The 60,948-nt window shown below is 41.5% G+C and overlaps 5 protein-coding genes across 11 annotated transcripts; 4 read left to right on the top strand and 1 right to left on the bottom strand.

Annotated features, from left to right (window-relative positions):
- Positions 1-251: 251 nt before the first annotated feature.
- stx5a (syntaxin 5A) lies at positions 252-9,463 on the top strand. Of its 3 annotated transcripts, none has more exons than XM_086100714.1 (12): positions 252-295; positions 895-1,051; positions 3,231-3,301; positions 4,223-4,278; positions 4,373-4,443; positions 4,549-4,665; positions 5,149-5,205; positions 5,292-5,373; positions 6,924-7,010; positions 7,161-7,264; positions 7,779-7,900; positions 8,476-9,463. In XM_086100714.1, the coding sequence occupies exons 2-12, from the start codon at positions 989-991 to the stop codon at positions 8,633-8,635; spliced, it is 990 nt and encodes a 329-aa protein (XP_085956840.1). In that variant the 5' UTR covers positions 252-295; positions 895-988; the 3' UTR covers positions 8,636-9,463. The 3 variants fall into 3 exon arrangements, with proteins under 3 accessions (XP_085956840.1, XP_085956830.1, XP_085956850.1); XM_086100704.1 differs by having other exon boundaries at positions 279-362; XM_086100724.1 differs by lacking the exon at positions 6,924-7,010 and having other exon boundaries at positions 279-362.
- Positions 9,464-9,555: 92 nt separating this feature from the next.
- Positions 9,556-14,402, bottom strand: LOC147208806 (protein RD3). 4 transcript variants are annotated; one of them, XM_086100761.1, is made up of 4 exons: positions 14,270-14,402; positions 12,164-12,325; positions 11,649-11,968; positions 9,556-11,097 (listed from the first exon to the last, which is right to left on the bottom strand). In XM_086100761.1, the coding sequence occupies exons 3-4, from the start codon at positions 11,966-11,968 to the stop codon at positions 10,710-10,712; spliced, it is 708 nt and encodes a 235-aa protein (XP_085956887.1). In that variant the 5' UTR covers positions 12,164-12,325; positions 14,270-14,402; the 3' UTR covers positions 9,556-10,709. The 4 variants fall into 4 exon arrangements, with proteins under 4 accessions (XP_085956887.1, XP_085956877.1, XP_085956862.1 ...); XM_086100751.1 differs by having other exon boundaries at positions 14,172-14,287; XM_086100736.1 differs by lacking the exon at positions 14,270-14,402 and adding an exon at positions 12,610-13,948.
- On the top strand, positions 14,324-35,112 carry atg2a (autophagy related 2A). Its single transcript, XM_086100681.1, has 42 exons — positions 14,324-14,494; positions 15,032-15,194; positions 15,544-15,693; positions 15,780-15,882; positions 17,092-17,236; positions 18,019-18,213; positions 19,344-19,443; positions 19,599-19,763; positions 19,926-20,068; positions 20,275-20,353; positions 20,728-20,977; positions 22,731-22,872; positions 23,069-23,167; positions 23,448-23,603; positions 23,680-23,953; positions 24,090-24,162; positions 24,592-24,766; positions 24,852-24,994; positions 25,329-25,450; positions 25,974-26,140; positions 26,222-26,354; positions 26,555-26,739; positions 26,826-26,906; positions 27,173-27,279; positions 27,451-27,543; positions 27,621-27,691; positions 28,235-28,311; positions 28,609-28,779; positions 28,848-28,974; positions 29,059-29,291; positions 29,571-29,800; positions 30,588-30,723; positions 31,029-31,250; positions 31,327-31,428; positions 31,842-31,926; positions 32,014-32,167; positions 32,259-32,328; positions 32,415-32,497; positions 32,767-32,888; positions 32,967-33,121; positions 33,420-33,578; positions 33,686-35,112. The coding sequence occupies exons 1-42, from the start codon at positions 14,324-14,326 to the stop codon at positions 33,920-33,922; spliced, it is 6,048 nt and encodes a 2,015-aa protein (XP_085956807.1). The 3' UTR covers positions 33,923-35,112.
- Positions 35,113-35,535: 423 nt separating this feature from the next.
- Positions 35,536-41,562, top strand: trmt112 (tRNA methyltransferase activator subunit 11-2). Of its 2 annotated transcripts, XM_086100782.1 has the most exons (5): positions 35,536-35,703; positions 36,668-36,769; positions 36,845-36,937; positions 37,749-37,865; positions 40,663-41,562. In XM_086100782.1, the coding sequence occupies exons 1-4, from the start codon at positions 35,629-35,631 to the stop codon at positions 37,848-37,850; spliced, it is 372 nt and encodes a 123-aa protein (XP_085956908.1). In that variant the 5' UTR covers positions 35,536-35,628; the 3' UTR covers positions 37,851-37,865; positions 40,663-41,562. The 2 variants fall into 2 exon arrangements, with proteins under 2 accessions (XP_085956908.1, XP_085956900.1); XM_086100774.1 differs by lacking the exon at positions 40,663-41,562 and having other exon boundaries at positions 37,749-38,040.
- A 30-nt stretch (positions 41,563-41,592) lies between these two features.
- tgfb5 (transforming growth factor, beta 5) lies at positions 41,593-52,290 on the top strand. The gene is made up of 7 exons (XM_086100692.1): positions 41,593-42,173; positions 45,920-46,083; positions 47,607-47,739; positions 47,824-47,934; positions 50,037-50,217; positions 50,693-50,846; positions 51,298-52,290. Exons 1-7 carry the CDS (start codon positions 41,600-41,602, stop codon positions 51,454-51,456), a joined length of 1,476 nt encoding a protein of 491 aa, XP_085956818.1. The 5' UTR covers positions 41,593-41,599; the 3' UTR covers positions 51,457-52,290.
- Positions 52,291-60,948: the final 8,658 nt, after the last annotated feature.

Below are 60,948 nucleotides of genomic sequence, written 5' to 3'. Positions count from 1 at the left end.
CAGATGCATGACTGTAAAAGTCTCGTCATTTTAATGTAAATATGTACAGTACATTCAGATTATATAACAGGAAAATGATGGAAATGTTTTACATTTCCATCATTTGGACTTTCAGTCAACTGCGTGCCAGGTCAAAAACCTTTTTGCCAATCAAGTTCCAACGCCACAAAGGTAAATATGAATGTGGCGGACTCAAGTGGCAAAAACTTATCACTACGTGGATTTTGACGTCTATTAAGTCAACGTGGCAGTGACGTCAAAACCGGAAATGCCCCGGATCGTCACTCTAACCGAGGTTTGTCCACTTGTTACTTTTCCCCTTTCTTAGTAACTTCGAGAGCAAATGGTTTAGCGTTCACCAAGTGAGTCACGTTTGATTAATGTTTACAATTTCACACGTGTTATTTAATCCTAGTGGGACATATTAAGTTGAATTAGTGCGAGCTAAAGCTAAATAGACTATTGTATACGAAACGACCTGTTAGCATTCTGATGCTAACGTTAGTCACAGCCGGCTAAACTGCGATCAGCTGTGACGCCCACGACGGCCTTCGAGTAGAGAGACTCGTCCAGATGAATTATCACTTCGGAGTAATTTAAGCATTATGTATATCGCTGATTCGTATTTATTTTGTATTTTTGGTGTTGATCAGCTCATCAAGATAGCTGCGAGCTAAAGGCCAAAGCTAAGCATTCGTAATCGGTTTTTAGTTTTTAGTCGGTCCATGACGCAGGGACACGTCTCATCACCGATGGAACGTCTTTGGGGCACATTGTTGTTGTTGTTGTTTTGTTTGTTTGTTTTCTCTTATTTTATCTTGAGAATTTCGGCCCTCCTACCCACGACCACCATCGGCATGTAACCGGTTATTCTTTATTTGTTTGTGTCCGTAGACCAGTCCAACGACGAGGACGTTGCTGCTCTCAAGGGGCTGTTAAGCCACCTACCTCGAAGCGGGCCGGTGTTGAGCGTTTTACCGGCGAAAGGATGACGTGCCGTGATCGGACTATCGAATTCCAGTCGGCCTGCAAATCTCTCCAAGGCAGACAGGTTGGTTCACCAAACGCTTTTTAATGTATTTTGGACTGTACAGCTGCAGTGTAAAAAAAACACAAAAAAAAAAAGAAACGACGACACACAATTGTGTGTGGTAGTGCAGTAACAGAACAAAGATATTTTGGGCCACTAGGAAGACGACAGTTTAACCTTTCCGCCGTGTTAAACTTGAGTTTACAAGAAGTGTCGAAGCTACACTCAAAAAACGAAAAAAAATTACACATACTGTACATATCAAAACTAGCGATGTTTGATACGATTTTACTTACAACAGTATGAGTACTCAACTCTTTAGTAGTCAGCGATACCAAGTATTGATAGTACTAGTACTTTTGATATATAAAACTTCCACCCCACCCCAAAAAAACTGTATTTCCCATTATAGCATTTTCCTTCAAATTGTATGAAATAATAACGAATTTTATTGTCTGTTTTTCCATGTGTTCATATAAAACATTTTGTGTGTTCTACACAAATGATCAGTCTTTTGTGTGTTCTACACAAAATGTTTTATATATGTTTTATTAACCCAAATAAATTTGAGTGAATAAATAATTAAATAACTAAAATAAAATGAAAGAAATAACCCAGTGACCAGAAAAAGTCCCAATCAAATTCAAATTTTAACATTTTAATAGGCACCTGTCAGATATGTGTGCCCTTATTTCCTGATCATTAAACGACCGCAAGAGGGCGCCAGACACGAGTATCGATACCTTGAAACAATGCCAGGTATCAGTCTGATACGCATAAATGATATCGGTACTTACCCAGCCCTAATTAGAACTGTATCTTAAATAATTTTTCCAAATTGAAATGGATGGGAATGTCGTTATTACAGTTACCACTCTCCGGTAAACGTCAACAAAAAAAAAACATGTAACTTTTTTTCCTCCCTCCTTTAAATAAATAAGAACGGTCCTTATGTGTGTTAGCATTAAGTTGAGTTTGTTTGTTTTGGTCAAGTAAACATAAACTTTTTATTTAATGTTTAGTTTGACAGTAAATTTCATCTGACAGTGTCAATCCAGTGAACAGCTTGGAGCCAGAGCACCTTTGAAGAATTTTTCTCAGTGTGACACAGTTGCTGCTTGTTGACTGCCACCACCTAGTGCCCAGAACATAAAAGTTTTGCTCGCAGCTTGAGTCAAAATCATCTGAGCGACAGCTTGCATCTTGAAAAATTGTCCACTGTCTTTGAAAAAAAGTTTGGTATATATTTGTGATTTAAGTTGTATTATTATGATCAAGAAAAAAAGTATATTTTTGAGGGGGGGGGAAATCACATTTTCAATATTAGCCATGTGATGAGAATAAAATCTTTGGGTTTTTTAAAAAAAATAGTTGTATACTGTATTTTTAAGGTTGAAATGATAATTTTACCTGAAAAATGTAGCAAGGTAAATCTATTTTAGACAAACTTAAATTGTACATTGTTTACATTAAACTAGGGCTGCAATTAACGATTATTTTAGTAATTGGTGAATCCGATTTAAAAAAAAAAATTCATTTCCATTACTTTTTACAATGTTTATTGTTAAATTACGAGGATTAGGACAATTTTTAATTAAAAAAGGTGTCTCATCACTTATCAAAATTCATTGTCAATTTGAAAATCGATTAGTTGATTGTTGTTGTTAATTGAAAATTAATTGTTGCACCTCTGGATTGAGGTAACATTTTGAGGTACAGGGCTTCTATTTTCAACCATAAAATTAGTCATTTCTGGAGAATAAAACTCTTATTATACTTTTTGAAGGAAAATATTATATATTTACTTGAGTAATCCTAGAGTTTCCAGAACAAAGTTGTATTTTATTTTACAAAGAATAAAGTCAAAAAATTTTACAACAATGTTGTACATTTTCTAGAAAACCAAAAGTTATTATTTTTTTATTTATCTCAAGATTTGGCAGTTATTTTTCAAGATTTGAGTCATAGTATGATTATCATCATACTATGGTGTTCTCCTGAGATTACAACTGTTATATTGTCGTGTATTATTGTTTTTCTTTTCATGATGGCACCAATGCTCTTTTGTACACATGTGATCAGACTTGTTCAAAATATGGACATATGTGGCTTTTCTACTTGGAGCTAATTGTTTCAGTCCATCTGTGATAAACATACTGTATGTTCTTCTCACTTTTGTCTCGCTTTGTGTTTTTGGTAGAATGGAGTGCAGCCCACAAAACCAGCTCTCAATGCTCTCAGGCAGCGCAGTGACTTTACGGTCATGGCTAAGTAAGTTGATCACTTTTGGCTGGTTCAAATGCGCCTTTCCTGTTTTTTAAGGGGGTAGTTGGTGACATCATGTGGGGGAGTATTTCAGCTACATTGGAAAGAAAACAAAAATTACGTTGGACTATAAACACCATCATCATCATGATGTTTTTTTTCCTGTGCTGACTTTTTTCCCCATCATCCAACATTTTTATGTTTTTTTTTTACAAATATTTAATGACATTCCCAGATTAATATGTGAACTTTTTTTGGGGGTGTTATGTCTTGTTTGTCATTCCTTATGGAACGATTTAACCTAAGGTGCAAAAAGTGTGCACAGAGCAATAAAATGATCAATGAGGATTGATCAGTTTTAAGTGGATAAAACTCAAAATATTGAATATTTGATATCACAAAAGCAGGAACATGTTGATTTAATTGAATTCATTTGTAAGAATGTATCCTGGCCTGGGGTTGGGCCAGTGTCAGAACTTCGGCTGGCCCGACAAAGTGTGCCTATTTATTTAAAAAAAAATAAAAATCACTCTCGTGAGTACAGTCGTAAATATAGTCGTAAAATGGTATTGAGGAAAATGTCGTGCATCTTATATAGTTAATTTTGTTTTATTGTTTACAGCTGTAATTGGGTAAAAATAAAGTAATTGAGAGAAAGAGGTTGTATAATTTTGAGATGATGGTCACAATTTTGAAAGTAGTCTATTGTTGAGAAAAAAGTGGTTTAGTTGGCTTTATATTCATAATATTAGTAAAATTGTATCCAAAATTCGAATTTATTTTCAACTTATGTTTTGGAAAACATGACTTTAATGATGTGACATATCAATTTTTTTTGTGTGTGCCCAGAAATGTCCTTTGTGGCGATATCAAGTCACCGATTGATTGATTATTATTTTTAATTATTAATTTATTTTCCCCTTGCAGGAGAATTGGAAAAGACCTGAGCAATACATTTGCCAAGTTGGAAAAGCTAACAATTTGTAAGCTACCTTCATTGCATTCCTATCTAGTTATTATTTATGTATTATAATTATTGTGTATTTACCGATATTTCATATTGTTTTTGGTTTACAGTGGCCAAAAGAAAATCACTATTTGATGACAAGGCAGTGGAGATTGAGGAGCTCACGTATATCATTAAACAAGTTAGTGATATATGCTTGTAGTGCGTGCGTGCGTGCGTGTGTGTGTGTGTGTATATTTTATTTGTAATGAGGTGTTATTTAACAAATTTTGTTTGCATTTTGTAGGACATTAACAGCCTAAACAAACAGATAGCACAGCTGCAGGACTTGATCAGGTCACGTGGAGCACCGGGCGGCAAACACATCCAAACCCACTCCAACACCATTGTGGTGTCCCTACAGGTAACACACACACACACACATACTGAACATATATGCTAATACAATCACACAAAACGCACACACTAATACTTACTATTAATCGTTACATTTATTACAGTGTAGGAATCAAAACGCAAAACAAGCGCTTTCCATTTTGTTTAAATGGGAACACAATTGAATGACATAAATTGTAAAAATAAATAAATGGAAATCTAATAATGAAATCTTCTTAAAAGAACACATCAGTGAATAGAATAAAATGTTTCGATGAGGTATTTTATTTAATAAATAAAATGTATGGGGTATTTTATTTAATATAAATGCCCCATAGAAACAATCCTTATAATATTTATAATATTTGTTTTCTTTATAATTGAAATCCCCCCCCCCCATTTAATTTATCAAATGCATGCTGCACACTCTTAGTTTTACTTCTATGCACTCACTTTTTATCACACCCAGTGTTTTCTCTATTTAACATATATTTGTTTTTCTCCTCACCAGTCCAAATTGGCCTCAATGTCCAATGACTTCAAGTCAGTCCTAGAAGTTAGAACAGAGGTAAGTTGAGGCTTGTGCTCCGGTCGCACGTGGCATCTCAAGCAATGTGAGGCATATTTATCACATTCCTCGTGGTTTGCGTGCAGAGTCTGAAGCAGCAGCGCAGCAGGAGAGAGCAGTTCTCCCAACCTCCTTCCTCATCCTCCCCACTCATGGCCAATAATTTCAGTGAGTTTGCTCCTGTTTTTTTTTCTCCCTCACACACTAATACTCACCCACTGTGTGTGTGTACGAGTGAGAGAGAGAGAGAGAGAGAGAGAGAGAGAGAGAGAGAGAGAGAGAGAGAGAGAGAGAGAGAACTCACCAAGTAAAGATGTGGCACAACGGATATAAAGGATCGTATGCTCCTGCTCATTCTGTCAGGGTTGGCCAAATTTGAGTGCTCAAGAGCATCATTAGATTTTTAGAATGGATATGTAGGGTAGGTCATTCATAGAAAAATAAAAGGTTCCCGACTCGTCAAGCTAATCTCAGTGGCATCCCGAAATTAGATTTTCAAACAACGCAGACGTCAGACTTCCTTGACATCGTTAACGTCTCGCTTAGTTTATTAGCAAAAGTCCTTGAAGAGACTTTACAAAGTCTCCACAAGGGGGGAGAATGCCCCTTAAAAAGCCCAGTGATATACATGCCATGATGCGAATAGAAAATCGTTTCACATCGTATTTTTTTCCTTTGACCCGTTGCATCACCTCCCATATCAAAAACCACGATTGACTGCTTATATCCTGATCCAGTTGTGCTACTTGAGAGCATTAAAATGATTGTCCCTCTTTATTGTGCAAGTCTTCCCAAAGATCTGCTGCTGTCACATGCATTGCACTAATCAAGCCAGTTTCAAAGAATAAATCATGCTTGCTCTTGATCAGTTTTCCAAAAGTGAAAACGCATCCATTAGATTTCTATTTTATTCCAAGACATTTTTATGCTCTCCAAGAGTAACCCTTCTTTGGCCCTGCTCGTGAAATGCTTGCGGCCTTAATTTCTCAAGCGATATGCTTTATGGAAATAGTCTCCGTTAGAAGACCCTGTAGTTGAATTCATTCTAAAAGCAATTGATTTGATTTTGTAGGCACTACAAGGTGATTAACCAGTATTTTGCACCAAAGCATCCGATATCTTGAGGGTTTAGGGGGCTCATGACAGTTTACCATTTTTAAAAGAATCAATTTTTTCAACCACTAAAACCATTTTTGGGGGTCTTCGTAAATCACGGTAAGTAGTCGCTCCAACCAAGAAACAGATATGTGCCATTTTTTTTCTTCTTTTTTGGGGAGTGAAATACGAAAACTAATCATTTATAGTTAAAAATATAATTGGGTTAAAGGGCTTCGACATTCTGCTTCATAAACAATTACAGAAACAACATATTTTGGGTAATTGTGGATGCTTATAAACTTGGCATTGGCTACTGGTCTACTACAGTCATCAACCACTGTAGGTGATGTAGCAGTCTGGGCCATTATTTTAATGTACCGGTACACCATTTTTCAATAGCCTCTTTCAAAGGGGCAGACATGAGTCATTTCTAAGACTGACTGTGTGACAAGATTTTAAATCTAAACATATCTGTAGTGCTATTTCGGGCTGCAAAGTCCTTGAAATGCCACAGGGAGCTGCAACACATTTGAGTTTTAGTGGTTGAGGTAAAAGCCAGCTATGAATGACTCTCCCTGTATTTGGTCCTCTAGTAATGCAAAAATGAAAACATATTTTAGGGAGCCGCAAAAAAGGGGCCCAGGAGCCGCATGCAGCTCGCGAGCCGCGCAATGACTACCAGGGCTTTACAACCTCAAATGTAAAAGGTATTTCCCTGGACCGCTTGCCTTTCTCAGCGTTTATATCATAACAAGCCCGCCCCTGCATTCTACTTTGCTTGCCTGCCTCTGCGTGTGCACGAATGTGAGCGCTTTGAACCCGTGTCCTGTCTTTGTTTTGCGGTCTCCTCCCCGCAGAGAGTTCGGTCCTGATGCAGGACGAGTCCCGGAGTCTAGGCGATGTGGCCATCGACATGGACTCTCAATCCAACCCCCTCCAGCTCCAGCTCATCGATGAGCAGGTTGGTTAATGTCACACCAAAAGGGCTTTGTAGTTAAATTATCCGACACAAATGAAGCAACTTCGCATGATCTAGCATACACGACTATTTCACACTGCACAAACTGATGTGACGTCACAGGCCTACGAATCTGCACACGAGCACTTTACCTAAGCAAAAAAAAAGTCGTTTAACTCACTTTGGACAGTTACGCACAGTGATCACTGTTAAAGGAATGCAGGCAAATTCCAGTTTGACAAACTTTTGGCTTGCCTTTTCCTATGCACGAGGTCCTATCAAGGACCTCTCTAAAAAATAAAATAAAAAAAGACAAAACACAGCTAAACTTGATTAAACGTGACCATACTAGTTGAAACACTGTACCGATAATCTGATATTGTGTTTGTCGAATATGAAATAAGAAGAAAATGCACCTGTTTTTATCTCACGAGGCAGTTATTTTGCGACGTGCTGTTGACTGAATTTAACATCACAGTGCCTAAGGGCTCGTGTAATAACTGCGTTGTTTGCTTAGGACTCGTACATCCAGAGCCGCGCAGACACCATGCAGAACATCGAGAGCACCATCGTTGAACTGGGCTCCATATTCCAGCAGCTGGCGCACATGGTCAAAGAGCAGGAGGAGACCATTCAGAGGTGAGTCAAAGACACCCACACAACTTTCAGATTGCTTTCGATGAGTGGCGGGGGTAGACCAGCCTTCAGTGAACCTCACATGGACACATGACCTTTTGCAGAAATGATCCAGGAAAGTTCTCTTTTTCCACCCACAGAGGGTTTAAGAATCAATTTGACGATGACCTCAACTTGTCGATGATGAGGAAGACCCGATAACCACTTTTGCACCATGTTGCTTCAAAAATGATTAAGACTCATGAAATATTTGTCATTTTTCCACTGCATACTCACATCGGGTCCCCACCCGCAGTTAACTAGATTATTTTTCTCAATACATTAGAGAAAATATTTTGGAAATTTATTTTTTCCACCACAAAGAATAAATTTGACTAACTGAAGAAAACAATTGGATTGAGAATCAAACCCAGAAACTTTTTTCTGTGAGGCAGGCAGACTTAAAAAGCCCGACAATAGATACACATCAAATATTTCTTGCCACGAGCTGCCCAATTTGCGTCCCTAGCCACAATTTCTTTTTCCTTAGTAACTGCAATATTGACAACAATTATTGAATATTTTGACCTTTTTCTCAGGATCGACTCAAACGTGGAGGACACGCAGCTGAACGTGGAGGCGGCGCACTCTGAGATCCTCAAGTACTTCCAGTCTGTGTCGTCCAACCGCTGGCTGATGATCAAGATCTTTCTTGTCCTGGTGGTCTTCTTCATTATCTTTGTAGTCTTCTTCGCCTGAGGAAGAAAGAACAGGAAACGCGGCGGGAAAAAGGCAGACATTTTGTGAAAAACGGACCTTCAAACTGAGGCTTGGAAATCCCACGGAAGGAAATCAGACTTTTAATTGTATGGAGGATTATAGAGAGCTTTTTCCACATGACAGCACGGAAGAAGTTATCTTATAGCCCCATTTTTTTGTAGCGGGTGAGTTGGAAGTTGTTCTGAATTCTACTTTGACCAATGATTCATTGTTTATGGCTATAATTTAATGGTTTGATTCTGCAAACTGTCTTTTAATTTTGTTTTTGTTTTTTGTTCTTAAGTGATAGTTCAAAGCCAAACTGCAAGCATGCTTCTAGGATCATGAATTACAGCCACAACCTTGTAGTATTGAAGTGAACTTTTTTGTTTGTTTGTTTGTTTGTTTGTTTTTGCCAAATGTAAGCGAGCACATCTGCGGCCCCAGAAGAACTCTGCCGACTGAAGCCAGAGCTGGTCCAAAGTGCTCAAGACAGCTTACTTAACAAATAGATTTAAAATAAAACTTCTTTCAAAATGGTTTCCCTGTTGGACATCAGCGCTTGTGAAGGGTTGTTTTTAACCCAGAAGTGACTGGACGTCCTTTTGCACACGCGCGCACACCCTTTTGAATCCTCACAGTGTACAGGATCTAATTTAAATGACCAATTTTTAAGAAGAAACAACATTCTGTCACTTTGTTTATTTCCCCCCTGTATATTTTCTTTTTATCTGACTGCCTTACCTTTTGTGTACAAAGTGCAGATAGTTATGAATGGTGTATTGGTGAGAAAATGCATATTAATAAAACAATAATAAGGTGCTGGCATTCATGGGATTTTCTTTTGGGCTAAGAGGATTAGTCAGCTTTGATAAATTATCACACTCGTGTGTCATTTCATTGGTCATAAAACTCACCAGTCAAATATGAAACGTTTTTATTCAATTGGTAACAAAAAGCTGATTTATTCACACAGAAGTGATGACACTGAATTGCAGGCAATGTTACTCATAGTACACAGCAAAATGTCATCCTGTGTTTCTATTTTAAAAAACATTTGCGGGCCACAACATTGGTACATTCTCATACAAAATAATTTGTTTTGGTATTATTGCATTTGTTGTAACAGTACTGTGTACCTAATGAAGTGGTTTTTGAGTTGTTTTTTTAATCAGACGTAGCTATTAAAATTGTCTTAGATACTGAATGTTATAAATGTGTATTATGAGTCATTGTATTTACATTTGTTCTAAAATGTTATTGTATACACAGTGTCGCATTGTGTATATGTCATCCATTTTACTATATACCGGCATATAGTATTGCAGTTAGGTTATTTTAAATTTAACATAAGGTACGTGATTGAGTCGTGTATTATAATTTATCTTGGATATTTTGTATTTTATATCAGTACTGTATACTGTATATACATATGTTTTTTATTCTTTATTTCTCCATATATCTTCGGTACCGTTTATTCATTTAAATGTAACAAATTAAAACAAACAGCTGTTTAACTGACGAAACCAAGGGTCACCAACCTTTTTGAAATTCAAGAGCTATACTTGGCTACTGATTAACGCCAAGGCTGGTCAATTGGAAAAAGAAATTGCAAAATTACCTTTGAATCAGAAATGGCTTTCTGTGTCTCTAAATCTATTTTTGATGCTGATTTTTATTTTTTAAGTCTTTGCTTTTTTCTTTTATATCAGGTTTTCAGATATTTTCATTTTTGTTGGACATGTGAAAGCTTGCAAAATACAGATTTCACCATGTGTTGTCATTTAAATTAATAAATATGACAAAATACTTTACTGAATTACATATATTATTATTATTATATCATTATGAAAACCCCAATGTGTTAGAGAAGAAATGAGGGCAGATTCAGTCAGCCCCAAGATCATCTGGAAAAGTTTACTTAAATCTTTGCAAATCTATTTCTTCACAAATGTCGAGAGTCCAACGTACCCTCATGCGTTTACAATACTCTGACCCTACCCTGCCTACTTTATGTTAGATCCTTTCTTCTCCATCCTATAGCACCCTTCCATCTTCATCAACTGCATCATCCTCATCCTTCCGCACTTTGTTCCAAAGGTGCGATGTCCGGCATGCTCCTGCTCCTCCCTTTCCTGGCGCGAGCCCTGATGGCCTCTTCCTCCCGTTCCTCTCCGTCATCTTCTTCCTCCCGCTCCTCATCTGACCAATCCACCTGATGCTGCAGGTCGGCCCTGGAGCCCCTCGGGCCGCTCCCCATTGAGAAGTAGCCCGTTCGGAATTTGCTGCGGAATGTGACAAAGGAGAGGCTCTTGCTGCGCTGCTGCTTCATCAGCATATTGTGTTGCACTCCTTCTTCTCCTCCTCTTGTGTTTTCTTCCAGGCAGTCGTGCAGCGCCGAGCGAAACAGACGCGGGACCTCGTAGACCTCCGGCTCCATCTTGGACACCAGCCTCCTGAACCTGAAATAAGGAAATTGTTCAGCCTTTTCGTCTGTTAGCTTTATGCTAATACTAATTAGCATCAGTCTTGCGGTGCTTTAACCCTTTAATCAACAACACATTAAAGACAAACGATAAATTGTCGACTCACAATATAACAGTACTCGTGGTCATATATTCTTTATCATCTGCATATAAAGACTAAAGTTAGTGCTGTACTGATAAGATGGGTGAGGAGTTGAAACATTTTAATAAGGGTCCAACCGATATTATTTTTTTAGGCTATTTGGCAGAGTAGAATTCCAATAACCGATTAATCTGATGTGCAGTGACTTTTTTAATCTACATCAAAAATACATTACGTGACACATAAAGCCATCTCTGAATTAATTTTTTTTAATCAGTCATAAAATAATCGTTCCGTCAACATAAACATAAATGAGTTAGAAAGGGAATTACAAACATTTTTCGGGAAGCACAAAGTACTCAAATTATTTATTTTTTTCTTTTCACGACAGGGCTCTGTCCCAATCACCAGCAACTAGCGAATACCGTTGGCCTCTATCTCTCACCTGACAATGACGGGACCGCACTGTGAGGGTGGCACCTTGGCACAGAGGTCCTGCAAGTCTAGCAGGTCATTGGGCGCCAACTGGTAAGGTTGCGGGTTGGGTGCGCTGGCCAACCAACTGTAGTCCGCCGCTGCAGACGAACTGCAACTGCTGCTACGTCGTCGACGCTGGAACTCGGCGGCCCGTTCCAAGCAGATGCGCTCAGTGCGCTTCACCATGGCGCCCAGCTCCAGCATCAGTGTGTTGGTGACCAGTTCTTCACTGGTGCGATGGCCTGGCACTTTGGGTTCTAAGGAGAAGATGGCTGACCAAGGAAACATCTGCAAAAGATGTTTCAGGGGAAGAATTTTCAGTCTTTTCATGTCTATATGTGTGTGGATCTCTCTCTCTCTCGCTCACAGAGAGAAAGAAAGAGAGATAGCCTTTGCTATTGGAAAGTTGCATTGTACAGCATTCTAAAAAGACGAATGGAGGAGACTGTAAAATAGAAGAATAATTCATTGGCCTCCTCTTACCTCGCATTTACCAACCTGCCAATCCCAACACAGCGTTCCTGACAGCTCCACTCACTAGTTGCACGATGGCCTGCAGGCTTCCATGAAGCTCCTTGGCCCGACTGACTCGCTCCTGCTATCAGTGTGCGAGTTTGGGGATTGACAATGGACAGAATAGTAATCCTGGTGGGAGAAAGAGTGGATGAGATGAGCTTAGGCGTGCCGCACGCACACAGTTGAGGTTTTGGATGAGTGAGAACACACTTTTGGAGGAGTTCACTCTCTATTCACAATCTATTTGTCCGACTGAAAAGAAATCAGCATTCTTCTACAGTATAAAAACAAAACAGAGCAGGGTGGTTCCTCTCTTGGTGGAACCCAACTTTCTGTAATACATTATTTATTGTCAAAATATCATATCAGAAACTGAATGATAAAGAACACACCAGACATTCATGACAAATCACCTAATGGGGCCAACCTGCAGATTTGGAAAATCTTGTCTTCTACATGTTCCACACAAAATTGGTAGACTCTTATGTAATGATCCCTCACACACACACTCACACACAAGCACCGGGTTCGACTATATGGTGTAGCGTCTGGGTCGTCCCCTGGCGTTTCACACCACTCAGCACTGAGTCACCAAATCCCAGATTACACTGCAATCCACAGCCTATCTGGAATACTATTGAAGGTGTGTCATGATGGTTAAAATCTCATTAAACCTCAAAATTGTAAGGCAGACATGCTTTATATGCTGCAGAAAACACAATAGGGTATTTTATTCTGTACTGTATTATTGTAGTGTAATTAAAACAATACATGTAATGAGGATTTATCAATGCAATAACGTATATCTATTGTGTATATCAATGTATAGATTCCACCACTACCACACCCTTAGTACTTATTTATGACCCGACTTAACTTTTCATTTTTTATTTATGTTGGATAAACTTTTCTGAATCTCAATAATCACTACGCCCTGTGCTCCACTCAACCTTATTTCCAGAACACTTAAAAGGCAAGGGAGCTTTATTTATATATTCATAAACAAGGTAACTAAACATGTTTCACAAAATTCACATAAAAAAACCATTTGAAAGCATTTACAATCAAAATAATTTAGGACATTCAAAAGCATTGTAAAAAATATAAAAAAAAGTAGTTTACTGAAATTATAAAAAGAATGTACAGGAAAAGAACAACATTTTGTAAAAAAATATATTTTTTAATGCTTTAAAAGACCTTAATCTTTTTTGGGGGGTAAAATTTCAGATTTCAAATTATTTATACTTGCAGGGGGGAAATACAACTGCAGCTGTAACAAAGTGCCATACACAATAAGGTTTGAACATAAATGTAATAATAAAATCATCATAATAATGTAACAATAATAAAAAGTGAAAATATTAGTTTCCATTTTCTTATTAACATGCACAGTACTTTTTAAAAAACAAACTCCTGACCTGATTTTAGCCACCTGCTATTCCACCAGCAGCCTCCTGGAGGTCTCAAGTTGTATAACTGTATGAGTTTGTGGTTGTACTCCCCAGAACAGGGAGAATAATCCTTACATTATTCAATTTGGTATATTTAGTTGTTTACATACAGTAATTATCAATTTACAGTATTTCCAATTTCAAAAGAGTTGTGATTGTTATCCTTCATGCAAAATAAAGTTTTACTTTTGAAATGCCCTTACAAAAATGGCGTCGCAGATTTGTTTACGCTTCCCATTTCCGGGTTGCGTCACGATGACGAAACGTCTTCGCCATACCGTCAGTTGGCGTATGATAACAATAAACAACCCCTGAAACCAAGAGAAAGACACCAACCACCAAGACCTGTCGCTCCATTGCGACCCCAAACGCGTCGAAAACATGAGCCGACACGGCGACAGACCGGTGGCCTAACCAGCGAGTCGTAGTCACGGGGGAAGTCTCGTCGCGCACAAAGGATATCTTTTTTTTCCCTCCCCTGGAGTTTTTATGTCGAGCCTGGGAGAAGTGGAGTTACGGTTTACCCCTTCCTTAGCACCCAGCAGCTAGCTGTGGCTCATTCTTGCTTCTGCTCCCTCTCGCGTTCGCCTGTTATGCAGTTTCCCGAGGACTGCGGTCGTACTTGTTCTCCTGCGCCGCCTCTTCTCGCTCCCTCTCCCCCGCTCTCGCTGGGCCTATGTCTCGCTGGCTCTTCCCCTGGTCGGGCTCCATCAAGAAGCGGGCCTGTCGGTACCTCCTCCAGCACTACCTCGGCCACTTTTTGCAGGAGCGCCTGAGCTTGGACCAACTGGGCTTGGACCTATACAATGGCAGCGGGGTCATCAAGGAGATCAACCTCGATGTGTGGGTGAGTTTTTCGGAAAGGTGGCCAGTCACCATCACGGTGTGTTTCGTGAGTGTGTGTTTTGTTTCACCCACTCTGACTTGAATGTTTCGCAACGCCTCCGCCACTGGTTCAACAACAACTATATCCACCGTCACGCTCTCTTCGAGGAAACCCACTTGTGGGAAATGCTCATCACTCTTTTCGTCTACCTTGTCTATTTAGATTGATTTCTACACAACGTGGCAACGCGAAAGCCATAGAAGTCTGTCTATCTATCACTGATAATCAATATCGATTTTTATACAAAATGGCAACACAAATGCTCTATAGGTGAGACTGGTGTACTGTATCTGCAAAGCGCTTTGTTACTGCTCTAGCTGTTGTGCCTAGCATGGTTTGGAATAGCAGTCGTGTTTCTTTTTCCAAAACCAAACAAATTCACAAACTCCTAACCAAGCTATCCATAGCCATAGTCACAATTTTTTTATGGGAATGATGAGTCAGCATGTCTTTACATTTGTGTGTATCACTGAATATGTCACATGTTTCTCATCTCAGGCAGTCAACGGGCTTCTGGAGAACCTTGGTGCTCCCCTGGAGATAGTGGACGGCTTTGTGAGCAGCATCACAGTGACCATCCCCTGGCAAGCTCTGCTCACCGACCACTGCACCTTGGAAGTGTCTGGTCTCCAGATAACATGCAGGCCCAAGTACCGTATCGGTGAGTCGGCTTCAGTCCAAAATGACCAATGCATGTTTTTCCACAATTTAAAATAGCAACCAGCTGTATGAGTAACCCATCTGTGGAATGCTTTTGTCACAATACCACAAGGATCAACAACGTGATGCCTGCACAATGCAGCTCTTCTTACCCTTTGGCTTTGACGTGATGGCAGGTGTAACACCCTTGTCAGAGATGTGGGGTGTCTGTCTGTTTGTCTTGTATTACATGATATTATATTTTATTATATTATACTATATTATATTATGTTATATTCACTGATTTACTGTGTAGCACTTCTGATTGTGCAGTTGTACCTAATGTTGGATCATGGTGGCGTTGTACGCAGGTGGCAGCTGGGACTCACAAAGCTGGTCATCCAGCATGACCTCCAGCATGCAGCTGGCCCAGGAGTGCCTGAAGGACCCCCCGGAGACATCCGAGGAGCCGCCAGCTCCGCTCGAAGGACTGGAGATGTTTGCACAAACCATAGAGACGGGTGGGTTTCAACTGAGGAAGCTTTAAATACCGCCCCTGTCCTAACACACGCGACTGCTCATCTTTTTTGTTTGTGTGTCTTTGCAGTCCTTCGTCGTATTAAAGTCACTCTCCTGGACACCATCGTACGCATTGAGCACCAGCCCCTGGACCTGGAAACAGGCATTGCCTTAGAGGTGCACATCAAACGGTAAACTGCTCTCATATGTTGTTTGATGGATTTCCTTCTTCCTTCTTAATGTCAAAATTATGTGAAGCTTGTTTTTAAATATTCGTTAATTGACATGTACAGGTTTACAAATGCCATATTGGTTTTCTTTTGATACAATTTGGATGTTCATCATTGCGTTTCTTTACTGATTTAGCTGAAAGAGATCACGTGGTTCTACTGCTTTACAGTGAGGTGTGGCATATAGAGGGGCAGCTCAAGAAATGAGAATATTGTGGTAGAATATTATTTGAGAAGTTCAGTTCAAAAAGTGTGTATTAATAAGATTTGCCATACACACAGTGGAATAGAGCTACAGTATGTTGTTGTTTCATTTTGTTTAATTTTGCCAATTACAACCTTTGGGTAACAAACCCCTCAAATTCACCATCTCACAAAATTTCAACAATGCGTGAGAAGCGATCAACATTATTTTTAATGTCTAAATCAGGAAGGAATTTGCATTCTGAAAAGTATATTTCTGTGTTTAAGGAATGTGAACCAAAAAATTAAAAATGTAACCATCACTTCAGAAGATGAAAGTTCCCTTCACAGATTTTTCTTTTTCTGTTGCTGTGAAGATTATCTTGAACAAAAGCACATCTGTGTTATGTCATTTGAAGTCACACATGCTTTTTCAATGTCGCGGCCGCTGTCCGTTGTTGCTCAGTGAAGGGACATGTTAAACGCAATTGGAATGTAGCACACAAATTCAAATGAGGAATCGTCAAAGAAACAAGGCTGCTGCACCCTTAACAAGTTTATCTTTTTTTTTTTATGCGTTGCGTACATTTATGGCTGCCGCTTGTTGTTTGCTCGGCCACTCCACGTGTGTGGTAAAACATTTAACAGTCCAACCTGAGAGAGTATTTGTGAGACAGTGTTCAAAGGTGGAATGTCGCCACAGTGTATGGCTTAACTATGGCTTTTGACTGATAAATAAATACACTATTACCCTCAATGACCACACACTGTGTTAGTCTAACATTCCTGTGTTTGAACTGACAATGTCTTATTGTGTGTCTTGAATAACTAAAATGCTATGCTAATGAATATATTTGAACAAGCCCTTCTTGGACTCTCTTGAGGTTTTTTTTTTGTGGTTCTGGCATGTTAAGAAAGTCCTTAGGGCTCCCTGTATGAATACAGAATCAGTCACGAGAGATCTATGGTTTTCTTGATCTTTTCCAGGTTGGAGTACTTTGACGAGGCGGTGCGCGACCCATCCAACCAGACTGCCGTGCCTGTCGACATCCACCAGCCGCCCGCCTTCCTGCACAAGATCCTCCAGCTGAGCGCTGTTCAGCTCCTCTATGACAGCATGGGCACGGAGCAGGTAACAGATATCGTCCTTGCTCCAGACTTCAGTGTGCAGTGGTCTTGAGATTCTCGGTTACCAATAGCACCCATTCAATAAATTTGCCGGGCGGCGTAAGAATGGGTGGTCACAAGGCACAAGAAGGCGCGCTTAGTTACCGCCATGATTACTGGTTTTCATTGTATTGCTTTTTATTGATGATTGAGAAGTTAGGACTGGGTGGAACCCCTGAGGCGACATTGGGAAAAAAAGAGAGAAAAAGAGGCTTGTGTTAGTGGCGTATAAGGCGGCTCTTACTTGACTCTTCTTCTGGAGGTTGGAGCGCAGCTTAACTAATCAAAAAAAGTTATCGCTGAAACCAAAAAGTTAATTTCTGTTAAAACTTGAAGCGCGAAAAAGCACAGAAAAATGTAGATTTTTTTTATGAATGTAGATTTTGGGGGGGGGGGGAATAATTTTCCAAAAGATTAAAAAAAGAGAGATTTGCAGCTTCTATAATTCAGATTTCTATTGTGTTTTTCATAAAAATATCTACAAGTGTAATTATGATTTTACCACTGCGTTCGTGTAGCAAGGTTTACAGACCAGCAATACATTCCATTGCCATTGGAACAGAACGTAGAATTGGACTGCGCGTCCAGTGCATTATATTTGCTTTAAAACTTCATAAAGTGTTGCGCAAGCTAATTCTTGATATATTTTTTATTCGACAATTGTTTAAAAAAAATTGTTAGAAGTTCTTGCGGAACCCTAGCATTGGAAACAATCCTTCACTGAATGCTGTGTCATCCCACCACCAGGAGGTGCCTGAGGAGAAAAAGTCAGCCACTGCCAGCGAGGCAGAGGAGGAGGAAAGTGATGACGAAGAGCAGGTGGAAGACAAGGGGAAGCCCCTGAAGGTTCCCCCGTCACAGCCCCTCCTCATCGGTAGCTGCTCCGGTTTCATCGAGACCACAGTCAAGCTTAAGCAGAACGACATGCTGCCCGGACCAAAGGTGCGCATAACACACACACACATTATATTTCTACAGTCATTCGTTCATTTCAACCCCATCTTAATTCACAAACAGGACACCACACCATTCCCACTTCCGTTACAGTTTCAGTTGCTCAACCAATGGTGCAAACTCAGTTCTACTATAATTTGAAATATACATTGACACAAATGCATTCACCACTGACGCGATGCTGCAGGCGACACAAGGACCACTCCATTCAGGAAGTCAAAACATGGGTATAGTTTACTAGCCCCGACAAATGAGGGTTTCTCGTGCGTTTCAGTTGTCAGGTGACTAGAAACTTTTGTGTTTTATTAAATTACATGTTTTTTATTATTTATGAGTGGACATTGTGGGACTAGATTTATACAGATTGCATTGAGACTGAATGGCATGTTCGCTGAAAAGTAACAAACAAAGGCCAATTTTTATTTGTGTCACAGATCTGTATTCAATGACATGTTGTATTATGATATGTAGGTGGTTTGATTTTTATTTTATTTTTTTGTACCATACCTACATCACGTAACCTACGACCTCAGGTTTTGGACAGTTGTGATACTGGTTTGGTCGCCGTCTACATATCAAATTTTGCTCACCGTTGTATAGGGAGTTTGTCCGAATGCTTAGACACATAGAAAATTAGAGGGAACATTGCTTCCCAACCTTTATTGAGCTTAGGCACATACATATCTTACATTAGAGAAATCTCAAAGTACACCACCAATCAAAAATGAGCCACTGCTAACTAGCGTAAGCTAATTTTTGTCATTATAAGTTTAGTGAAGAAATCAACAGAGGCGTATCGTTCAAATTAATGTTTAAGTTTAAATTTTGAACAAAGGGGGCAGTGTATAGTTGTATTCAGTACTTTTCCTGAATCATTAATGCAGTGGAGTCACAGTCCTGCCATGCAAAATGGCAAAAATGGAGGTAGCCCACTGTAGTTCTCAGTGACTCAAATGTCACAAAAACTACTGACACTGAAATAATGATGATCATGTCTCAATTTATTCACAATGACTCACATTGGATGATTTACCCCAGTGGTTGGGAATCACTGACATTGGCTAATACACGATGTCGTTTCCCTCCGCACATTAACTTGTGTCGTGTCTGGTGACCAGTTTGAATTGGATGGGAAGGTGGGCTGTGTCCACATGCTGTTGTCCCCGGCTCAGATCACACATCTGACAGACCTGCTGGCAGCTCTTTGCATAGAAACAGGTATGGGGAGATTTTTTCTTTCTTTCTTTTTAAAAAAAAATATTTCTTGTTTGTTTTAAGTGACACATGATCAACATGTCTGTGTTTACGCTGACAACAGATGCAACCACCACGCTCAAATTGCACGCATTTCATCTGCCTCACTTTCCCTCTAGAGTCCGAGACCAAACTTGGTGGCACGCGCAGCCGCCCACTAGACTCGGATGACCTGCGTATGATCGAAGAAGACCTCAGTAAGCAGTTGGGCACCAGTCCCAGAGGCAGGGACTGGGATGCCGAGTGCGACCTGGAGCCTTATGTCACCACTCTGGAAAACGGAGGTGCGGCACAGCAAATGCTCACATACTGTGTACTCACAGCTTGATTAATAGGCAGAGGTGGCAGTAAGCCATGTGCAAATTATTGGTCAGTCGAACTGATAAGTTTCCTACTGCAGAATAGCGTTGCGGCTTCGTCACGTCTTGAGTTTTGTGTCTTTGCAGAAATGTTCTATTCCATGGGCCCCACGGGGATGAGCAGCAGTGTGACGTCGGTGCGCTCGGGCAGTGAGCTGTCAGACAGCGATATGGACTCTTCCACGCACAGTCTGGCCAGTCTCACTCAGCCTGGAGCACTGGCCACACAGGTACAGTTCATGTGGGGGTTGGGTGCCAAAATGCGACACCGCAAAGGAGATATCCACTCTCTCGAAAAACAGCAAAGCAGTGGGCTCGTTCGTGGTGTTCACATCGTAGTGTAACTGTTGACAGAGACAAGACTTAAGCTCAACATTTAGATTCAGAAATTGGAAAATTGTTCTGAAATAAAAGCCAGTTGTTTTTCTCATCCTAGGGGCTCATGAGCTGTCCCAGACGTTACCCAGTCGTGGGTTGTCTCTCCAGTCTCCCACAGGCCAGTCATCGCATCAGAGGTAATGTTATCTGCACTGAGCACCAGAGGTGGCAAAAGTACTGTACTCCCACTTTGTACTGAAGTAGAAGTAAAGATACTTAAAAAAAAAAAGACCTTGGAAAAAGCAAAATTGCCGATTGGATGTGGTTTTGTCATCCGTGGGGGTAAAAAAAATACAACTAAATACAGAGACTGTGAGGAGTAGAAAGTGCAGAAATGTAGTTTAAAATGTATGTGGAATAAAAGTAAATAGTTGTTACAAAAATAAATACTCAGAATATGTTACCTAAGAACAGCAACATTTGTACTTATTTTTTCCCTTCTCAATGGGTGCGACGTGTTCCATTTTTTGCACTTTAACATCATGTCCCCACTGTCCAAACCCCTGTGTAGGTCGCACTCAAAGTGGCGACGCGGAACAGCTGAAGCCCGACGTCTTGCTGCGTCTGACTCTGGGCGGCCTCACCCTAACCATGCTGCAGGAGGACCCGCCCTCCAAGATGGAAGGCGTCTCCTCATTGTCTCAGATGTCCCAGGTGTTCTTCCAAGAACTCGCCTCTTTTAAGGACAGCATGTTCAGTGATAGAGACTTCCACCACCTGAGAGGCGGGTTTGCCAAGGCTTGCCCTCACTCGCACCTCAGGTAGGAAAACATGAACGCATCCATAATGCACTTCAACCCATGATCACACACCACTGCCCTGAATATTTTGTGGGATAATTCTACTTAGAGTATATAACGGCTTATGGCAATTGCTTTTTTATTATTATTTTTTTTTTAAATACACTTTTTTGCATTCATATAAATATGAATAGGACAGTGACTATTCGAGGGGAATAGGAAACGAGCCAACCCGTGAATAGCAAAAATCTGCACTGGAGATAAAATAAATAAAAATAATAATTAAAAAAAAATGCTAAGAAACATTCACTGTGAGATTTCCACCCAAAAGAGTCATGTGTGCGTGCGCGCGCGTGTGCATGTGTGTGTGTGTGTGTATGTATGTATGTATATATATATATATATATATATATATATATGTATATATATACACATGTACTGTATATATATATTAAAAACAAAAAATCTGAATCCGTGGGTGCCAAACCGCAAGTATGTGGGGGTCCACTGTACTGTACAGCATTTAAAATATTGATTGAAATGCAATAAAATGTCAATTTGTAGAAAATAGGAAACAATTAACTGGCTTTGTGGGATTTTTATTCTCTTGGGCTCTGATTGGCTACTGGTAACATCACACGTTCTTGGATAGAACACTTTTAGGTTTGTTTTAATTGCTATGATGTTCCCCAAGAGTTCGAAGGCTTCTGGTAGTGAGCCGAGAGAGAATGCTGTCGTTCCGGTTTCACTTTAGGCTAATGGTTCTCAATTTTTTATTTTTTTTTACAAGTATCACCTAAAACATATTGAACAAGTACAAGCGTTCATCAAAATCAAGACAGAGAATTTATTCCTAAAAAAGTATATTTAATAGTATTGTAAAATACTGTAACCTTATGTAGATTGAATAATAGCACTGGGATTAAATGTAGCAAAAAAAACCCAAAACTTGAAACAACTATGCAATAACAATTTATTGGCCATAAATGTTAGTAAGAATGTTATCTAAATAAATGCTTGAAAACAAACAGTTCCAAAACATTAATCACAATTTTTCGACTCATCGCACTACATTAAAAACATGTGAACTTTGTAACAAAGTTTAAAATATAATTCGACAATGATCTTTTTTACATACCACTAGAGGGAGCCCGCGTACCACTTTTGAGAATTACAGCCTTTCTCCCGTTTTAGGATATTCAGAGCGCATATGGTGTGTTGGCTTCACATTTTAAGGTTACAAATGTGTGTGTGTGTGTGTTTAAAATGTATATATTCGAATTTAACGTGTATGAAGAATTCGAGAGGATTCAAACTATATAAATCAGTGGTCCCCAACCAGGCCGAGGCCCGGTACCGGTCCGCGGCCCGTTTCCGACCAAGACACACAGACGCAAACCTGCGAGCTGTGAGCAAATTTTCTCCACCAGACATGACGTGCAAAATGTGCGCGGCTATAGCGAGTCGGAGTCTTCCTTTTAACCTTGGTTGGAAAGTTGAAAAAAACAGAATCTGTCAATAAGTGAAAGAAGCAGCATTACACAGAAAGTAATAGTGGTAATTTAAGTAATAACTGGCAATTTAATAGCAATGGAAAAAACATTGCCGCTATGCGAACAACATGTACTTGATATAAATAATAGTTTTTTTTAATGGTCTTTGTATGGTTTTGCTTTTCACTTATTACGGATGGGTTTGGAACGTATCTCCCGTTGTGAACACTGTCGAAGCATCTCGGCGTTTGCCATGGTCTGAACTGTCCGTCTCCCTTCAGAGTGACGGGGGCAGCGGTGCAGGTTTCCTGTGAGATGCGCAGCGGGAGACGCCACAGTCGAGCGGTGACCTCTGACGTCTCCTTCAGCAGACTAGAAATGCTGGAGTGCCTCTGGGAGAACAGCAAGCCTCAGTACAGCGAGGTAAAAGAATATTCAATAACAACACTACACCGGGCCAAAGTGTTCATTTCGCAGGTACGCCGGATAGCAAGTTCCGTTTAGTGGAAAAAGTCGAGTCGATGCTGCATCAATAAAGTAGTAATATTGTCAGAATCGAGTCCTAAATTTATGGCAAGAATGAAGCTGAAATAGACATTTTGGTACACCTCTTTTGTAGTTGCTCCAGTTCCAGAAAGCCAACACGTTCACAGTGGGAGTTGCCGCCAGACCGTGTGCCCAGCTGCACTACAGCCTCACCGAGAAGCACCTGAGGAAGGTATTCAGACACCGCACGACGACAATCATTTTCAACCATATTATCATGATGTATCTTCGTTCACATATCGATGCCAGCGACGCATAGTGACAGGCTGAACAATTAAATACTCCTCCTCCTGATAGCAGTAGTTACGATTAACCTGTGTACCTACCTGTTGCCATTCATACAGCAGCATAAAAGTTTGGTCTTCAGCTAAACAGGCCCATATCTCATCCTGGCTAAGTACATTTACAATATAGGAAATGTTGCAGCATGGTTTTCTTGTAAATGATCGCAGGGTAAACAGCGGGTGGTTCGACGTGACAGCGTGGTGCGCGTGGAGTTGGAAGATCTCGGCACCGAGTTGGACCTGGGCATCCTCAGTCGGCTGAGGAACCTGAACAACGCCTTCAGCTGTTGTCCCGCAGAGCCAGCTGCTCCCGACAACCTCCAGGTGGGATCAGACTCGCGTTGATTCCGCCTGTGCGATCAAAATCCTTTTTTCACTTCATTTTGTTGTCTTCTTTCAGACGCAGAGCAGTGAGCTGTACTCCTCCTTCTCCCTCCTCGCCCCGCACGCTGTCCTCCGACTTCGCATCCCCATTCCAGACCTGCGGCCCCCCTCTGAGCGTCAGCCCGTGAGCCAGAAGGCGGTGAGGGAGGAGACGCTGGTGTTGGAGCTGACCGAGCTGGAGCTCAGGCACCAGGAAGCGCCGGACCTCCAGAGCGGGCAGCCCAACCAGGCTCAGCTCTCAGCCCCCTGCCTCACCCAGCTGCTGGAAGCCTCCTTTACTGACCTGCATGGTGAGAGCACGCTTGACCTTGTAGATTTATTCATCAGTCGCTTAACTTCCGCTGCAATCACTGGCCACAACATGAGGTACAGTACACCTACCCATACGCCAGCTTATTTTATTTTTATTTTATTTTATTTTTTCAGGGTCATACGAGGGCTGGGATGGAGGCTCCTTCCCCTGCATCAGAGTGAAGAAGAGCCAAGACTCTCTGCCCAGGTGAGTGGTCATCATCACCGCTTTACAGAGTGAATAATGTTTTACACTAGGGGTTGGTTATTACAAACATTTGCCACATATCGTGCTGTTTGGTAAAAAGGAAGCGCGGCATCTACTGTGCTCTCACCTGTTAGGTAAGCCCTCCTCAGTGCCAGAACGGAGTTAGGTTTCACTCTTTGGCCAAGTGTGCAAATATCAGTTGGCTGTTACAGCGGCAAGCACATCGAGCAAGAGGATATTTGTCACTGATGTGTACATTTGGTGTATATTGATTATTGCAAAGCAAACATGGACTCGACTTTCATCACATTAGTGCCCGAAGCCGTCCAACCCCTTAGTCACACAGAAAACCCCATTTTACAGTTTTCCAGTCATTCTTGTTGATCAAATCATGTTATTGATTCTCCACTTGAAATGCCCATCTGCTAGGCTATCAGTACGAGTGCGGGGAGGTGAGATGCAAGGACCGGCGGCGGGTCTGGGCAGCTTGAACCTGGGCCTCGCCCGAGATCTGGGGGCTGCCTTCTTTGAAAGCCACTGTGAACTCAATGACAAAACCAGCTCCCCGTTCTCCTCCAATCGCACCATGTTTGAGACGGAGGAGGTGCGTCAACCCTCCGTGAACTTACCTGTCAAACATTCCCATCTGACACACTCCCTGACTGGCTCCTTCCCTGCGGATTCTGTAGATGGTGATTCCCGCCGATCCCGAGGAGATGAGTCAGTTTCAGGCCCAGTGTGTGGCTCAGTCTCAGTGTGCTGTGGATATTTGTTTTCCATTGGCCTACATCCTTCTACCCAGCAAGCAAGCTTTCCAAAGCATCTACAACAGGTAGTGGGTGGTCATATCCATCGTCTGCTGAAACACAACTTGATGATCTGAAACATTTTAAGTCTAATACAAATGCAAAGAGAATTTTTACATCACTTTATATTTTATAATAATCACACATAGGGGCAATTGTGTATGTAATAATCATGATGAGGCGATTATACATTGACATGGTATTCACAGTCATAACAGCCCCCCGAGGAAAACTATAACAGCAATGTAGCCTATGACAAAAATTTGTTTCTGCGCTAAAACATTGCATTCCAGGTTCTTGACTTTTTTTTCCATGTTGTTCTTGCTACCATCATTAGTAAAACTAACCCTCTTTGTGCAGGATCAATAATGACCTGTTGATGTGGGAGCCGCCTCCCCCTGCCCCCTCCTCAGCCCACAGCCCCACGCACAGTCACCAACACCACGACGAGTTCCAACTCTGCAAGTCGGCTTTTCGACTCGGTGAGATATATTTGGTATAAACAGTCGAATCTCGACGTTACCCCGTTTGCCATGTTTTCACCCCTCTAACGTTCCCATTTCAAAGTCCTGAAGCTAACACCCGCCGCGACCTTGCTTATGAACAAAATGTACACCACAGGTAACATTTGCTGACTGAATATTTTCAGATTTGAAGTAGGAACGCCACTGTTATTTGTTTCATGCCTCATAAAATCATGTTTTTCTTCATACTGTAGACACGTATTTGTTATTGACATGTTTCTACCGTTATTACATGTTCATGTTTTTACCTCTATACATTTTCATACTGTATTATACATCGAAGTTGGCGGCCATTTTATTAGAAATGGTTACATTGAACTACCGTTATAACATACAGATTTGTTATGTCCCTTGAGGTGTTTGTAACGAGGTTTGACTGTACTATATTTGAGAATATATTACAGTGAAACATGTATTGCACGGCCATAACTTTAGGTACAAATATGTGCATTCTCCTGTTTCCTACTTCCGGTGTTAAAAGACTCTGACTCGGAGGAGGATGAGCCTCAGTTCTACTTGGCCAATGAACCATCGGGAAGGACAAAGTCGGCGCTGCAGCCCAACCCTAACCCCAACCACAACCTCAGCCTCCTCTCCCTCACAGTCGTCATTGGGAAAGGCCGCCTTCAAGCCAGGACAGACAAGAAGGTAAGTCGGGTGGCAAAAATGTTTTATCACAGGAAACAAAGTACTTCACTAAACGTCGCTAAATTGCTGAAATCAACACAGGAGGACCAGAGTCATGGAGAAATTGTGCTTGACTTGCAAGGAGGGAAGATGTTCAGTGTAGCACAGCACCAGAATGACCCAAATCTCAGTTTTTTGTGTCTGGAGAGTCAACGAGTGGAGCTGTACCATAAAGGTATGCGCACATTTTATCACCCCCCCCAAAGATTCCCTGATTATTTTAACATTAATCCAACTTAATGACCATGTGTATGCCTAAATGCCACAGGCATTGTGCATTAAAAAGTTCACAGCAACTTACCCACAACCCTAATGAAGTGTTATTCAAAGTGGCATGAACACAAATTCCACTTGCTTTTTTTTTTTTTTTTGTAGCTGTAGTCAAAGACACGGCTATTCCGCCACGGATAGAAATGCCCAACTTCGCTTCTCCAAAGTACTTGGACCCAACCATCTACCCCACCGAGGTGGGAGTCAGCAGTGTAAGCGGCAGGGAGGCGGATCCACAGATGTTGTCCACAGCCATTAAAATCACTCTGGATGCACAGAGGAAGGTCAAGGTGCGTCCTCTTGGCACACGATAACTATCATCACCCATTTATCAGGAGTGCTGAAATCAAATGAGCGTCGCTTTGTCTCCTGCTAGGAATTCCTTGTCGCCCTTCGACTTCAAGGCGCCACCATGCGGCATCACGTGACGCAGACCAACAACAGCTGGCACGAGCAGGTAACCCTTGTTGAAGTGGACCATTAAAACCATGGCCATGTATCAAGTAATTTCTGGCTATAACCACTTCACCTGTTGCGCTCCGGCTATATCCTGAAGTTTTCGCTCGATAACTTTCAATGTTATTAAAACGTGTGGAAGGGCTATTTTAATTAACCCTATCAGGGACAGCGGTTACTATAGTGGACAGCTTATCAGGATATCAGTTGAAAAAGGATGTGAAAATGTTTAGCTCTGAATTATTATTATTTTTTTTTGTGTTCCAGTTGGTTGATTTTCTCGATGTCATCGACGACCCGATTCTTGGATACACCCCACCCGCTGTTATCACTGTCCTCCATACACACCTGGCTACATGTGCAGTTGACTACAGGTAAACACTAACTTTTTTACTGGGCTAAAATCCTGATGCGTATTTCCCCACGATGAACTGTATTGGATTTGTACACTTGGACCTGCAGTTTAAATCCCGTCTTAAACCAATCGCACTCTCCTGTTCAAGTCTTTTAACACGGCTGCCATGTTGTTGCCCTTGGTCTGCCAGGCCGCTGTATATGCCGCTGCGAATGTTGCTCACAGCAGAGTCCTTCTCTTTGTCCAGTAATATCATTGTAGACACAGCCACCTTCCACCTCAGGTAAACCATAGCCTCTGTTGGCTGAATTTCACATCACAGTTCAAACTTGTGAAGTTTTCATTTCTCATCTCATTTAGATTCATCCTGGATGACTCCGCCCTCTACCTCTCTGACAAATGTGATAGCAAAGTTGTGGACCTGAGGAGAGGTGCGTCACATAATGCACACACATAGTGCAGCTTCAAAGTATTCGCGGAGCTCTTCTTTATTTATTTATTTATTTATTAATGTTGTAGTGTTACAGCCTCATTCCAAGATGGAATTAAAAAAAAAAACTCTCAAAATTCAACACACAACCCTTCATAGTGACAACATTGAAAAGGTTTTTAGTATTTGTTGCAAATGTGTTAAAAAAAATCACAAGTAATTTACAAAAAATCTTGGTAGGTTTTTGTCAGTTTTCTATTAGCAAAAATTGCCCCCCCCAAAAAAAAAAACTCTGTTATCTTGTCATTACAGGAGTTGTGCGAATAATTTGAAGGAAAAAAATAATTTAATCAATTTTGGAAAAGACTGTCACAATGTGAAAAAAGGAGGAACAGGGAAGACTTTCTGGATGCACTGTATACCCAACGGCCACAGCGTTGTGTACAGTTGCATCGTGCAATGGAATCAAATACAAGACATGGACTAAAAATTCTGCACTTAAGGACACTTGACATTGAAGCAAAATTCTTTTTGTGTCACACAGACTATATTTGTGTTCTGGACATTGACCTGCTGGAGCTCGCTATCACAACGTGGAAAGGCAGCAACACAGGCAAACTGGTGAGCACCTCTCAAATGAAGGCACATTTTGTTTACCCCCCCCCCCCCCCCACACACACACATAGTCATCTGGCTGCAAATTAGATCACAGAATGAATAGCCTATTAGCAATAGATTTGCTAAATAATTTACAGGGGTTTGCAAAATAGTTTACAGTAAATCATGTATCATTTAAAAAACTGCAAATGGAGACCAAGATAAAGCATGATAAACCAATGACACAGACTGCTTCATCTTTGGACCAATGACAGTCGGTGAAGATGCTACTCCCCACTCCTAACATCCACTCTTTTCCAGGCCCAGCCTCTGTTTGAGCTACGCTGCTCCAACAACGTCGTCCATGTCCACGCTTGTGCCGATTCGTGCGCCGCCCTGGTTAACATGCTGCAGTACCTCGTCTCACAGGGCGACCTTCATCCGCCGCCTCGACACACCTCACCCACGGAAATAGCCGGCCAGAAGCTACCAGTAAGGCTTGGTTGTTTAGCTGACAGCAGAAGATATGAAGTAAACCTACGTGATGTTATTTTGTCTAGTTCTCTGAGAGCCCCGCGTCTGTGCTGCCCTGCCCTGCTGCTGAAACCGCTGAGATCAACCAGTGTGATCTGACTGATGCCTTAATAGACACAGACAAGAGCCACCAGGAAGAGAGGATAGATCCAGGTTCTCCACAGACATATTACGAAATCACTGTTTAGCATACAGATGCTGATGGACCCCCCTCGGCATTGTGTGTGTTTCACGCAGGCTCCCCCTCCATGCCAAGAGGCTCTCCCGTCTCGGTCTACCTGTTCCCCGGCGAGGGCTCCAGGCACGACCTTTCCGTGCTGGAGGAGGAGGAGCACTCAGAGTTCGACGACGGTCAGGTCGCGATGGCAACCGAAGCGCAGGCCGACATGATGATAGAAGAAGAAAGTTCAGAGGGCTCCACTGACAACGATGACTTCTGCATCCTGGAGGCTCCTGGCATGGGCATTGCTGTGAGTCTCTGAGGAAATTATGTGTCTACATTTTGAATATGAACTCATTTTAGAACTGTACTATCTTTTGCCACATTTCCACCAACCACTACAGTTCGTAGTTATACCTAATTTTGATGATTGCTTTGTCAAAAGTGACCAAATTATGCCCTTTTGGCAAACTTCAAGAATCTAAATCAAGGCAAGTTTTTTTTTTTGCATAGCACTATTCATACACATTGCAAATCCATAGTTGTTTATAGAGACAAAACAGCGAAGTCATTGGTGTCACCCCTGCAGCCCAGGGACGGAGAGCCCGTGGTCACTGTGTTGGTCGAGGGTCCCATCCACGTGAAGGACAGCCACTTCTCCCGGCCGCGAGGAAGTGCCGACCTGCTCCGCGCTCCGAGCCGCTTCCCTGTGCCTCAAAGCCGAGTGGTGCTGCGGGAGATCTCCGTGGTGTGGCATCTCTATGGTGGCAAGGACTTTGATGTTAAGCCCTCATCTATCCACAGCCAGCATGGAAACAGGTAAGATAGGTAGGTAGGTAATGTTGTGGAAATTTCTGTTTGTCCAGAAAAAAAAAATCCCCATTTTTTTCCACAAATAGAAAAAAAATATCAAAAGAAAGCAAGACTTTATACATTTGTATACGAGCTACAAAGGCCACAACGGATGTCCTCACTGATTTACATGTCATTCATCAGGCTAAACCCGATCTTTTAAAGGCACACATTCAAAGTCACAGATACTTCAGTGCAGACCGTGAGGCTGGTGACCCAAAGTGGACAAAAATATCTGCACCCCACATGGACATTTTGTAATGTTTTTACAGTACAGTATAATACATCTTTATTTTTCTCGTGCAGCTATTCCTTGTTGTTTGAAGCGGTTATAGATGGAAGAGGAGAGAACCAAATCACTAACCAGTGGTTCAGAGAGGTCATGATTTCAGCATGCATGATGTCACACGTCTGCTACAAGCTAAGAAACAAGAATCTATAGTGTCCATTGAGGAATACAGAGATTGATTCAATTCTCATTTAGATCTGCTTCAATTGCAAGTGCCAACACTCAGTTCCAAATACAAATCAGCACTATGCGCCGACACTCCCATCTCAAAATCAATGTAGCCGATTTATCAATGGGATAATTTATAGAATACTATATTCTAAAAATATTAAGTAGCTGTAGACTTATTTAAAATAAATGTAAACATAATTTGAACAACACCAAAAATGATCACACACACACCAATGATCTTGGATCTTTCTATTTATCATTAGATGAATTTCATTACCCTCCTTCTACCACCAGAGGTCGTTCCATCCCGTCTGGTGCCCGAAGCTCGCCATCTCGCTCCGCCGGTTCCTCTCGTCCTCAGAACTCTTGGAGATGGGCTGGAGGCAGCGGCCGTCAGCACGGCCTCCTCATGGAGATACAACTTACAAAGGTGTGTATTGCACATCCAAATGTTTTTGGATCATTATAGACATTCGCTTGAAATACCTTAAGGAAGATAATAAAGAATGCAAGTTTATCGTGCCAAAAAGCAACACCGTTCAGATTTTTTGCTCTCAAGTGGTGCAATTGAAATCTGTGCCAGCGTAATGTCAGAATCAATCACTGTACCAGGAAACAAAAAACAAAGAAAAATCCAATATAGACATCAAATCGAAATGAGCCACTTTTACATGCAATGTGAAATCCAGCCGAAGTAACCTGACATCCATCATCGGTATGGTTTCCGGTCCTCAGGTGTCTTTCCAGCACGAGTCCTACCCGGTGGCAGTGGCGGGACACGGCGGCGAAGCCTCTGCGTTCGTTGGGGTCGGTCCGGCAGGGGAGCAGCCCATTTCCAGGCAGGTTTTCATCGTCCAGGAGCTGGAGGTCCGCGATCGCCTGGCCTCCTCGCAAATCAACAAGTTCCTGTACCTCTACACGAGCGAGAGCATGCCCAGAAGAGCCCATTCCAACATGGTGAGTTGCATTACCTCTCAAAAGTCTTCATCTCCAATATGGCATTGAAATATATATATTTTTTGCTTTGGATTAGTTGACAGTAAAGGCCCTGCAAGTATGTCCTGAGTCCGGTCTTGGTGGTCCAGAGTGTTGCCTTCGAGTCAGCTTGCTGCCACTTAGACTTAACATTGACCAGGTACCGCTTCAGGCAAACTAGTTTCTGTATGAACACTTTTATCCACATTTAACTCTGGGGAAAAATGGTAATTTGACTCTAAGAAACAATGTTTCAAGGGTTGTAATCAGATTTTTGTTTTTCATTAGCCTTTTTTTGTTGCATTTTGGCAGCTGTATCAACACATGAATACACATTTAACAGCTTTATCTATTCATCTATTTATTTTTGCCGGCCATATTTTTTTTTTTAATGAAATCTTACCAAGTCAATAGTTTCTATTGTCTTGGCAGATATTTTTGCCTCGATTCATTGTTTTGTTGAGAACAGTTTTTGCAGTCTATGTCTTATTGAGGGTTGTGTATGTTTTTATTGTGGTTCCACCTTTAATTTTGGCAAATCTTAGCTTTTTGCTTTGTCCATCTGCTGTCCAGGATGCATTGTTCTTCTTGAAGGACTTTTTCAGCAATCTAGCCTGTTCTGTGAACCCCTACCTGCCTGTGGACCCTGCATCTGAAGGTACACTCCATCTATCGAGTGCACAAATGTTTGCCACAGTCTGGACTACATGAAGGTGTCTTATGTGTGCGCTATTTGTCCCTGTAGTGAAAGCGGACGCCTCCCAGAAAGCGTCAGAAGAAGCGGAGGCAGGAGGCGCTCTTGGACTGGATCTCACAGCTTCCGTAGAAACTACTCACAGCGAGCAGAGCTCTTCCTCAGCCGGCTCTACCTCCTCCTCCGAGCAGCCAATCTACTTCCGGTATTAACAAGCACTTTTTAGATCCATACATAAATTTAACCCGGAGGACCGATATCATCGTAATGCTGCTTCTTACTTGTGTGTCTATCAGTGAGTTTCGGTTCACCTCTGAAGTGCCTATCTGGCTGGACTATCACGGCAAGCACGTGGTCATCGAACAGGTTTTTTACACACAGTTTCAACTTTTTACGCTGACCATCCCAAGTATTGAAATAATTTTCACAGTAATCATTTTCTGCTTTCACAGGGAACCTTTGCAGGGATTCTAATTGGTTTGGCTCAGTTGAATTGTTCTGAGCTGAAGCTGAAGCGGCTCTGCTGTCGACACGGGTACATTTTAATTGTTAATTTTAAACAATTAGAAAGTGGTCATTTTGTTAAAAAAAAAATATATATATATATATACATATATATATATATATATATATATACATATATACATACACACACACACACACAGTGTATATATATATATATATATTTTTTTTTTGCGAATCGGGTTTTAGTCATGTTATTTCGAGAACAAATGCATTGTGATTAGAATGTAAATATTCCCGTACGGCTTCAGTAACTCCATGCGCCTGCCCCCATTCACCCAGCCTGCTCGGTGTCGATAAAGTGATCCAGTATGCCGTCACTGAGTGGCTGACCGACATCAGGAAGAATCAGCTGCCGGGCATTCTGGGAGGCGTCGGCCCCATGCACTCTGTTGTCCAGCTGTGTGAGTGCACATTTCAAATGATGTTCTGTACATGTCATCTGACAGTTTATTCATTGCTGATGTTTTGTTTTTCTTCAGTCCACGGGGTGAGAGATCTCTTCTGGCTCCCCATCGAACAGTACAGAAAAGACGGGCGGATTATCAGAGGTCTGCAGAGAGGGGCCGCCTCCTTTGGCACGTCCACGGCGTCGGCGGCACTAGAGCTGAGCAACAGGCTGGTGCAGGCCATTCAGGTATCTGAGCACCACACACATCTGGGTACACCGGGACTGGTTGCCAGCCAATCACAAGGCTTCCAAAACGGGACCTCTTGACTGCAAGGCAGATGCGCTCACCACTACAACACATGCTGTCTATATTGTAGGTTGTCACAAGGCAAATTAACCCCACTGTGTCCTTTATGTGTACGAGTATAACCATGTCCATTCGCGAACCATATATCACGATCTCACATATGTTTCCACTCTGCCTCTGGGATCAATAAAGTTAAATCTTTTGAAGTCAGCTATACGGTGTGCTCCAATTTTGCAGGCCACCGCCGAGACGGTGTACGACATCCTGTCTCCGACGCCTCCCTTGAACCGCTACGCCATCACCGAGGGCCGGGCCTCTTCCAGTCGGCCGCGCCGCGCCGCCCAGCCCGCCGACCTCAGAGAGGGCGTTGCGAAGGCGTACGACACAGTCAGAGAGGTGAGGAGGGCGTTGTAGTATTCTTGCGCGTTTTGGTTACAAATATTTAAAAATACTTCATTAGTAATTTTGTTCTTAAACAGACATCTGTTTTTTTCCCTCTCCAGGGAGTGATTGACACAGCTCAAACCCTTTGCGATGTAGCGTCCCGCGGGCACGAACAGAAAGGTCTTCCTGGCGCAGTGGGCGGCGTCCTGCGGCAGATCCCGCCCACTGTGGTACGCCCGCTCATTGTGGCCTCGGAAGCCACCTCCAATCTGCTCGGCGGCATGCGCAACCAAATCAAACCGGATGCAAGGAAGGAGGACTTCTTAAAGTGGCGCACAGAGGACTGCCAAGAATGATGGCTTTTTGTGTGTGTGTGTGTGTGTGTGTGTGTGTGTGTGTGTGTGTGTGTGTGTGTGTGTGTGTGTGTGTGTGTGTGTGTGTGAAATGAGGGAGTGAGAGCAGGGTTCAAATGGTTTTTTTTGCATTCATGACTGTGGACTAACAAGCGTTAGTGTGTGATCAATTGCAAAAAAAGAAAAAAAAACAGTGATGACTAACACCTACTGTGACGCCTATTGTGTGTGTGGGGGTTGTATCATTGGTTGACGACGTATGCAGCAGGAACTCTGTGAGTTTCACCTCCCCTCAGTATTACGCTCATGGTCACATTCTCCTCACTGTTTGGTTTAGGGTGCAAACATATCACCATCATGGTCCTCTCCTTTGTATTCTAGTTCAGTGGCATTTCAAGCAGTCGCCCAGTTTCAAAGCACACAGGGAAGAGAAATGGCAGTTAAAACTCAAGAGAACCCGACACACTATATGTCGCCTCTACATTTTCTTTCTTTATGTTTTTTTTTGTTTTTTTTCCTTTAACATCGTGTGCCATAAAGTGAGCAGTATATCCCCTTTTTTATATGATACAAGCTTGTGTTGCCTTGCTCAATTCTGTACCCTTGCAAACTGAAAAGCTCATCTTTAATTTGCCTGAATAGAAACACTTGAAGCCTGTAAAGCTAGTTCTAAACTTCACAGACATCATGCCATACTACCATTTGACTTGCTCGGTTGTGTCATGATGTCATCCTGCGGTTTTTCCACTTTCATCACACTTTCATTTTTCGTACAGTTTTGGAGACAAGTTAGGATCATTGTCTACACTTTTCCTGTTTTTGTAGTTGTTCCTACATCTTTTTTTCAATTTAATTAAGTGTTTGTTATATTCATTCATTTTTAAACTAAGCAATGATGGGATGTGAATGTAGTAACCACTGAGGATATGGTGTTTGTGGTTAAAAAAAAGTTTTACATTTTTATCTTTTTGTTATGATGTACCTATGAGTGTGGATGCGCATGCATGGTAGAGAAAGCGTGACAGAGGGCGTGTGCTTGTGTGCGTGCCTGATGGATGTTTGTGAGGGTGGTTGGTTTGTAATGAGGGTATGATTGTAATTGCTATTTGCTATACATCAACAGTATGAATGACCTGTATAGTACAAAACTCTTGAGTATATAAAAAATAAAAACAACTTGTTTAAAAAATATATTACATTTTGTCAAATCAGCATCTTGATATGCTACACTAGTGAGGTGAATGGATTTTCTCGGCAAAGTTCAAGTGCTCATGAACAAATGTAGACAGATTTGTGGATAATATTTAAGAGAAATAGGCCTTTTGTGTGCTGGATGTTTGAGATCAGCTCATGAAAATGGTAGTTGAAAAGTGTGGCTTTTTATATTTTTGTTCAGTGTATGAAATGTTGCCTCGAAATGTGAAATATTTTTTGTCTTTGTTTGAATCGAATTAATTGATCTTTTTTACCGGTTTGTCACCTGAATTGATGTGTTGAGTGATATTCCCATTCATGTAATGTATTTTAGAATATATGTATCGTACAGTTTACAATTTTCTTTTTTACACGGAACTTTCTTAAACAGGCCAAAGTTTCCGGGAAACATTTAAGCGACCCAACTTCCGGTCCACATGCTATCCCGAGGCTCCTCCGACGTACTAGATTTATCCAACTTTTAGTTGACAAAAATCCATATTTGTTTTGCTAACATGAAGCTTCTTACGCATAACATGCTGACTTCTCATGTCAAGGGCGTCACCAACGGATACCCGCTGCTCATCAAGGTAAAAAAAAACAAAAAACAAAACAAAACAACGTGAACCGAAAGCGGAGCTAACTGCGTTAGACGCCACTTGTTTAACGGACGGATTCTGAGCTTTGCGATAGTCGCCTCTCAGTTACGAGGTTCTGGATTCGAATCGCTGCTCCGACCTCCCTTTCCCACATTCCAAGACATGCATCTCCACTTCATTCACTAATCTAAATTGCTCTTTGAGTGAACGTTCATGCTGCTATAGGTTGCAGCTTAACTATGACCCGAACTATGACCGAGGACAAGTGCTATTAAAAGGAAAACAAACAAACAAACAAACGGAATAATGGGTTTCATTTAATTTGGAGGCGTCATCAGATGACGACTTGTTGCATTTGGAGAACCACAGGTGGAGGTATATTGAAGCGTCAGGGATTGGTTTTTGACATATTCTTGTGGTAGACTTGGTCGACTTTATTCCCCCGCTCTATTGCACATATTGTATGTAACCAAACAATCTCACTTTTCTTTACCAAAGTCTACTAGGTTGATGTTAACACAATAGGAAATGCCATAGACAGGCTAGCAGTATTGCAATACTGTTGTAATAAACCTTTCAAAAACATACAGTATATTGGAACACAAATGGTAGTTATACATGCAGAGCATACATTGCTTATCAGCATGTATTTATCCTCTGCAAAAAAAAAAAGACTAATATTCCAGCAGTGTGCAACAGTTTTATACATGGGTAATTTAGATAAACCTTCTGCCATCTCGTGCAACAGCATTTAATTATTCTGACAGCAGCACAGGTGTCGGGGATCACAACCCACGTATATATGTACGTTTATAAGCCATTAAAATGTCACTTTTTCATAATGTCCCCTTTGCTCCATGTACAGCACTTTGTATGCAGCGATGGCTGTTTGAAAGTGCTCTATAAATACTGTTGACTTGACTTGACTTTAAGTGCTCATCATTTCCATTGGCAGGCGACGGAGGTGAAGGTGAACGAGGTAGACTTTAATGCTCAATTCGTCAGCCGCATGATCCCCAAGCTGGAGTGGAGCGCTCTCCTCCAAGCTGCGGATGAGGTGAAGACTAGTCAGAAATTGGGCACAGAGTATGAAAACATTACACATAATTTGGGCTAATGTTTGCTTCCGTAGTTGGGTCAGCGACAAGACTTGCCCAGTGAACTGGTGGCTGACTTTGAGAACAATGAGGAGTTCCTCAAGAAGGTGCACCGAGTTCTCTTGGAGGTGTGTACTCTCTTGTCTATTGTCTATGATTGCTTCAAAACCCTTTATTTTTTTATGGCGTAAAATAGAAGCGCTTAATTGTATATTGATTTGTATTATTTCTCACCATAATAGATGTGGCAAAGTGAAGCAGTGTGTGAAAATGGCTTTTTTTCTACACTTTAAAAGCCAGATGCTATTGGATTTAGACTGAACAATTGTGCAGTGTTGCTCATTCGTTCTTTGACCACCCTTAAATTTTGTTTCCCTAATTAAATTGTGATGCGCGCACCATGGCCACAAAGGCGCATTGTACTACAAGTACTGTATACAGACACAAATGAAGAGTTTCACGACTCACTCAGTCTTTTATTTGGGGGATGCACACTAATACTTAAAATAATTAGTAAACATAGATGCAAAAATCTAAATAAGCACCGAATCAATTTATATACGTTTCTAACGTTTGTATGAGTGTTAACAGTTGCAGACGTTTGTAACATTGTTACTGTGATAATTTAGTATGGAAATATACTGTTTATGGGAGTAAATGTTTGTAATTACTTGTCCCAAAAATACATATATTGTGTCTGTTTCCCAAATATGTTAGTGTGAATGCCAGGCATTTGCTGTTTACATTTAATTTGTTGCTGTTTGAAGTTCAGTCAACTGGCTTGCTTGGTTTATTGGCAGATCGGCCACATCCAACATGGCGGCCACACTGACGTATCGCATCAACTTCCATGTCCTTTCCTATTATTGCTGTTGAATTCTTATTGATGTGTGGCGACCTCTACTGGTGACTGTGCGAGTCACACGTGTGTTTCCACAGGTGGAGGTGATGGAAGGCTCTTTGCAGTGTCCTGAGTCGGGGCGACAGTTCCCCATATCCAAAGGGATCCCCAACATGCTGCTCAATGAAGACGAGTTGTAGACACCGAAAAAGGAGGTTGGACTGTGGATTGAATTTACGCCAAGAGATGATCGGATAATTCATTTTTACTTTTTGCCAGCAAAATGGCCCCTAAATGGAGATTGAAACACATGTTTTATCTGTATTTATTTTTGTACCCTTTTTTTCCTCTTTTCAATAAACCCTGCTAAGATTCCATTGACAGCCAGAAGTGGAGTTAGGTTTTTGTGGCCAATGAGGATTTACTTTATTATAGCTGTGGGTGAATGTTGACATGCACGCGTGTGCATTTCTAACAGACAGTGAGTGAATGTCTGTGCGTGTTTGTGTATGTGCGTAAGCTAGTAATGTAGGTGTGTGTGTCAGAGATTTACTTGAGGAAAATTAAGACAGTTACTGTGAGTGGGTGACAGAGTGTGAATGTAGGTATCAAGGAGTGACTTGACAGAATGTGAATGAGTGAATGACTCTATTCGTGTGGGTGTGCCTGTGAGAATAAATGTGTGTGGCCGGCCGGGTGTATGTTAGTGAGTAATTTTGAGTGTTACTTGAGGGCATTGAGTTTGTGAGAGAGTGTTTCAGTGGCAAAGTGTGAGTGCCTGTGAATCTGAGTTTGAGTGAGTGAGTGTGACTGTGAATGAATGTAAGAGCGAGTTTGAATGTATGGCCGATTGTGAGCCTGTGTAAGAGTTCATGTGTAACGATGTCAGTGAGTAAGTGAAGGTGATATGATGCATATGATTATGACTGAAATTCCTCTACAGAGTTTGTATGTGACAAAAGTGTGTGAGTGTGACTGCAAGAGTGAATGTACGTGAGTCCCAAAATGAGTAAATGCCTGTGAATTTGAGAGCTCATGTGTGACTGAATAAATGTGACAGTATTTCACAGTGTGACCTCGTGCAGAGTGCCCTAGAGACTTTGTGTGTGACCAAGTGAGTGCATGTGTGCTCGTGAGTGAGTGTGAACTGAGAGTTCAACTGAGTGTGTGTTACGCAGTGCGTTCACATCTGTGTCTTTGTGAAAGTGTGTGTGAAAGAGTTTATGTGAATGGCGTAAGGCATGAGTGTGCATCTGTGTGACCTTGAGAGAGTGGATGGATAAGTATGAGAGTGTAAGTGACTGTGACTATGTAAGAGTCCATGTGAGTGTGACAACGTATGTAAAAATGAGTGATTTTATGTGAGGGTATGTGTGCGCATGTGAAAGTGAATGCGACGAAGTTGAGAGTACGTGATAGTGTGTGTAAATGAGTGAGCATGTGGTGTACTGTGTGTGTGATTGTAGAGAGCACAGAGGTCCAGATGACGTGGCAGCGGCCTGTCTATATTTGGCTCGGCGGGGGAAAAAAATGCAGCAGACAGGCTGGAAGTTGTTTTTCACCATTCTCCCCTTTTTTTTCCTTTTTCATTTTTAAGCAAAAGCAGGACACCATACCTAAACATCCCACGCCACCCCACCTGCTTTGGTTTCTTTTGAGCACATCTACTATGCCAAGTTGTCTCCAACTTTAGCGAGGCAAGTCGAAACAGACGCGGGAAATGCCATTCGTTTAAAAAAACAACAAACAAAAAACAAAAAGGAAAGTGGGAGTGGGTGCGTGTGCCGCGACTCAAACCCCGGAGGCAGGCCGTGTCCTACCTTTCTTTCCTTCTACTTAAAGCAATTACAGGCCTGTGCCCACAACTATAATGACAGTATGATGCGATGGCAGCAGAGTACCAATAAAAGCCACCCATGACAGATTAACAGTGCTGTGCAAGTTCTGAACTGTAATTAACGAGATGGCTGGAAGATAAAGTGGCCTCCTGAGTGATGTCAAATGCAAAGATACGTTTTGAGCTGCTGCTTTGAAGCGGCTGCAATCAACTAATGCTGTTTAATTCTACAGTTTTTATTTAGTTCCGCATTTTTGGGGGGGGGGGATTATTATGTAGTCATAATATAGTCTGGACCATTGACCAGCCAAGTGCTGTCAATGCACACAATCCTACGGAGCCACGAATGTGACATGGAAGGAGAAAAAGAAACCTTTGCGTTCCCTCGCCCAAAAAAAACAAACAAAAAAACAAACAAAAAAACAGTTTTCTCACAAAGATTTGCATTCCCTCGCAACTTTTTGTTTTTTGCAAGTGGAACGTATTTATTTTTACATTTTATTTTATTTCTTTATTGATTTGTACCGCATTACTTACAATGTATATCATCCACCCATCTTTAATTTTTAAAGAAACACATTGAAGTTCTTTGTTACTGTCATGTAGTCAACTGTGGAAAAATCCGGTGTACATTGTAGTATTTTGTGTAGGACAACTGCACTAATATTAGCTGCTAATTGTTCTGCTGGTTGGCATGGATATCCCTTTCATCAGTTTTAATTTTAATTAAACAATATATATGTTATGTCTTCCTTTGAACTAATTGTCAACTATACCAATTATTTAAAATATTTTTTAAACATTTGATTAAAACTTGGCTTTAATGATGCTATCACATCCGCATGCTAACCTGGTGGCTAGCTTCTTTTTCCGCTTTTCAGAAAAGTTGAGGATTGTGTTATTTGTACAATTTTGCATGGCACAAATGTGAAAGGCCTCTCTATTAATCTTATTTTTGTAGAATTACGTGTATGTGTTTGTTGTTTTCATGATTACAATATGACTGAAAAAGCTAAGCTAAGCCATCTGTTTTGCCCTCTTATATACTTGCGAATGAAACTCACTGCTAACTGTCAACTTCGGTCTCCATTTACCGGCCACTTGAGGATTGTTGTTATTTTTAGAATAAACTCAATGTATTCCTAACTGTGTGTGTGTTTGTGCGCCCACTTTAGTGAGAGTGAAATGGCTCTTATCCACAAGTCACACTCCCTTCCCCTTTCGGTAGCAGCCCGCCTCCCAACTTCCCACACACACCGGCCGCTACACCCAGGCCAGCCCCGCCTCCCGCTCTTACTCGTCGGCTGCGTGGCTCAGTCGGCTCGGCTCGTGATGGAGCTCCATCCCGCAGCAGGTCTGCACGCACACCAGCGGACCCCGCTTGATCTGCCCTAAAAGCGGCCCCTCCGCCACAAGGACTTCTTTCATTCATCTTTCAACTTCTGCTTTTTTTTCTTACTCTCCATGTTTGTTCGAGGGGGCACTACTACCATTGGTTTTACGACATAAAACAGCAAGTTTCCCTGGTTGTTTAGCGACGTTTTCTGTAGCGAGGATAATAAGAGCTTTTGTGATAGTTCTTAAAGGGGGGAGTAATAAGAGCCTTTTGGAGAGTAACAAGATTTTCTTGGAGCGTAATACGAGCTTTTTGGGTCGTTAAACACACCGCTGGTAGGTTCATCGAGTTAGCTATGTGGCCCCTTTGGCCCCACCGACGTGCTTGTCTGAGGTGAGGGGACATAACGACGTGAGCTGCCAGGTGAGGTGATTTTATCATGGGCTGAGTTCTTTTTATTCCCCGAAGGCTGGGCACTGGAGGACTGCACACATTTTTTTGGATTAATTACTTTATATTATCTCAATTGTGAGTGATCGATTGATCATTTTCAGGGAGTTCGTGCAAGCCTAGATTAACTTGTTCCAGGCAAGTTGTAAATGTTCTTTTTTTTTCCTGTGTGTTGTTTTTTTTAAACACTGGAGTTGAGTCATAAGTCGTTCAACAGCTATTACTTTTTTTCAATGACAGCTGTAACTTTTTTTGCGGTTTCATGATTAAGTAAACGTGTGTAATTGTCGCTTTGTGATTTGTTGTTGAGTCTAGCCTCCTTTTTAATGTGCTTTTTGGGAGAAGTATTTGTTTATCGTGGTGGCTTTAACTGTGACGCACGCGTTCACGACCAGGGTTTAGTATTGCCTTTTCGTTGCAGTCTCCCTTCCCTTTTGGAGTTTTTTTTCACCCCACAGTCTCACTGCCCCCTCGGCCGTTCAGGGACTCTCTCTCCCCCAGCCTCTCTTCGGACAATGTGGCTGTCTCGTTTGGCTCTGCTGCTCCTTCTCCGGCTGTCCGTGGCACTGGTCAAGGGCATCAACACTTGCGCCTTCATCAATTTGGACGAGCAGAAGTCGCGGCGCATCGAGGCAGTGCGCGGGCAGATTCTCAGCAAGCTGCGCATCCAGAGCCCGCCGGAAGACGACGACGAGGCGGCGGCGGGGGCGGCGGCGGCGGCGGCCGGCGGCGGCGGCGCGGTCCCCGCGGAGGTCATGTTGCTGTACAACAGCACTCGGGAGCTGCTGAAGGAGAGAGCGCGTCTCGCCGACTCGACGTGCGAGCGGGAAAGCAGCGAGGAGGACTACTACGCAAAAGAAGTGCAGAGGATTGACATGCTGCCCCAGCGCACCCAAACTAGTGAGTAAATTTGATCAAATCATGAATTATTGTTCTCTTTCTATGCAATCGACTTATAGTGACAGATCGAACAGTTATAAATGCTCTTCCGCGCAAACGGTCCACTTCACCTGCGTATCCACTTCAGTGTGTCCAAATCCAGAAAACAGGTGATCCGTGACGTTCACAATGTGAGCCTGTGGGAACTTTGACATCAATTTCAGCCTACAGCAGGGGCTGGTGCTGCATAAAATGGTAGCCTCAATGTATGGTTGAAAACGGGTGGTTATTCCTTTTAATTCTTTTTAACTAATGACTCAGTAAGCTGCAGTAATATTACTTTTTTTAAGGTAAAAAATATATACAGTTGACCACTGCTATTCGTGGGGAATGGGGATGGAATGCAACCGAATGTTAAAAACATCCGGATAATTGACACACTTTCATAATTGCCATGAAGGAAAAGAAAGTAGAAAAAAATATGTGAATGAGGGTATATGTGTTGGGGGGGGGGGGGGGAATTAAAAAAATATATATTTATTTTGCAAAGGCCGAACTGTGATTATGTGAAGGTCCATTGTATGCTGGTCATTATTATTAATATTGTCTGTCTATATGTTTTGCTGCACCCTATGTGCTCAAATATAATTGTGTTCAAGGATCATAACTATGGCAATATCAATTCTAATTTCATTAGCTCGTCTAAGGCGTTTTGCACTGCACGTATGCATTAAGACAGCTTTCATAATTTATGTGTTTTGGTGAAACACATAACATGTAATCCCCAACAATAAACAGGGATCACCAACCTTTTTGAAACTGAGACCTACTTCTTGGGTATTGACTAATGCAAAGGGCTGCCACATTGATACACACTTATAAAATAGCACATTTGCTGTAATTCCTTTTGTGATAAATTGTATGAAGATACTAGTCGTGTTAATTATGTCTGAATTATCAACACTTGAGCAGGAAAGAGATAAATATCAATATGCAACACTTTATTTCGATAAAGCTCTGTTAGTGTTTACATTTTCAAATGACACCTTCTGCAACATTGTTGGAAATTGCAATATCTCATTATCGGTAGGCTACTTGTGTGGTATCTGTGGGCTACCCGGTGCCCCCCAGCATCATATTGCTGACACCCACTGTATGTCTTCAACTAGCTAAATCATTAGTTTTCTGGCCACTTGTTGCTGGGCAGAATTCGTGCAGCACAATTCTACAGCATAGGCCCTGCCCATTAGGCTGGATTGCACGAAGAGGAAGTCACCCAAACGCCTCAAGTGTTATGAGGCCATTTTAAACCTAATTTCCGAAATGGACTTGGACAATAGCGGAAAAACTTTGATTTGGTGAATGACCCTTGCACTCAACTTGCCGCAACAAAAAATTGTGAGCCCTGGCATTTTTAATCCATCAGTAACAATTTTAAGAGCCACCTTGAGGAAACAGGTGCTGGGAAAGGAGAGACTGAATAAAAACGTTGACACGACAATAAGGGGTGATTTTCAGTCAAAGTCTGTGCACGCCATAATTAAAAAATTGGATCAACTTTTCCTCTCTTTCTTCTTTCCAGTTCAGCGTGTTTGCATTTCTTGAGTTTTGATTAGCTGCAACAATTTGTACTTTGGCATTGTGACATCGAACCCTGCATGATTGTCCCCCCCCCCCCCGACCCCCCCCCCTCTGTCTGTACTGCAAACCTGAATGTGGTTATACCGTTATACCGTAAAGGGGACTTATTATACATATACAAATGAAATCCGTTCCCAAAATTAAGTGTCTGAATAACATTTCTGTGGCAAGCTTTTGTCAAAATACCCCAAGGTTCGGGTCCTCACCCTGTGTCCTTAAGCGGTGGGTTCATGCCAGCATTCGTTACCACAGCGACACACTAGCGAGTGGATATTTATTGAGCCCCGAGACTGAAAAAGCAACTGCCAACTGCATAAGTGCATGCAAGTCTCCATAATGACAGCATCGGCACTTGACCACCAAGCTGCTGAGTCAAACTCATCAATTAGTGCAGTGGTAGCAAATATTTGGACGCAAGCAATTCAATGGAAAGGAGTTGTCTTCATAAGATACTGAAGCTAATCTTTACAGCTAGTTAACTCATTCACTCCCAAAGACGTTTTTAAACGTCTTTTCAGACTTGGTCCAGAATTGGCTGGTACTAAATGAGTTAATCTAGACAGTGAACCCTCATTTATCACAGGGGTTACGTTCCAAAAAGAACCCGCGATAGGCGAAATCTGTGAAGTAGTCAGCGTAACTGCTCCGAAAGTTTTTTTTTCTTAGTTTAGAAAGACTTGACGAGTCGACCATTGTTCAGCAGCTTTTATTGTCCACACATGACAAAAATATACAATTACACAATGTACATAATACCCACACTGATCGCCACAAAATAAAACACACATTTAGTCTCGGCGACATCCCGTTTCACCTTCTAAACAGGAATTTAGGAGTAATTAGAAGAAATCGAAGCTCTTGTCGTCTACACCTTACGCTTTCCTCAAACTGTCGTAACTCCTGAAATCGACATTAACCACTTCTTGCCACTCAATGCAACCCTCAAATATAACAGCAGGGAGCACAATAACCTAAATAAATGTGTAGTCTTTAGCAAATAACATACATTGTGGATTTACCATCATGTAGGTACATTATGTTAACATGACCTTGAACTTAGAATCACGACAGTTATAGTCACCTTTATTTTTTTAATAAATATTACACAATACAATGCTGTAGTATAGAATGAAACCAAAGATCAAAACCTGCTTTTGTTGCAAACGTAAACCTGGCAAGCTGTACAGAGACGAGGTGCAGAGACTTTTGACATTGGTCGACAGATTGTTAGCCTATCAAGATGCAGACCACAACGCACTATTTAAAAAAATAAATAAAAAATTGCACTATAAAATCTGTGAAACAGCGAAGCTGTGAACCGCGTTATAGTGATGGTTCACTGTATACTATTGTAGTCAGAGTGAGTTTCCCTTTTAACCAGATACATATATTCTTTATCTTTGCCAAAAACATCTGATATTACTGTTTGTTTGTTTGTTTGTTTTTTAATGGCATTTCCATTCATTTCAGTGGGTGAAAAACCACATCATATCCCATTGGATATCTCCAGGATATTCCACGACCCAACTAGATTTAAATGCAATCGTAGTAACCAAAACGAACAGATGTTAAAACCAAATCTCCCAGGGATATGGCCGACAGATAAGATATACATCTAACAATGTATAATTAAGCAACATATCATTTCATTCTATATATGGCGAAGATAAAAGCAGACCAAAAAAAAAAAACATTCCTAACATCGAACTGAAGGGGCATTTGTGCGAATTATATTTAAACTGTATTTGTGCCCTACCCTTGATTTAGGCACATGTGTGGCATCAAGGTTGAAAAGTCACTGACTGTGCGTCTGCTTTCTCCAGACATCACGTCACCAGTGGACGTGCGACTGAAATGTTATGAAATGCCAGGCTATGAATGAAAGAAACACGCACACTGGCATCGGAGGAATATTCTGGTTATGTAATCGCGGCACTGCGTCCAGTGTGACAATGGCCGAAGCTGCGTAAGGCGTTGACTTACTTTCCAAACCTCTCATTTTGATTTCCATCACCACTCATTTCGGACTGTCCAGTGACTTGAACAACAGCTGAAACGCTCTGCATGAGCGAGCAAGAAGGCGCATAGCATTGTAATTGTGTCATTTTATTCTCCCCCCCCTACAGACGCGGTGCAGCCGTTGCCACTGGACCCGCATTACAGGAGCGTCCTGTTTGATGTGAGCAGTGTGGACCTGACGAACAGCACGCTGGTCAAGGCTGAGTTCAGGATCTTCCGAGCCCCCAACCCGCAGGCCCGGGCCTCCGAGCAGAGAGTGGAGATCTATCAGGTTAGGACGATCCTCTGTCTTGTGTTTGTAAGAGCCAAACAGACCTTTTTAATGCGCTTTATTTTTATTTTTTTTAAAGGGGACCCACATGTGTCGTAAAAGAAATAGACTACATTTATACTGTGTCATTTTGTCTAAAAGTAGATGCAAATATGTCAACAATCAACTATGTGAAATACGTTAACGAGCTGCGGGCAAATATTTCACACCTCTCGCAGAATTCTCAGGGAAGCGAGTCACCTTTATTTGAATGCCTCCTAATTTTTTATTTTTTTTTTAAGTTTATGGGCATAGAAGTTTAGCATGTGTTATTTTAGTCTATTTGAGTAAACGAGGTTCCTTTGCCACAGTGGAAACGAGCACTCAAAAGGAACGCAGACCTGTGCCAAGTGATAACACTTTACCTGGAGAGTCCAGGAGCTGCAACCCACATTTTATGCTTTCTTCCTAACCCTTTCCACCGAGGCTTGTGGAAATGCATTTTTGCACACTCCTGCACATTTCATAAACTCAACGATTCATAGAAAATAATAGAATGAAACTGTTACAGGATTATATATTTTTTCTGATCGCTTAAGCACATTTTTCTTCTGACTATTGGCTACCTTGACAAAACTCTTCAAACAAATAAGAAAACCATTCACCAAAATAACAAAAAATGTAAAAATTGTATTTTTGGATCAAACAATTAACCCAGGGTGGCCCGGTGGTTGACTATTTAGGGTGGAGGTGTAGGGTGCAGGGTTTGATCCCGGCTCCGGCCTTCCTGTGTGGAGTTTGCATGTTCTCCCAGTGCCTGCACGGGTTTTCTCCGGGTGCTCCGGTTTCCTCCCACATTCCAAAAACATGCATGGCAGGCTGATTGAACACTCCAAATTGTTCCTCGGTGTGAGTGTGAGTGTGAGCGCGGATGGTTATTCGACTCTGTGTGCCCTGCAATTGGCTGGCAACCAGTTCAGGGTGTACCCCGCCTATTGCCCGAAGACAGTTGGGATGGGCTCCAGCACCCCCCGTGACTCTTGTGAGGATACAGGTGATCAGAAAATGGATGGATGGATGGATGATAACTTCACATTAGTTCATGATAAATATGATCTGTGAAGTGAAGAAATCAACGACTCTGTAATGTGGTGTGACCACGTCACTAAATGTTATTGGCTTGAAGACTAATTTTTTTGTGAGGCTGTTGGGGTGTGTCCACGATGACTGTATGAAATGGGTGACCTGTTTTGTGTGTATACTACATGGACCATAAAAGTGCATGGCAGGCTGACTGGACACTCAAAATTGTTCCCAGGTGTGAGTGCGAGCGCGAATGCTTGTTCGTCTCTGTGTGCCCTGCAATTGTCTGGCGACCAGTTCAGGGTGTCCCCCGCCTACTGCCCGAAGACAGCTGGGATAGGCTCCAGCATGCCCGCAACCCTTGTGCAGATAAGCTGATTAGAAAATGGATGGATGGATGTATTCAAATCGGTCACTACGAGGAGCAAAATGTCAATGTCGATGTGTGTGTGTTGCATCAGCTTCTGAAGCCAGATGAGGAGAGCACGTCCACGCAGCGCTACATCGACTCTCGCACCGTTCAGCCGCGGGCGAGGGGTGCCTGGATCTCCGTGGATGTCACCGAAACCGTCAAAGACTGGGTGTCGGAGCCAGGTCGGCGTCATTTCTACTCTCACGTAGGAACACTCACATAGTGTTCTTCTCACGTGTGGCCTTTCCTTCTCTCACCGGTGGCAGAAAACAATCTGGGCTTGAAACTGGGTGTCCATTGTCCATGCTGTACCTTCGTCCCCGCCACCAACAATATTGTGCCCAACAAGAGCGAGGAACTGGAGGCTCTCTTTGCAGGTTGGCTGCCGTTTTATCCACAAAAATCTGCCTCCATGAACATAATGAGGTTTTGATTGACACGCTGGTGTTAATGTCGTAATGTATTATGGTTGATAGCGGCGCAATAGTGGTTAGCACTTCTGCCTCACAGTTTTGAGGTTTGGGATTTGACTCTTGAATTCCAGCCTTACTGTGGGGAATTTGAATGCTTTGCCAGGGTTTGCATGGGTTTTCTTCCTCCTTCATTATGAAAACACGCAGGCTCGGTTTATTGACGAAAATAAATGGATTACGGTTATAGTTGGCGGCCCGGTACTCCAGTGGTTAGCACGTCGACTTCACAGTGCAGAGGTACCGGGTTCAATTCCAGCTCCGGCCTCCCTTAGTGGGGTTTGCATGTTCTCCCCAGGCCTGCGTGGATTTTCTACGGGTACTCCGGTTTCCTCCCACGTTCCAAAAACATGCATGACAGGCTGATTGAACACTCCATATTGTCCCTCGGTGTGAGTGTGGGCGTGGATGGTTGTTCATCTCTGTGTGCCAGCTGTCAATATGATGCTGTACTCTTGCGCACCACCGCAAACTCCAGCCACAATAATAAATAGGTCGGTCAATGAACACCTCTCTGACAGCGTCAATCCAAACTTATAAATGGAAAAAGCTGTCGTCCTGTTTTGTGTGCATGGACCATAAAAGTTGTTCAAGAAAACATTCACGTTCCGAAAATCAGTTAAGTGCTAGTACAACAAGAAATGTGCCAGTCACCAAATGATTACATGATTCAGGGTCACACCACCCTGCTAAATAAAGGCCTCACTGTTCTCCCACACACACTGCCGATACTATTGAGCAACTCACGACCAGGCCCCAAATGGCCGCCCTCTACTCCCAATTTACACTCGCCTCAATGTCCCCCCCCCCCCCCCCCTTTACGTCAATAAAAAAATATCAATGTTTGATTCTGCAGTAAGACAACCAAGGGTCTTGTTTTGACCCAACTCCCCCTAACGGCTACAAACGCACGAATAAACATTTGAAATTGGCCGCGACGTGTCGTAGCATGCTAACACCTGCTAATTAGCCAAATGACGAGATGACGAGGGTGTTGTCAGTCTCGCACGGACTCATGAAGTGAAATATTTGACACGTTTAAGAGACCTGCCTCGACGTGTTTGAAGACATTCATTACGGGCGGTTGCGGAACGTAGTGAGCTCAACTTGAGAAATGATTCTCTTTAACACCGGGACTATTTTAGGAGAGGCCATTTTATTTGTGATCCGTCATGGTCAAATCTGTTGCATAATTCCAGGTCAAATAAATAGAAGTATTTCGACAATCACTGTAATAAAATGGCCACCATTCTGAAGAGGGAAATACCGCGCCGAGTGGTTCGCCCACAGTCGGATTTTGGGAAACGGCAGCTGAAAAGATTTTGGGGCTGCAATTCATGATTATTTCAATCATTGATTAATCTGTCGATGATATTTTTGATGGACCGTATAAAAAGAATTCAAAATAATTTCCAGCCCTTTATTAATATGAGGACATTTCAAATCGACTTTGCAGAAAACGTCAACTCATCATTCAAATATTGGTTTGGTCTTAAAAAATGTGAATTGTTGTTTTCCGAAGTAAAAAGCAGATGTTTGCAAAAGCCATTTTGATTTAAAAAAAAAACAAGGTAATCCGTTTGCTTTCTTTTCTGCAGAGATGCTGAAATTCTGAGGATTTTTTTTCAAAACGATTACTCAATTATCATCAAAATACTTGTTGATTAATTCGATCATCGATTAGTTGTTGATTAACTGATGCACCTCTAAAAAGATTGACTTGGTTGGCTAATTGCAGCTCCCCCCTTGAAGCTCCTCTTGAGATCACAAGAAATATGGGTTTGAAATTCATCAGCCGTCTCATTAAAAATTCGTCCAAAATTTTGAAATGTGTGAAGAAGCCAGAGGGCCCAGAAAAATAACCTCACACAAACACGTCAGCCAAGATTTGAACCCAGAAACTCAGCAATGGGAGGTCAAAGCGTGTTGCCCATCATCTCGATTGTTTTAGTTCAAAATTATGAAGTGACAAAGCGGCACTCAACGTGGGTTGTCTTTTTTTGGAGTAGGCGTGGACGACGAGCAGCTGCGCCAGCTCAAGAAGCAGAGCCAGGTGAAAGGTCAGGCGGATTTCAGCAGCAAGACGCCTCACCTCATCCTCACCCTGCTGCCCAGCGACCGAGTGGACAACCCGACCAAGAGGAACCGCAAGAAGAGGGCGGCGGCCACAGACGCTGCCACCTGCTCGCGGTATGACTGCACTCGAAGTACACATACGCTGCAAGGTTATTTTAGGGAAAGAAAACGAACGAAATCAGGAAAAGTAAAATTGGAAAGATAATTTTTGTTGATGAAATCAAATCTAAATGAATATGCTTTTCACAAAACAAACACAACATGCAACTACATTTTACATTGACAAACCTAACTCAAAATAATTGGAGCTAAAATTCCTCGAAAATGTCATCTTTGTTAATTAATGTAATGCATGAGCTTTTCTCTCTCTCTCTCTCTGTACAAGTACACTCAATACATCATATCAAAATGGAGTAAGAAGTGACTTTTGGGACAATTGTGTGTAAGGACTAAGAATGGTGTCCCAGTGTTTAGACTACTCCGTGTTTGATTTAGTCTAGTTGACACTCTCTGGCAGCCTCGCGTTGTCATTACCATTTTCTTTTGTCATTTTCCCATGACCCAACTTTTCTGTGTGTGCGTGTGTTAGTGGTTCCGAGTCGGGCTGCTGCCTACGCTCGCTCTACATTGACTTCCGGCGCGACCTCAACTGGAAGTGGATCCATGAACCCAAAGGTTACAAGGCCAACTTCTGCGCCGGCAACTGTCCTTACCTCTGGAGCGCCAACAACCACTACAACATGGTGAGCTTCTGCAGTTTATGTTTAGTAACACCGGTCACGCTGGTTTCAAGTAAAGGCAACACATTAGATGACAGTTTGATGTGAGCACCAAATAAACACTGCTTGGTGTGTGTGTGTGTGTGTGTGTGTGTTAGTTAGCGTGTGTCAAATGGACAGACTTAGGTGACGTGCGCTTACGCAATGAACTCCACATGCAGCTGCTGGTTTACCTCAGCCTTGTACAGTAAATGTCCTGTCACCCCATATGGCCTCCATAAACATAAAGAAACAGAACAACACGCCGTGTGGTTCGCAGGGCAGCACACGCAGCTAAAACAACGTGGCACTGGGAACTCTAATACAAAGTATACATCCACCGGACTCTATATACAACTAGCAAATATTAATACTAACTAAGCGCGTGGGGGAGAAAAATGTTGAAATATTGCCCTTGTTTGTGTGTGTGTATCAGATCCTGCCACTGTACAACAAGCTGAACCCTGAAGCGTCGGCGTCGCCCTGCTGCGTCCCCCAGGACTTGGAGCCCCTCACCATCATGTACTTCATCGGGCGCAGCCCCCGTGTGGAGCAGCTCTCCAACATGGTGGTCAAGTCCTGCAAGTGTCGCTAGAAACCAACACCCCCCTGACCCCTCCCCATTCCGAACTCTCCGTTTGAGATTGTAAATAAGTTCACATCCATACAGTGCATATGGAAAGTATTCACAGCACTTCACTTAGTCCACGTTTTATGTTATACTTTATTTCACCCCCCCCCCCCCCCCCACTCCCACCCCCCTTCAAACCTATAAGTGAAGCAGTGAATATTTTCCGGATGCAAGCTGTAATAAACTTTGACAGTTCTTCCACATACGTCTCTTAGCAAAGGATTGTTTTATGTCCACTGTTCCTTGTGACTGTTTGTACTGTAGCTAGACAAGAGAAAGAAAAAGAAAGAGAGGAGCCGTGTCCATGCGAGCGGGCCGAGGGCCTGCCAGCTCGCTGCGGTCCGGGCCTCAAATGTGCCATGGCGTAAACAGGATGCGAACGCTTTTTCACAAAAAGGCATCCATTTAAAACGCCTTCTTCTGCTCCTCCTCTGTTGCTGCTTCTGGGATTTGTGGCGGGAGGAGAGAGCGAGAGATGCCCTTTTGAGAGCCAGACGTGGGACGGACGACAGGGCGGAATTTGTCTGGAAGGTGGCGGTTTGCAGCCCCGGCGCACTTCCGAGCGTTTTTGGGGTCTGGCAGCCTAATGACGCTGACGTGCTTCTTTTCTATTCTTCTGCATTCATTATCTTACTGATGGTTATGCTGTCTCTCTCTGTTGCCTTGTGGTTGACCTTCTCGATGTCTCACACATACACACACACAAAGTATTCTGTACTTGTTGACCACACTTGAAATTGTGCAAATAAAAAAATATATTTCCGGGGTTGACTTTTAAATATAGACTCTGGTATGCCAGTGGTTTCGTTTTTGTGAGGTCATGCGTGATTGTGTTGCGATGGCTGCTATTCCGCTGTCCAGTCATGGAAGTATCAAGACAGTCAACAGTGGTCAAGAGCGTTTTGTAAGTTATGCAACTGGAAAAATGCTTTTTTTGACTCGGCATTAAATAGACACATCCGCTTTGTGAAACCACAAGTCTAAAAATGTCTCCTCAAAAATTACATAAGAAATATTTCTGTGTGTGATTTAAAGCATGCTCAATAGTACTCACTTCTGAATATATCTTAAGCCTCATTAAATGTTAAACAGAAGCACAGGAATTTCATTTATATTTTCTCTAAAACTTACGCAGGCTCTGAAATATTATTTTCTACCTAACTTCCCAGTCAGCAAAATTGGTCTGGCCCAGCTCTGGGGCAGACACGGCACGTACACTCGGCCCACATACCTCAATGAATGACGGTCCTGCAGTGGCCCACGTCTGGCATCCATGATGTGGGCCGCATTCGGCCCAGATCTGAGCCACATTGTAAAACCATATCTGGCCCGACGCTGGGCCAGAACAGGTTCCTGATATCATCCTGAATTCAACCTCAACTAAGCCACATCTTTCATGACCCATATTTGACCCACATTAAAAAGAAAGTCTCAAAAACGACTGTTATAAAAATATGTTTATTGTCATAATTTGTGAACCTCACATATAATAATAATAATAATGCATTTTATTTAAAAGCGCCTTTCATGCCACCCAAGGACACTGTACAGACAATAAGAAAATATAATGTAAAAATTAGTAAACGAGATATTATATAAAAACAGGACATAAAATCATAAAAACATAGGAAATGGAAGAGCTATGTGTTGTAGGCAATCCTGAACAGGTGTGTTTTTAGACGGGACTTGAAAGTGGAAAGAGGTGTGCAGTTTTGGAGGTCCGGAGGTAGGTTGTTCCAGAGCTTTGGAGCAGCGTGACTGAAGGCTCTGACTCCCATGGTGCTCAGTCGGGCAGGGGGCACTGACAGGCGGAGGGAGGACGAGGATCTGAGGGAGCGAGAGGGGATATGCACCTGGAGAAGGTCGGATAGGTAAGGAGGGGCCAGGTTGTGGATGGCCATATATGTATATAGAAGCAGTTTGTAATTGATGCGATGTTGAACAGGGAGCCAGTGAAGCTGTTGGAGAACGGGGGTGATGTGCTGCTGGGAAGATGTTTTTGTGATGATGCGAGCAGAGGCGTTTTGGACCAGCTGGATTTTATGAAGGGACTTTTGAGGTAGGCCGAAGAGGAGAGCGTTGCAGTAATCAAGGCGGGATGTGACAAGACTGTGGACAAGAATAGCAGTGGTGCGGGGGGTGAGGGAAGGGCGAAGTCTGGTAATATTGCGGAGGTGGAAATAAGCAGTGCGGGTGATGGTGTTGATATGCGAGCTCCACATACACTGGAAAAATGCACTTTTCTTTATTTAACAGTGAACACAAAGTCCAAATTGGGATGCAGCTTACTCTTGAACGGTATTTTTCTGTCCATCAAATTGTTGCGCTCTCCATGTCCTCTTTTCTTCTCATGCTCTCCTTCCTGTCACCATCACGATCAGGGGCCAGATGTAGCCATCTTTTGATTGTGACATCAATTTCCTGGTCTGAGGCCCAAGATGTTAGGCTGTTAGGTCTCACAGCGGCTGTAAGAACTGTAAGAAAACAAGAATGGACAGTGTGTTAGGAAAACAAACATTTGTACATGTCATGAACAATGAATGGTCAGTAAAAATAACCCCTGAAATTTCTTATAATAATAATAATACATTTCATTTATAAGCGTCTTTCAAGACACTCGAAGACACTTTAGAACCAAAAATAAACGAGGTGTGACGCTATTGGGTGGAATATTTGCCACCAAAAACTAAGCGTGAATAACCTTTAGTTTATACTCAATTTGAATTGAAGGTCAGTGGCTAGGATAATGGATGGATTTGTATATTTTACTCTGAATCATATTGAATAACTGAATCTGAATTGTACAATCTGAATTTGAAACGATAGACTTTTTTTTCTTTGAAACTATTTGATCCTCACTGAAAATTAAATTGTTTATTCTCATATTCAGTCTTACAAATACAAAATGACGTTTTTTTCAACGTCAGATTTTGTTTTTGAATTGAGGTACTAAGTTTTAAATTCACTTTATGGTCAAGTATGAAGTATCCGGTTTGTATTGCAGCAAACGGAATCAAAATTAATTTCATTGTATTTCAGTGCAGAAAGGGTTCTTTTTGGCAGCACCTCTGACTCTTCATCACATTTTCACAAGTGATGTGTCGGTCGCGAACGAGCCGGTACAAAGAGCTCTTTGAAGTGAACGATGAGCCGTTTTTAGACGAAAAAACCAACCATGTATATAGTAAGGCATTTTGAGCCCAAAAAAACGACCATGTATACTAAGGCGTTTTTCGACGAAAAAAACGACCATGAATAGTAAGGTGTTTTGAGCCGAAAAACAACGACCATGAATAAATAGTAAGGCGTTTTAACAACAACAACAAAAAAAGACCATGTATAGTATGGCGTTTTAGCCCAAAAAAACGACCATGAACAGTAAGGCGTTTTTAGCCGAAAAAAATGACAATGTATAGTAAGGCGTTTTTAGCCGAAAAAAACCCGACCATGTATAGGAACGCGTTTTTAGCCGAAAAAAAATGACCATGTATATATAGTAAGGCGTTTTTAGCCGAAAAAAACGACCATGTATAGTAACGCGTTTTTAGCCGAAAGAAAAATGACCACGTATAGGAAGGTGTTTTTAGCCAAAAAAAAACCGATCATGTACAGTAAGGCCATTTTAGCCGAAAAAAACGACCATGTATAGTAATGCGTTTTTAGGCGAAAAAAACGACCCCGCATAGTAAGGCGTTTTTAGCCGAAAAAAATGACCATGAACAGTAAGGCGTTTTAACTAGAAAACCACCCCCACCATGTATATTAAGGTGTTTTTAGCCCAAAAAAACGACCATGTATAGTAAGGTGTTTTGAGCCGAAAAAAATGACCATGAACAGTAAGGCGTTTTGACAAAAAAAAAAAAACGACCATGGATAGTAAGTTGTTTTTAGCCGAAAAAAACGACCATGTATAGTAAGGCGTTTTTAGCCGAAAAAAACGACCATGGATAGTAAGGCGTTTTTAGCCGAAAAAAATGACCATGTATATATAGTAAGGCGTTTTTAGCCGAAAAAAACGACCATGTATAGTAACGCGTTTTTAGCCGAAAGAAAAATGACCACGTATAGGAAGGTGTTTTTAGCCGAAAAAAAACGATCATGTATAGGAACGCGTTTTTAGCCGAAAAAAATGACCATGTATATATAGTAAGGCGTTTTTAGCCGAAAAAAACGACCATGTATAGTAACGCGTTTTTAGCCGAAAGAAAAATGACTACGTATAGGAAGGTGTTTTTAGCCGAAAAAAAACGATCATGTACAGTAAGGCCATTTTAGCCGAAAAAAACGACCATGAACAGTAAGGCGTTTTTAGCCGAAAAAAATGACCATGTATAGTAAGGCGTTTTTAGCCGAAAAAAAACGACCATGTATAGTAACGCGTTTTTAGCCGAAAGAAAAATGACCACGTATAGGAAGGTGTTTTTAGCCGAAAAAAACCGATCATGTTCAGTAAGGCCATTTTAGCCGAAAAAAACGACCATGTATAGTAAGGCGTTTTTAGGCGAAAAAAACGACCCCGCATAGTAAGGCGTTTTTAGCCGAAAAAAATGACCATGAACAGTAAGGCGTTTTAACTAGAAAACCACCCCCACCATGTATAGTAAGGTGTTTTTAGCCCAAAAAAACGACCATGTATAGTAAGGTGTTTTGAGCCGAAAAAAATGACCATGAACAGTAAGGCGTTTTGACAAAAAAAAAAAAACGACCATGGATAGTAAGTTGTTTTTAGCCGAAAAAAACGACCATGTATAGTAAGGCGTTTTTAGCCGAAAAAAACGACCATGGATAGTAAGGCGTTTTTAGACGAAAACAACGACCATATACAATAAGGCGTTTTTAGCCGAAAAAAACGAACAATGTGTAGTAAGGAGTTTTTTGCCGAAAAAAAAGGACCATGTATTATAGTAAGGCGTTTTTAGCCGAAAAAAACGACCATGTATAGTAAGGCGTTTTTAGCCGAAAAAAACGACCATATATAGTGAAGCGTTTTTAGCCAAAAAAATGACCATGTATATAGTAAGGCATTTTAACTCGAAAAACACTACCATGTATAGGAAGGCGTTTTTAGCCGAAAAAAACGATCATGTACAGTAAGGCCATTTTAGCCGAAAAAAACGACCATGTATAGTAAGGCGTTTTTAGGCGAAAAAAACGACCACGTATAGTAAGGCGTTTTTAGCCGAAAAAAATGACCATGAACAGTAAGGCCTTTTAACTAGAACCCCCCCCCCCCCCCCCCCACCATGTATAGTAAGGTGTTTTTAGCCCAAAAAAAGGACCATGTATAGTAAGGCGATTTTAGCCGAAAAAAACGACCATGTATAGTAAGGCGTTTTTAGCCGAAAAAAACTACCATATATAATGAAGCGTTTTTAGCCCAAAAAATGACCATGTATATAGTAAGGCATTTTAACTCGAAAAACACTACCATGTATAGGAAGGCGTTTTTAGCCGAAAAAACCCCGACCATGTATAGTAAGTCGTTTTTAGCCGAAAAAAAAGGACCATGTATAAAGGCGTTTTTAGCCGAAAAAAACGACCATGTATAGTAAGGCGTTTTTAGCCGAAAAAAACTACCATATATAATGAAGCGTTTTTAGCCCAAAAAATGACCATGTATATAGTAAGGCATTTTAACTCGAAAAACACTACCATGTATAGGAAGGCGTTTTTAGCCAAAAAAAACGACCATGTGTCGTATGGCGTTTTAGCCGAAAAAAAAAGACCATGTATAGTAAGATGTTTTCAGCCGAAAAAAACCCCGACCATGTATAGTAAGGCGTTTTTAGCCAAAAACAAAAACGACCATATATAGTCAGGCGTTTTTAGCCGAAAAAATCGACCATGTCGAGGAAGGCGTTTTAACCCGAAAATAACGACCATGAACAGTAAGGCTTTTTAACTAAAAAAAAAAAAAAACGACCACGTAGAGTAAGGTGTTTTGAGCCGAAAAAAACGACCATGAACAGTAAGGCGTTTTAACTAAAAAAAAAACAAAAAACGACCATGTATATAGTAAGGTGTTTTTAGCCGAAAAAACGACCATGTATAGTAAGGCGTTTTTTGCCGAAAAAAAAGGACCATGTATAGTAAGGTGTTTTTAGCCGAAAAAAAAGGACCATGTATAGTAAGGCGTTTTTAGCCGAAAAAAACGACCATGTATATATAGTCAAGCGTTTTTAGCCGAAAAAAACGACCATATATAGTGAAGCGTTTTTAGCCGAAAAAAATGACCATGTACTGTATAGTCAGGCATTTTAACTCGAAAAAAATGGCCATGTAAAATAAGGCGTTTTTAGTCGAAAAAACAACCATGAACAGTAAGGCGTTTTTCGCCGAAAAAAAAGGACCATGTATATAATAAGGCGTTTTTAGCCGAAAAAAAAGGACCATGTACAGTAAGGCGTTTTTAGCCGAAAAAAACGACCATGTATATATAGTCAGGCGTTTTTAGCCGAAAAAAACGACCATATATAGTGAAGCGTTTTTAGCCGAAAAAAATGACCATGTACTGTATAGTCAGGCATTTTAACTCGAAAAAAACGACCATGTATAGGAAGGCGTTTTTAGCCGAAAAAAACCCCATGTATAGTAAGGCGTTTTTAGCCGAAAAAAACCCCATGTATAGTAAGGCGTTTTTAGCCGAAAAAAAACGACCATGTATAGTAAGGTGTTTTTAGCCGAAAAAACCCCAACCATATATCGTCAGGCGTTTTTAGCCGAAAAAAATGACCATGTACAGTAGATAGTAAGGCGTTTTAACCCGAAAAAAACGACCATGTATAGTAAGGCGTTTTTAGCCCAAAAAAAATGACCATGTATAGTAAAGCGTTTTAACCCGAAAATAATGACCATGAATAGTAAGACATCTTAACCCGAAAAAAACAACCATGTATAGTAAGGCGTTTTTAGCCGAAAAAAACCCGACCATGTTTAGTAAGGCGTTTTTAGCTGAAAAAAAGGACCATGGATAGATAGTAAGGTGTTTTAACCCCAAAAAACGACCATGTATAGAAAGGCGTTTTTAGCCGAAAAAAACGACCATGTATAAAGTCAGCCGTTTTTAGCCAAAAATCATGACCATGTGTAGTAAGGTGTTTTTCGACGAAAAAAACGACGATGTGTAGTAAGGCCTTTTAGCCGAAAAAAAACGACCATGTCTAGTTTGCCGTTTTTAGCCAAAAATCACGACCATGTGTAGTAAGGCGTTTTTAGCCGAAAAAAACCCGACCATGTATAGCAAGGCGTTTTTAGCCGAAAAAAAGGACCATGTATAGTAAGGCGTTTTTAGCCGAAAAAAACGACCATGTATATATAGTCAGGCGTTTTTAGCCGAAAAAAACGACCATGTATAGTAAGGCGTTTTTAGTGGAAAAAAACGACCATATATAGTGAAGCGTTTTTAGCCGAAAAAAAATGACCATTTATAGTAAGGCGATTTAACTCGAAAAAAACGACCATGCATAGGAAGGCGTTTTTAGCCGAAAAAACGACCATGTATTGTAAAGATGTTTTTAGCTGAAAAAAAAAACGACCACGCATAGTCAGGCGTTTTCAGCCGAAAAAAAAGACGATGTCTCGTAAGCCGTTTTTAGACGAAAAAAACGACCATGTATAGAAAGGTTTTTTTAGGTGAAAAAAACGACCATGGTTTTCATGGTTGTTTTTTTCGGCTAAAAACGCCTTACTATACATGGTCGTTTTTTTTCGGCTTAAAACGCCCTCCTATATACATGGTCGTTTTTTTCGGGTTAAAATGCCTTACGAAACATGGTCGTTTTTTTCGGCTAAAAACAACTTACTATAAATGGTCGTTTTTTTCGGCTAAAAACGCCTTACTACACATGGTCGTTTTTTTTCATCTAAAAACGTCTGACTATATACATGGTCGTTGTTTTCAGCTAAAAACGCCTTACTATACATGATCGTTTTTTTTCTTCAAAAAACGGCTTACGAGACATGGTCTTTTTTTTCGGCTGAAAACGCCTGACTTTGCGTGGTTGTTTTTTTCGGCTAAAAAAAACCTTAGTATACATGGTCGTTTTTTTTGGCTAAAAACGCCTTACTATACATGGTCGTTTTTTTTATAGTTAAAACGCCTTACTATTCATGGTCGTTTTTTTCGGCTAAAAAAACCTTTCTATACATGGTCGTTTTTTCCGTCTAAAAACGGCTTACGAGACATCGTCTTTTTTTTCGGCTGAAAACGCCTGACTATGCGTGGTCGTTTTTTTGGGCTAAAAACGCCTTACTATACATGGTCGTTTTTTTTCTTTTAAAAACGGCTTACGAGACATCGTCTTTTTTTTCGGCTGAAAACGCCTGACTATGCGTGGTCGTTTTTTTCGGCTAAAAAAAACCTTACTATACATGGTCGTTTTTTTCGGCTAAAAACGCCTCACTATACATGGTCGTTTTTTTCGGCTAAAAAAAAAACCTTACGATACATCGTCGTTTTTTCGGCAAAAAATGCCTTACTATTTACATGGTCGTTTTTTTCGGCTAAAAACGCCTTACTATACATGGTCGGTTTTTTTCGGCTAAAAACGCCTTACAATACATGGTCGCTTTTTTGGGTGAAAACACTTTACTATATATATGGTCGTTTTTTCGGCTAAAAACGCCTTACTATTTACATGGTCGTTTTTTTCGGCTAAAAACGCCTATACATGGTCTTTTTTTTTCCGTCTAAAAACGCCTTACTATACATAGTCGTTTTTTTTCGGCATAAAACGGCCTCCTATACATGGTCGTTTTTTTCGGGTTAAAATGCCTTTCTATACATGGTCGTTTTTTTTCGTCGAAAAACGCCTTACTATACATGATCATTTTTTTTCGGCTTAAAACGCCCTCCTATACATGGTCGTTTTTTTTCGGGTTGAAATGCCTTTCGAAACATGGTCGTTTTTTTTGGCTAAAACGCCTTTCTATACATGGTCGTTTTTTTCGGCTAAAAACACCTTACTATAAGTGGTCGTTTTTTTTTCCGGCTAAAAACGCCTCACTGCTAATGGTTGTTTTTTTCGGCTAAAAACGCCTTATTATATATGGTCATTATTTTCGTCGAAAAACGCCTTACTGTACATGGTCATTTTTTTGGGTTAAAACACTTTACTACATATGGTCGTTTTTTTTCGGCTATAAACGCCTTACTCTACATGGTCGTTTTTTTCAGGTTAAAAAGCCTTACGATACACGGTCATTTTTTCGTCTAAAAACATCTTACTATACATGGTCGTCTTTTTCGGCTAAAAACGCCTTCCTATACATGGTCGTTTTTTTTCAGCTTAAAACGCCCTCCTATACATGGTCGTTTTTTTCGGCTAAAAACGCCTTCCGACACATGGTCGGTTTTTTTCGAGTTAAAATGCCTTACTAAACATGGTCGTTTTTTCGGCTAAAAACGGCTGACTATAAATGGTTGTTTTTTTCATCTAAAAATGCCATACTATTTAA

This window comes from Hippocampus guttulatus, chromosome 2 (genome assembly GCF_054856545.1).
Source record: "Hippocampus guttulatus isolate MCC_2025c chromosome 2, RoL_Hgut_1.0, whole genome shotgun sequence".
NCBI lineage: Eukaryota > Metazoa > Chordata > Actinopteri > Syngnathiformes > Syngnathidae > Hippocampus > Hippocampus guttulatus.
This window is presented reverse-complemented; position numbering and strand designations above follow the sequence as displayed.

Coding starts and splice junctions, on each gene's coding strand:
- trmt112 (XM_086100782.1), top strand. CDS start 35,629: ATGAAGCTTCTTACGCATAACATGCTGACTTCTCATGTCAAGGGCGTC. Junction 35,704..36,667: donor GATACCCGCTGCTCATCAAG/GTAAAAAAAAAC, acceptor TTCCATTGGCAG/GCGACGGAGGTGAAGGTGAA. Junction 36,770..36,844: donor TCCTCCAAGCTGCGGATGAG/GTGAAGACTAGT, acceptor TTGCTTCCGTAG/TTGGGTCAGCGACAAGACTT.
- LOC147208806 (XM_086100761.1), bottom strand. CDS start 11,968: ATGTTTCCTTGGTCAGCCATCTTCTCCTTAGAACCCAAAGTGCCAGGC. Junction 11,098..11,648: donor TGCGGTCCCGTCATTGTCAG/GTGAGAGATAGA, acceptor TCCTTATTTCAG/GTTCAGGAGGCTGGTGTCCA.
- stx5a (XM_086100714.1), top strand. CDS start 989: ATGACGTGCCGTGATCGGACTATCGAATTCCAGTCGGCCTGCAAATCT. Junction 5,374..6,923: donor ACTCATGGCCAATAATTTCA/GTGAGTTTGCTC, acceptor AACATATTTTAG/GGAGCCGCAAAAAAGGGGCC. Junction 7,265..7,778: donor TCCAGCTCATCGATGAGCAG/GTTGGTTAATGT, acceptor TTGTTTGCTTAG/GACTCGTACATCCAGAGCCG.
- atg2a (XM_086100681.1), top strand. CDS start 14,324: ATGTCTCGCTGGCTCTTCCCCTGGTCGGGCTCCATCAAGAAGCGGGCC. Junction 20,069..20,274: donor CTGGAGCACTGGCCACACAG/GTACAGTTCATG, acceptor TTCTCATCCTAG/GGGCTCATGAGCTGTCCCAG. Junction 23,954..24,089: donor CTCCTTTACTGACCTGCATG/GTGAGAGCACGC, acceptor TTATTTTTTCAG/GGTCATACGAGGGCTGGGAT.
- tgfb5 (XM_086100692.1), top strand. CDS start 41,600: ATGTGCTTTTTGGGAGAAGTATTTGTTTATCGTGGTGGCTTTAACTGT. Junction 50,218..50,692: donor GACGCTGCCACCTGCTCGCG/GTATGACTGCAC, acceptor TGCGTGTGTTAG/TGGTTCCGAGTCGGGCTGCT. Junction 50,847..51,297: donor CCAACAACCACTACAACATG/GTGAGCTTCTGC, acceptor TGTGTGTATCAG/ATCCTGCCACTGTACAACAA.